The sequence below is a fragment of the Chenopodium album genome, chromosome 19, assembly GCF_948465745.1.
Source record: "Chenopodium album chromosome 19, dcCheAlbu1.1, whole genome shotgun sequence".
NCBI classification, from domain to species: Eukaryota; Viridiplantae; Streptophyta; class Magnoliopsida; order Caryophyllales; family Amaranthaceae; genus Chenopodium; species Chenopodium album.
Genome location: NC_137852.1, coordinates 32,718,672 through 32,790,760, shown reverse-complemented (window position 1 = coordinate 32,790,760; position 72,089 = coordinate 32,718,672). Strand labels below are relative to the sequence as shown.

The window sequence follows — 72,089 nt, the reverse complement described above, 5'->3', positions numbered from 1 at the left end:
AAGATGCTTGAGACTCAAATTACTCAATTAGCAAGCACTATTAAGGATTTTGCTAGTCCTTCGTCTTTGCCTTCCCAAGGTGTTGAACCAAAGAAACCCGTGTACTCTATTGCCACTAGTGGTGGAGATGATTTTGATGAGGGAGCTTCTTGGTCAAAAGAGGGAAGAGATGAGTGTGGTGCTAAGGAGAATGAAGAGGAAAAAGTTGAGTCTAAGGAGATCTATTGTGAGGTAGACAAAAGAGAAGAGTGTGTTGATGAAAGGATGAGTGAGATAGAGAGAATTCCAGATCTTCCATATCCCCAAAAATACTTGAGATTCAAAATGGATGAGCAATTTGGGAAATTCCTTGAAGTTCTAAAGGATGTTCATGATTCTACACCCCCTACCGAACCAATTTCCGACATGCCTAAGTACTCCAAGTTTGTTAAGGAGATCTTAGAAGAGAGAGAGGATTTTGATGAGGATAGTTCGGTGGAAGGAGGGAAGTGCTTTAGTGATCTTATCCATGGTGAACTCCCAAGGAAGATGGAAGATCCGGGGAATTTTTCAATCCCATGTCAAATTAAGAAAATGGTTTTTGAAAATGCTTTGTGTGACCTTGGTGCTAGTGTTAGCATAATGCCTTTCTCGGTTTTCAAGCGGCTTTATCTTGGTGAGCTTCAACCATCCAAGATAACACTTCAATTGGCCGACCGTTCTATTAAGCTTCCTAAGGGAAGAATTGATGATGTCCCCTTAAGGATTGGAGAGTTTGTTTTTCCGGTGGATTTTGTTGTTCTAGAGATTGAGGAAGATGAACATATTCCAATCATCTTAGGGAGGCCTTTCTTAGCTACCTCGTGAGCTTTAATAGATGTCAAAGGAGGTCAAATTACTTTGAGGTGTGGGAATTTAGAAGAGAGTTTTAAGTTGAAACCTATGCATGAGTCTTTGTCTTGTGTCCAAGATATTGCATGTGCTAGCCTTTCTCGTTCCATTGATGGTATGTGTATGATTGATTCTTCTACTAACAATGCTTTTGAGATTGTTGATGATGGTTTGTGCAAGTATTGATGATGTTAGTGAAGAAGAATTTGTGATTCAAAAGCCAAGGGATGAGAAAGATATTGGTTTTCCAAATTGGTTCAAGCTTAATTCTCATAAGGAAGAGGAAGCTTCCATGACAATGGATGTTGAAGTCAAGCCAAAGAAAAAGGCTCGTGACTCAAAGAAGGCAAGAAAAAGAAAGAAATTGAGAAGTGAAAAAGAAGAGTTTGAAAAGAAGTTTGTGAGAGTTTCCTCAAGCAACAATGAGAAGTTGCCAAAGGTTGAAGGAAAATTTGCTCTATCAACCACCTTGAGGAAGGTGGTGTTCTTTGATCCTCCGTGATTAGGAGGAAGGGTCGAGCTTAGGACCTTAAGCAAACGCTTCCCGGGAGGCAACCCGGAGTTTCTAACCTTTCTCTTTGATTTTTGAATTTTCTCATTTTTGTTTCTTTTATTACTTTGTCTTTTCTTTTACTTTTCTCTTTATTTGGATTTTTAGGATGTCCGCTTGTGGGATTGGAATTCAACAAGCATGCATGATGGATGGAAGGTGTTCATGGCACAAATCATATTTTGTTCGATTCTAATCGAAATTTGAGGTAAAAGGGTAAGAATTTTTAGAGAGGTGAGATAGGAAATTCATATTTTGAATAATGGAGGAAATTGATACTTAGTGAATTTTTGTGGTGTGCACATGAATTTTCAACTTTGAGGACTTGAAAATGATTTTAGCTACTGCCTATGTTGTTCCTCATCACCATCATGATTCATGTGCGCACCCAAATAGGCAGTAAGTATCAAATTTTTGAGAAAAAAAGAAGGAAGGAGCACGCACAGGGATGTGCGGCCGCACACGAGGCATGTGCGGGCGCACAGCCTGCGTGTGCGGGCGCACATCAGCTCTGTGCGGCCGCACATGAGCTGAACGTGCTTTATCTTCTTCTTCCTCCTTCTTTCCCTTCATTTCCTTCATTCAACCTCACGAACATAGCTCTTCAAACCCTCCTCTTGTGCGCACTCCTACCTTCTCATTCACCATCTAAAATCACTCAAATCCTCACTAAAATCACTCCATTTTCACTCAAAATCACTCACAAATCTTTCTACACTACAAATTCCTCACAATTTGACCCAAATTTCACTCACTCTCTCTCCTACTCTTGGTGGCCGAAAATTGGGGGTTTTGTGTGGAGTTGGAATTGCTTGCTCAAAATTGGTTTATCTTGCTTCCTTTATGGTATAATCACTAATCCTTGCTTTAATTTTGCCAATTATATCATAAATTTGCATGAATTACAAATTTGTATGAGCATGAATAGTGTAGTATTGATTTTGTGATTTTTGATGCTTGTTCTTGATTTTGGTTGTGATTTGGTGATATTTGTTGATTGATTTTGCATGACATTGTGTTGTTTGTTGATTTTGTAGCAATTTTCATCAATTTTGGTTGAATTCTTGTGAGTTGAAATTTTGGAAAGTTGGTAGTAAGTGGTGATTTCGGTATTGGCTTTGTGTTTGCTCTTGGATTGATTGAAAAGGAATTTTTCTTGGTACATTGGTATTATTGATTGGTTTGGAATTGGTTTGATTGAAAGGAATTGTGAAATTGGAGTTTTGGTGATTTTGGTAGTAAGCGGTGAATTTGGGTGTGGTGCTCTTGGTTCTTTGGTTTGCTATTTGATTGGTCGTTGGTGATTTTCTATACCTCTCACAATGTCTAAATACCTCAAGAAACTCACCAAAAAGCGAAAAACCGATGTTAGCATCGAGGAACCTCCCCGCCCAAGTACCTCCTCTAGGCCTAGTACATCTTCTAGGCCTAGTACTTCCAACCCATCTTCCACTCAAACATGACCTCCAACCTCTCTTCCAAAAAAGAAAAATTTCACAGATAAACAAAAAGCCTTTTACCAAAATCTGAAAGATGAAAGAACCCTCAAACAAACCCGCCATTACTTTCAACCCGATATGCTGAAGTTGGGGATTGACAATGATGTGCGGTCATTGCTTTTGAATTTGAGATTGGGGACTTTCATCGCCGATGCCTACCGCACCTACAAGGAGCCTACCTTGGAATTCTTGGCTACCTTGGAGCTTGTACCCATTGGAGGGGTATATAGGGTGCGGTTCCAATTGTTCAACCACATTTTTTACCAATCTTTGGAGGAGTTCAACGCCGCTTTGGACTTTGATCCCCATGGGGATATTATTAACGTTGAACACTTCATCTTCCCGGATTATGATCAAGATTCTTGGTGGGAAGACATCTTCGGTGGTAGTGAGTTCATCGCCAACAAGGCCAAGATCTCGGACGTGTACCAACCTTGTCTTAGGGTTGTACACCGTCTATTGGGCTATGTCTTGTTCCCCAAGCAAGAGATGGGGAAATTGAGTAAATTGGAGCTCAAAGTCCTTTGGCTATCTACTCACCCGGAGTTTGTGGGCCGGTTGAACTTGGGCTACATCTTTGCCCAATATTGTTTGGACCTTCGAAAAAGGAGGACGGGAGAGATCCCTTGTGGGGGTATGGTGACTAGGCTTGTGACTCGCCTTCGCCTCAATGATTATCTCCAATTTTGTAAGGAGATCGGGGATGCGGCTTCCATTTATCTTGATATGCAACAATTGGGCCAAATCCAATTTATCTCCAAGGGTTTTAGTGAAGGGAGATATGAGTGGCTAAGGAGCAACGAGCATTGGTGCTACTTGCCTAACCCTAGCTTGACTTCTTTGGCTAGGATTGCCGACAATGTTTGGCATGTTCCAAGGTCTTTCCGGCATCCCAACTTTGATTCCGAGGAAGATGAAGAAGAAGATGATGAGGAAGAACAACAAAATCAACAACAACAACAACATCAACAACAACAACATTTTTCTCCACAACAACAAGCTTCTCATGAGCAAGAGCAAGAGCAAGGGCAACATGCTTTTGCCAATGATGATTTGAGGGCTCTTTGTGAGCAAATGAGTGGATTGAAAATCCACATTGATGGCATGTATGATCAAGACTTTGGGGCACTCTATGACCAAATAAGAGGTATTCAAGAAGTGAAACAAGGTATGTTTTCACAACAACAACAACTCTATGATGCGGAAGTTAACCGTGGGAACATTATTCCCCCGGTTAACTATCCGTATTTCCCGCCCCAACAAGGTCCTCTACCTTCGTTTGGGCATCCTTATTGGTCGGGGCCTCCTAACCCCGACACCGAGCGTCACTATTACCCGGACGAGCATGGCAACTATGATTACAAGGCTCCGGGTGGGAGTGACTATAGGGGGGATCCTAAATACCCCCATGTCCATCCCAACCACCCTTTTGAGCTCACTTTGCCCGATAACTACACCCCTCTTGCTCCTTGGCAACAAGATCTTTTCAAGGGGCATTATGGGTGGCCCGATGGGTACACCGGAGGATGGGAGCCTTACCCTCATCCCTTCGATGACCCCGAGCGCAACAGAGACCCCGATGGGGCCGGGCCTAGTGGGAGTGGTGGTGGTGATGGTAGTAGTTATTAGTTCCCTTTTAGCTTCTCATGCTTTTTACCTTCATCCCTTATATTTTTGATACTTACTTTGTTTTGATTGGGATGTTGAGATGTATTTTCTATCTAGCTTGGGGGAACTAGTACCTTGCTCGGTGACCATGTTGTTGTTGTGTACATACCTTAGTTGCTTGCATGTTTATTTTCTTTCCTCTTTTTGGTTTCCTCATTTTCTTGATCTCTAGGCTACTTTCCTTGTAGCTAGCTTGTTTGCCCTATTTGTTTGGATGTTTGTTGTTTGTGGAGATGTTTTGCTTGGCATGTTGTTGTTGATGATCCCTTGAATCCAAATCCCTCAATCCAAATCCCTTAAATCCAAATCTTGTAGTTTAGAGTAGTTCTTTAGTTAGTCTAGATTTTATTTCTTTTATTCTTTATTTTCTTTGGTTAGTTTAGCTTTTCTTTCCTTTAGTTGTATATATTACTTGCTTTGTTTACTTTCTTTTATTTGTTGTTTTCTTTTATTTGTTTTGAAGTTACTAACCATTTTCTTTATTCATAGTTTCTTTTATTTCTTTTTCTCACTTGGTTCCTTGATGAGCTCATGGATATGGAATGCTACGAGGTGGTTTCTTATTGCTTCGTTTATTTTTGCTATGCTTGGAATCCCGGTGAGACCTTTCTTATTTTTCTCTTTATTTTCCTTGGTTGCATAGGATAGGATTAGTTTAGGAGAAGTTGAATGGTTCGAGGATGGATGCTTGTTAACACGTAATGTGTTTGGGATCGGTGACTTTGTTGTCTATCGATCACTTGTTTGTCGATTGGGATTTTTATGTGTTTAACATGCTTTCTAGACCTTTGCATGCTTTTCTCCTATGTTTTCCTCTTCTATGTCTCCATTTCTTTTCTTTTACTCTCTTTTATTTTACCTTTTTCTCTTATTTTCTTTTATTTTTCTTTTTATTTTTGATGTGCTTTTGAGGCATTGTTTTTCATTTCTTTTCTTTTGAGATGAACCTTGTACATTGGACTTGTCTTTTGCATGACTTTCTTCCTAGGTTGTAAAGGTATGCACGGTTTGAGATTATGTTCGGTTGACTCTAGGATAGTGTATGCTAGGATAGTTGGTTTGAACTAGGAGGATCATGAAGCCGGATTCTACTTGTTTGTGGTATGTTGGTAGTTGCTTCCTATAGTTGATTTGACACCATTGGTGAGTTTTTGCCACAACCTTGTGAGGTTACTTGTTTTTCTAGCCTTCAACAATCCTTGTAAGAGCGACGTGGATCCTTGACTATGCAAACCTAATCTAATAAAGCTTGATGTATGATTCTCAAACACGAGACCGAACTATCTAGGAAGGACACAGGCACATTTTTCGGGGTGGTATTTTTCATTTTTACTATATTTTGTTATTTTCTATTATTTTGGGTTTACATTTGCCTTCTTGCAACCATTTGCGCCTTATCCCTTCTTTTCAAGCCACATCTTTAGTTACTTGACCTTTTGTTTCATTTTCTACCTTTCTTGATTTTTGTGAAGCAATATGATCATTTGAGATGAAGTTTGTGGTGGTTAAGTTGGATTTTTGGTTTTTATGAAAGCAAGTTTGTGATTTCATTTTCTTTGTGAATAATGGCAAATATATTTGGAAAAGACGTCCTATATTATAAAAGGCATGGACAAATAAGTGCAAAAGTTGTAAAAGCCGTCCAAAGTTAAAAAAGGCAAGGACTTTGCAATTACAATTTAAAAACAAAAAAAAAATTGAAAAGTGAAAAATTCAAAAATATTTTGATGTATTCTTTTCTCCTACTAAGCATTGAGGACAATGCTCCATTTTAGCTTGGGGGAGAAGCGTGTACGCTTTTTGTATATATTTTTGTGAGTATAGCTTCAAGTAAGCTTGGGGGTGTTGTTTTTGTTTGGTAATTTCTTGATTGTGGTGTTAAGGATTGATCACCCTTTTGCTTCACTTTTTAGGAATATCACCAAATTTTTAAATTTTAGCCTACCTTCACCCTTTATGCCTTACGTTACAACCTTGGGGAAAGACCTTTCGACCTAGATAGTTGAGTCACTATTCGGGGGAGGGCATCATGGGTCATTGCCTAAGGAAAGGGGATGCATAGTCAAGATGTCGAGTAGCCTTAAAATATTTCTTTTTCCGGTTTCTTCGAGGAATCATTGGGACACTCACTAAGGGGAGATTTGAGACTAGTGGGAAGAACGCGGTAAGATTGTTTGGGATGAAAGTGAATTGTGATAACTAGTTCCTATGCCTAGCATACCCTATGTTTCAATCAACCTTAAATATCTTGAAACGTGCATACCTTAACTACTTGGGAAAGATTGTCATTCATTTGCTTTATAGTCTTTATGTTGATTCATTTCGTAAAGGTTTGTTTTTATTTCATTTTCTTTCTTTTAATTCTTTGGTTTGCCTCATTGATGTTTGGTGGAGAGTTATGGGTCAAACTCTTAGGATACCCTTACGAGACCTCACTCGTCCTCATAGGCGACTATGGGGTTTAAAGGGCTTGTTGTAGCTAAAAACAACCGTGATTCCTACGACAATGAGTATTAGTGTATATTCTTATCTTGAGTCTTTCTTTTTCGTTTTCAATAAAATTTTCATCCTCTTTTTCTCTTGATTTGTTTTGCTCGAGGACGAGCAAAAGTTTAGCTTGGGGGAATTTGATGAGTGACATTTTTGGCACTCATTTGGTTCCTTTTTGGATGATTTTTATTTCATTTTATCTCTCTTTTCTTTAGTTTTCCTTAGTTTTATTCTTGTTTTCTTCATTTTATGCTTTTTGTAGTTAGTTTCTCTTTTTCATGTCTTTTTCTAGTTTACTTGTTATTTTTCTCTTTTACTTGCTTTTTATCTTTTGCTTGTAGGCGGTAATTGATTGTCCAAGAATTCCCGAGCCTCCTCTCTACGAGTTTTCATTGCTTTTATGCCTAAAGAAGGTGCAAGAAGTTCCAAGTCAAAGTTGGATCCAAGGGGCAAGCTTCAAGGCTTTGTTTATGCCTTATTCATGGCTTTTATTCTTCAAGAAATTCAAGGAAGTTTCTGCCCACTTTGTCCTCCATCATCATCATCCTGATGCGTGCACCACTTGAGCTAGGACAAAGAGAAGAAGGGGGGGAAACCCAGCTATGTGCGGGCGCACAAAGGGAGTGTGCGGCCGCACATTGGTCGTGTGCGGCCGCACACCAGGTGCGTGCGGGCGCACGTTCTTGGGTGTGTCCCGTGCGCGCCATTCTCCCTCCTCCGAGCGCCCGCACTTACGAAGGTCTATTTTTGGGCGTCATTACCGACCTCCTCCTTGTATATATAGTTATTTCTACCTTTTTTTAGTAAGTAAGTTTTAGATTGAATTTGATAGTTAGTTTTTGGGAGAATTTTAGAGAGAGAAACTCAAGAACTAGAGAGAGAAACTCATGATCTTTGGTGTTTGTTCAAGAATTCATCATTGTATTTGATCTTTTGATCAAAGTTTTGTAAGGATCTTCTTCTTAATCTCAATTCAAGTTTGATTTTAGTTGATTTCATTAGTTTTTCATGTTGTTGATGATTGATTTGGTTATTGATTGATTTTGATTGATTGTTGGTTTAATCTTTGAATTCAAGCATGTTGATGATGAATTTGATGAATGTTGTAGTTTTGATCTCCATTTCTATGGCTAGTGAGTAGTTTCCTAGCTAGGGAGATGGTGAAGCATGTATGAATGATGGAATAGTGCAATTTGGGGATAATTGATGGAGTTGATGATATGATTAAATTTGGTTGATCTTTCATGTGCATGTGTGTGATTAATTGAGGTTTGGCCATCTTTGATTAATACACTAGATTGCATTGTAAGCTTGCTTTGATACGGACCATTGATTAGTGAACTTGCAATTTCACGATTGAGGTGCTTTGTGACGTTCCCTAGTTAGTGTTTAGCGTAGTTGACGCTAGTTAGACCTCTAGGTGAACCACCTTAGTATGCTCTTTTGGATACATGATGATTTTCCTTCATATCCCTTGACTTAGTCGGTTTGACCTCCCAAATTACCGATTCCATTATGATTGCATGTGGATCCATTGCCCTAGTGTCTTAGATTGATTTAATACAAGTTTGCATTACCTAGTTTAGCTTTAGTTCTACCTCAAACCCCTTCTTGATTCCGAAATAGCTTGATCTAGACTTCGTGCACTTGATATCCATTCCCTTGGGTTCGACCTTGACTTGCCACTACGCTAAATAGGGGTTAGTTAAGCTTACAAATATTGTTTGATAGGGTGGGGTGGTAGCCCAACGACCTACCATTCTCCGCCACATCAACTTTTTGTACCACCATATTGTTTCCTATCAATCAAGGTGATCATAGCCGGTTTGATTTCAAAATCACCCTCCTGGATCAATAGTGGAGCAATCCCGCTCTCATACTTGTAAGAGCCCGGTGTGCCTAACTCCTTCAACGTCACTCTATGAGCTTCTCCCATGTTCACTTGCACACAATCTCAAACGAAATTATTAGTAGCACGGCTACAAGTGTAGCCTAAAGGAAAATCTTTTTGTGTTTTTTAATTAAAATGGAATAGAATCAACAACAATACACAATCACGACACCATTCCCCGGCAACAGCGCCATTTTGATCGAGGGTCGAAGCTAGGTCGTTGGGGCTAACCCCTACCCAAGGTCAAACAATATTTATAAACACTTAACGAACCCTATACTAGTATATGGTAAGTAAAGGGTCGAACTCAAAGGAATGGTGGGCTATTGTCTATTGTCTATAGTCAAGCTATCCCGAAGTCTAGAAATAGGGTATGAATTCTATACTAGGACAAACACGACAAATAAACGAGAAGAAATCAAATGTAATAAGCACTAGGGCTAGGATCCACATGTAGACATAATGAAATCAACTAATTGAGAGGTTAAATTGTCTAAGTTAAGCAATGTGAAGGAAGATCAATAAGCAACCAATAGAGCATATCAAGATATTCTCCTAGAGGTCTAACTAACGTCAACTACGATAAACTCTAGCTAGGAAACATCACAAGACACCTCAATCGTGTAAATGCAAGCCACAAATCAATGGTCCGTATCAATGTGAACTTACAATGCAATCTAGTGCAACAATCAAAGTTAGCTACTCTTTAATTTATCACATCAACCAAATTTAATCACATCATCAACTCCATCAATTTTCCCCAATTAGCATTAATCCATTACTCATACATGCTTCACCATTACCCTAGCAATCTAACTACTCACAATCCATAGAAATCAAGATCAAAACAAAGCTAAACAACAAATTCATCATGATCAAATTGAACAAACTATAATCAATCACAAATCAATCAAACTTCAATCAAACTTGAACATTCAACAAAGCAATTGAAATCAAACTAAAGATCAACTAAAGATTGAATTAAAGAAAAGGAAATCTTACAATCTTGATCAAAGATCAAAGGAATTAAAGAAAGCTTCAATCATCAACAATTCACCATGAAATTCTCTCTCTAAAACCTAGAGTTTCTCTCTCTAAAAATCCAACCTCAACTAATTCTGACTCTACTCTAATTCTTCTCTCTCTAAAAATAGAAGGAAAGAGTATGTATAGGAAAGATACAAAAGAAGAAGTAGTTAGATCGTCCCTAAAGAAACCCCGGAAGGTGCGGTCGCTGGAAAATGGGTACAGAACAGGGACAAGAGGAGGTGCGCCCGCACCACCAGGCACCACCACATGGTGCGCCCGCACCACCCAGGTGCGTGGCTGCATCACCCTCGTGTGCGCCCGCACCTAGCAGTTGGGCACTTTCTCTCTTTCTTCGTCCTAGCTCATCCTCGTGCGCTCGTCTTGGTGATGATGATGAACACTAAGGTAGGCAGTCTTAAAATGGATATTTTGGTGGGTTCATGGCAAAGATGATGCCCCCACCGCATGCGTGCACCGATCTATTGACTTGCACCTTGCGTTCCTTCAAACTTGAAGCTCCAAAAGGCGCACACGAGGCATCCAATTTATAAGAAATGTGAGAGGAAGGCTCGGGAATCCTTAGAAACACGATCATAACCTGAAAACAAACAAAAACAAACAAATAAAAGGGAAAAAGGAACAAATAAACAAAGAAATGCACAAAACAAGAAACTAGCTACGGAAAGCACAAACTAATGGAATAAAGAATAAAACTAAGAAAAACTAAGGAAAAAAGCTATAAAATAGAATGAAAATCATCCTAAAAGAGACCAAATGAATGACACTCATCATGAGCTAACTATCAACTCGCCATCAGGGCTTAGGAAAGGAGAGTAAGAACAATTTCCATGCAGAGTTTTACCAACAGTGTCGCCTTCTCCATCACTCCTACAATCAGTTGATTCTGGAACCTTGGTTGAGCTCTGTGATATACTAGAAGCAACATCGGCAGCGAGTTTAGCCAATGTCACCTCTATGTTTTACAGTTTGCAGTAAATATTTGTTATTTCTTTCTCCATTGCCTTACTTTTCTACAAGGATAAAGCAATACTAGTGATCATGAGTGAGTTGAATATGGAATTAAACCATTCTCAATGAATATAAATTTGTTTACAACATAAACCCTATGTAGACGAAATTAATGTTCATAAATAATTCCATCGAAAAAATAAAAAGTTGTTCGTCGTTGAACCAATTACATATGCATAAAAATAAAATTGAATTTAATTTTAAATATTGGTAAACAATACATAGAAAAAAAAAAAACAAATCAATTTCGAGTATACTTACATCTGATCTTGCTTTTTTAACCATGATTTAAATTCCAAAATTGTGCAAACTGTGAAACAAATTCGATTGAAAAGAGTATGAATGAATGATAAGGATGTGAAGCGCAAAACTCTATCGATGATGTTTGTAAAGATTTTTTTAAATTTAAAAGATAATAATCATTTAAAATTTAAAGATAATAAATTAGGGAAATATCCTAAGTAGAATAATTGATTTTAATATTTAATCTTTTTAAAATTTTAAAGATAATAATTTAGGAAAAGATCCTAATAAGAATAAGTGATTTCCAATATTTAAATGCAATTTCTAAAGTTAAAAGATATTGATTCCATAATTTTTGTTTTTCAAATAATTACGTAAGATTAATTCAAATCATTGTCCAGGTTCATCGTAACGTAAATTGCCATCGAAGTTAATTCTATTATATGATTTGGAAATGTCCAATATAACTTATGGTCATTAGCATTTTATAATTAAGATATTTCTATAAGGTTATGTCTACTCATATTTTGGTTAATACCTTATTTACAAACAACTCTTATAATTCGATCTTCCATTTTTTGGATTAAACAAGGTTGTGAAAAAAATATGTTACGTTTTCTTCTCATATTTTCATGACGAACATATATTACCGAAAAACATAAAATTTTTATTTTATACATAAAATCGCTATTTTCGTATGCGATCCTTAACTTTGTACAGTTAAAATTTATTATTCACAGATTAAGAACCCACCCACAAGATGAAAAAAATCAATTATGTATACCATAAAATTGCGCAATGGCTGTATAAATCCGGTGTATTTTATCAGTCTCCATTGATGCGCGATTGAAAGTAAGCTAAGGTACATGGAACATAAAATTGTGGTTAATTTCATTGTTTGAGGAAAATTTTTGAAGAACATCGATGAACTACGAAGAAGAAATTTTCGATTTTTATTTTTTTGTTTAATTTTAATTTGGATTTTATTAAAATTATAATTAGATAAAATAATTTCAAAAATTAAAATAAGAATTTCAGAAATTCATTAAATGAATTTTGAAGAATAAGAAAATAAATTAAAAAAAAAAAGGAAAATACCTAAAATAAGGTTTAACCAAGGTAAGAAAATAAATCAAAAATCCACCAATGAGAGTTAAGTATAGTGATGGTCATAATTAAAAACACCATAGTAGAAACATCCCATTAATCAAGCTAATTTTGAGAAGGACATCACTCAAATATTATTTTATTTTATATGAAGCATCAAATTAAACCGTTGATAAATTTACCTATTAAAATTAAAAACTTTATTAACATTCACTTTAAAACAATTTATTAAATGTATAATGTTGTTCACCACTTCGGTCAATTTTGAAACGTAGGGAATGTTCTTCGTTGGCCATTTAACTGCTATAAATTTTGTCTCCTTAAAATAATGTAATTATGATACTACAAAAAACATAACAAAAAACCCTATTAAAAAATAAATACTTCGATTTTTTTTGGAAAAATTGTCTTAAATAATACGACCTTTAACCAGTCCGCTAAAAACAAGTCGACCTTTTGATTATCTGTAAATAATACAACCTTTAGAGGGTATCCGCTTTAAACAGGATATTTTACCTGCAACTTAGATGACCGGTTAACCTTATTTATTTATTTTTAATAATTTCGTTTAACATTTTAATTAACTATTAATTAAAATTTAATTATGGCTAACAATTAAAATAATTTTTTTAAAAAAAAACATCCTCACCCACCCCCTGACCACTAGCAACCGCTGCCACCATTCCCTTTCTCCGGCAGTCTGGTGCGGCCCCACTCCCTGCGCACCGGCGCCGGTCGCACCCAGATCCCCCCTCCAGCGCCGATGCTGACCCCTCCCTCTTTCCCTGAATGGAAGCCCTCTACCCGAAATGCTGATCGAAACCCACAAAACTCCTCTCCTTAGCACCGAAATCCTCTCCCTAACCACGAGACTTCCTATAATCCATCCCCCACCCTCAAAAAACCCTAACCGGACCTCCGCTATCGTCGGCAACGATTTCGATTAGAGTTTTTAGGGGTGGGGGAGTTGGATGGATTTTAGGGGATTTTGTGGGGCGAAGAAAGGGGAATCGGGGAGCAAGGGGGTTGCTGGCCTGGTTTAGAAGGGAGAGAAAACGCAGAAGGGGAACGGGGTTAGCGTCGGCGCCAGAGTCCGGGGGAGAGGGGAACGGGCACAGCCGACGTCGGGAAAGGTGGCAGCGTGCCTGGTGGGGGTGATTGGTTTATTTGTTTTAAAAAAATTAATTAAATAAATTAAAATTTATTTTAATAATGAAAAACATTAAATAAATAAATAAAAATCAAATTATATTGTCAAACCAATAAGATTATTACACGTGTCCCATTTTACCTAATAATTAGGTTACTAACCGGTATTAACTTGTTTTCAGCAGACACCCTCTAAAGGTGAATTGTATTATTTAGAAATAATCAAAAGGTCGACTTGTTTTTAGTGGACGGGTCAAAGGTCGTATTATTTATGACAAAAGGTCATAAAGTGATCACAATCAGGATTTGCTATCATTGCAGTATATGTTGATGATTTAAATATCATCGGAACCCCAAATGAACTCGAGAAAACTGCAAAATACTTGATGAAAGAATTTGAGATGAAAGACCTTGGGAAAACTAAATTTTGCCTTGGACTGCAAATTGAGCACTTGAGTCATGGTATTTTTGTCCATCAATCAAACTATACAGAAAGAGTTTTGAAACGATTCTTCATGGACAAAGCAACTCCAACCAACTTCCCAATGGTTGTTCGTTCTTTGAATATGAAAAATGATCCATTCAGACCTCGAGAAGAAAATGAAGAGATTCTGGGTCCAGAAGTACCATACTTAAGTGCAATTGGAGCCTTAATGTACTTAGCTAACAATACTAGACCCGACATAGCTTTCTTTGTGAACTTGTTCACTACTAAAATTCGGCCAAATTGCGACTGCCTCAAACGGTCGCAGAAACTAGCAAAAACGGTCGCAAAACATAATTGCGACCGTCAACGGTCGTAACATGACGGTTGTTATTCTCCTGATCGCAAAAAAACAAAATTACGACCGTTTGACGGTCGCAGATTTTTTGCGACCGTTTTTACCATTTTCAACGACCGTTAAGAAAACGGTCGTAAATGTTAATAATTGCGACCGCTTTATGAAACGGTCGCAGATCTTGAAATTAGCGACCGTCATAAGCGGTCGCAAAAAGTTTTAAAAAAAACAAAAAAAAAAAAGAGAAAACAGTCCCATCACCCACCCACCCTTAACCCAGATCCACCGAAACTAGATCCCACCCAAACCACCACCACTGCCCACCCTAAACAACCACTGGCCGCCGCCTTCTACCCACCATCACCTTCGCCCACCTTCAACCACCAATATTCACCACCACACCCACCCTTAACCCAAAAAAACATAAATTTATCAAAAAAAAATTAACCCAGAAATTTAACTAACAAACATCCGATTAAACCAACAAAAACAACCCATATAATTTCGAACAAATTTACAAAAATCAAACAAAAAATCGGAAGCAAAAAAAGCAACATAAATTACTCAAAACAATTTAACCCACAAATAAAATGCACAAAAATTAAACAAAAAATCAACAAAAAATACGAACACAAATCAAACCCACAAGCACTAAGCAATATTTCAAAAATTCAACTAAAAAAAACCCACAAAAATTCGAACAATCACACAATTTCGACAAAAATCGAACCACTATTTGAACAAAATCAACAAAAATTCAAACCAACACTCGAAAATCACAGAAAAAATCGAACTAAAACTCAAACAAAAACACAAACAAAAATCGGAAAAAAATTGAACAATCATGGAAATAAGAGAACAAAATAAAACAACAAAAATTGAAAATAAACAAAAATATAATAAAAATTCAGAGAAAAAACACATACCTCTCACAAAACTTCTTCCTCTTTAGGTTTATATGGTCAAATTCGACCATTAAAACACCAGATCTGGAATTTTTATGGTCGAATTTGACCATTAATACCAAACTTTGACGAGAATACAACACCACACTTCATTAGTTGACAGAAATCCTAAGAAAAAGATAAGATGAAGAAGAAACAAAGAAACAAAGATGGAGCGAAAATCCTAAGGAAAAAGAACGAAAAGGAGAAGAGGAAAGAATACGGGAGGGAGAATATGAGGAAATTTAGTTGCTTTGTTTGGTTTCTCGGCAATGAAAGTCAGAAAATAGGAGATGAGAGTGAAAGAGGACAATGAATTAGAGAGAGGAGGAACGTGTGAAGGAAGAGAAGGAAAGAGAAGAGATAAGGAAAATGAAGGAAGAGCAGCGGCTGTGTTAAAAAATTAGGGTTAGTGTGAGTTGGAAGTTGGAATCCCTTTTATATCCTATTTTAAAAATTAAAAAAAAAAAACAAAAACAATTGCGTCTGTTAAAACGGTCGCAAAATTAGAAATCTGCAACCGTTTTAGAGGCGGTCGCAGATTATGACATTTACGACCGTCTCTTTGACGGTCGCAGATTATGACATTTACGACCGTCTCTTAGACGGTCGCAGATTATGACATTTAAGACCGTCTTTGACGGTCGCAGATACGACCGTCTCTTTGACGGTCGCAGATTATGACAATTATGACCGTTTTTTACGGTCGCAAACGATTTAATTTAATTTAGAATTATTTTTAATTGTTCAAACATGCTAGAGACCGCCTAAAAAGCTAAAAACGGTCGCAATACGGTCGCAAATTTGCGACCGTTGTCAAAGCAGTCGTAATATTGCGACCGCATAAAAAAACGGTCGCAAATTTCATAATTTGCGACCGTTTTTTAGACGGTTGTAGAAAAACGGTCGCAATTTAGCCGAATTTTAGTAGTGGTTGAAGGAATGGTGTCCTTCGAACAAGTGTATTATTCTGATAGCGGGTTTAGAATTATTAGAAAGCTAATATATTCAGCAAGGTCAAGTGATCGGAATGCCTGGGTGGAGGCCGCTTTCGATCAGTAATATTAATATAATTAATATTACAGCTTAATCTTGACTGAACCCTTCGGGTCACACCCAAGCAAGATATACGAACCGACTCGACGAATTAATTCGGAAGAAATTAATTCGTAGCCCGAGTGTTAAACATTTAGACGTCGGTAATTCTAGCTTGAAGCGTCGAAACCGAGAGTCGGAGAATCTCAAATGTCGAGCCAAAATTATGATTTGGCGAGACGGGAAAATGCATCAAGTAACAAGTAAAATCCTAGCCACGTAAAAGGCTAGGAATGCATGCCCAATATGAGCGTGCCACGTGGCAGCACACATGGCAAAAAAAACGCCATGTGGAAGCACACGTGGCAGCACATGTGGCCGCCACGTTAGCAGTCGCCAAGTGGCAGCCGCCACGGTGGCAGCGTGCCACGTGGCAGCGCGCTACGGTGGCGTCACATGTGGCAATGGCCGTGGACCCGGGTTGATGGGTCATGGACACGGGCCAAAATGAAATGGGCCAACCGAACCCAACTTGGGGCTCAAGTTTGGGTGACACATGGTTAGTTCACATTGCATGTGAAATGCCTTGGGGACCAAGTGAGAAAGTGGTCCACTCCTAACCATGTTACACTTGTTACTTGTTCCTTGGTTTATTTAACTAAGGGTTGAATTCACCAATCTTTCCATGTGGGATCTTTTTGTGAAATGTCCCACATTGAAAGATGAGTGGAATTCACAAAGCATACTTCATTATAAATAGTCATGGCATGGCTTGAGAATTCTTTGCTTGAGTAGGAGTTAGAAAGAGCATTCCATATTTTTGGGAAAACTCTTAAACTCCATTAACACTTGGGTTTTGGTCGGACCTTGCTAACTCCAAGGTAGCGGACCTAAAAGTCGTGTTCGTCCTTTGTGGGTGGATACCGTTGGATGCACGGCATTTGCGGTGCTCAAGGCTTTCAAGTAAGAGCCCGTTTTGTGAGGGCGAAGCTCGCTTCAAGGGTATGATTCGTTCTTCCTTTTCTTATGATTATTTATTTATGCTTTATGGTTTTATTAATTACGAGTGGTTCCTTGGGTCGGGGTTGTTTCCGCGGTGAGTCGGACTCACCAAACCCCAACACTTGTTAGCTAGGCAAAGCAATGCACCAACATATAGGCATTGGAAGGGAGTTCGACACTTACTCCAATACCTACGAGGGACACAAGACCTTGGTTTATATTACCAACCAAAACAAAATGCTGCTCTTATTGGGTATGCAGACGCTGGATACTTATCAGATCCTCAAAATGCCAAGTCACAACATGGATATGTGCTTACTTATGGCGGCACTGCAATATCTTGGAAATCAACAAAGCAGACATTGACTGCGACATCATCAAATCATGCAGAGTTGATTGCCCTTTATGAAGCAAGACGGGAATGTGTGTGGCTAATGTCGATGATCAGTAATATCCAAAAGGAGTGTGGAATGAACACAATAACAGAAGACCCAATTATCATCTTTGAAGACAATACAGCATGTATCGCTCAAGTAACTGAAGGATATATTAAGGGAGATAAAACGAAACATATTGCCCCAAAACTGTTCTTCACACATGATCTGCAAAAGGACGAGGAAATAAATATCCAGCAAATTCAGTGTTGTGAAAATCTTGCCGGCCTGTTCACCAAATCACTTTCTTAGAAGAAATTTGAGCAGTTAGTTGACAAAATCGGAATGCGATATCTTCGTGAACTATGCTGAGATCAGGGGGAGTATTATATGTACTGCACTCTTTTTCCCTTCGATCAGGTTTTTATCCCACTGGGTTTTTCCTGACAAGGTTTTGAACGAGGCAGTACACCATAACATATAATACAATATAGTTGTACTCTTTTTCCCTAGCTATGGTTTTTATCCCACAGGGTTTTACCTAACTAGGTTTTTAATGAGGCAACTTGTACCCCATTCCATGTGAACGTTCAAAGGGGGAGTGTTAAGAAACATGCAAACATGCATGATTGAATTGAAGTTCACATGTGGTAATTGAGGTCAATGAAGACTTTACTAAGTACAATTATTTGTATAAAGTACAATAATGCATATTATTTTATTGATTTATTTTGGCTATATAAATGAAAGTTCACTTATTGTGAACTTAAGTTGGAAAATAAGAAAGAGTTTTCCTACCATTCTACTACTTGCTTTCTATCTTCATCCCTTCACTGATAAATATCTTACCATCAGTAAAATATTTTAACATATATATATATATATAGGGGAAGGATTCGGAAAGAATAGGCCTATATGTGAGAATTTGTACTTATATGAAAACTGATCTTAAATTTAGAACATGTGAGTACAAATTTAGAACATACGAGTAAAAATTTAGAACATGTGACTGAAATTAAAATTTAGAATATATGAGTAATAATGTAGAACACTAGTGTAAGTAATATATTTAGAACATCTAATTTAAGAATTAGAACAAGTGATTAAATATTTATTAAATTTGCTTTATGAAATTTTAAAACATGAGTAAAATTTAGAACATCTGATTTAAGATTATGAACATGTGAATAAAAATTTAGAACAAATTAATATAGAATATAGAACGTGTGAGTAAAAAATTTAGAATATACAAGTAAAAAAATAGTTTATACGCTTTAAAATCTGGAACATATAATTTAAAATCTTAGAGCACACGTTTTAAAATTTAGAACACTAGTTTAGGACCCGTGCCATGCACGGTAAGTCCAAACCAAATTATACATTAATTATATAGCTATATAACAAACAAAATAAATAAAAAAATATCAAAGATATGCAATGAATATCGGAGACCTAATTAATTAAATTATGAATAATACAAAGCGTAAAACATATACTATTTAAATAAAGTAAATATATAAATAAAGTAGAATGGTGAACTAAAGATAGTTGATCACCAATCGCTTTAAAAATGTTTCAATTTATCTAATTTATTTCATAGAGTATATAAGCAAGATACACATAGAGTCCATAGTGATTATGTCAACAATGTCTAGTCCAATTTCATCCTTAATTCCAGCAGATGTCTCGTCAAAAAATAAACAAATTTAATTGTCAGTTTAAGAATAAATTTAAAGGCATGGTATCATATTTGTTTAAAAGAAACAAAATAATTGTGCATGATAATAATTAAGACTCTTATTTCAAGTAGACTATAAAATAGATTTTATTTTATTTTATTTTATTTATTTATTTTTTATTTTTAAACTTGTAATTAACTTTAGGCCCCAAAAGTGCTTCAGATGATATAGCCAAGTAGTTATGCAAATGCCATGTCAAGAAGAAAAAAATGTAGTTATGAAAATGCAAAAAAATGAAAACATCAACAACCAAATTGAATAACAAATTCTCTGACAATGCAATAGAACTTGTAATAAGGTTGATAATAAGCATTAATTCTTGCGAAGGAGTATGAATACTTAGATTATGGAAATTGATTTTGACACACCCTTATGTGAGTAGAGCATAGAAAAATGTACTCTCACAATACAAAGAGGTGTGCTAAAATAATTTCCCTTAGATTACATACAACATAGCATCATTTCCAAAAAAGCAGTTTCAATAGGAAAAGCTTTTTAAGGTACAATCCATAACCATAATTTCTTGCCATGATAAAAAGATGTTTGTGGCTCAAAAACACATTCATTCATAGATTAGGATAAATTATTGAAACTTAACAAAAAAAAAAAAAAGTTTTGTTTAATTAAGGGCTTGTTTGGCATTGTTTTTTGTTTTCAGTTTCCAGTTTTTTTTGAAAAAAAAAAACCAAAAACAGGAAACAAGAAAAAGGTGTTTTCACTTTTCTGTTGTCAGTTTTCATAATTATCATGGTTTTAATAAGTTTGACTAATTTTTGATTCATTATGTGACATATATCATATGATTTTGAAAAACAAAAAACCAAAAAATAGAAAACCACAGTGATGCCAAACTAACCCTAAGTTAAGTAGTATGAAAATCAAATCAATAGGAAATTATGTCATATAAAATCTAATCATTTTGTGCGTATTATATCAGAACTTAACATTTTGTATGTGCATTCATCTAACTATCTAAAATTTAATTTGAAAGAATAGTACTGTATTGTGTATATATTTTCATAGTATGTAAATGGCCTAACTTGTAGGCTTACGTTAGCTGGTTAATTGCCTTAATTGTAGGCTTGCAGTTGACTTGTATTGTGTATATATTTCTATAGTTTGATAATGAGAAATCAAGCAAATTACATTACGGAGTATCTTTTATAATGATTCACCAAACCATGCATAGTTATATTGTCCATTATTATAGTAAATGTAATGATTCACCAAACCGTGCATATAGTGTGCTATTGTTATAGTAAAGTATTATATAATAATTCTATTATTGTGATATTGTAAATAAGGAATTAATTTGATTCATTATTAAAGAATAGTGGTATAGGATATTTCCTATTATTGTGATATATTCACTACTATAGAATAGTTCCTAATATCTACATGTGTAAAATATTTTGTTTCAAATATATTCAAATGACAGATTTGATATACTACGTATATAGTTTAACTAAAATTATAGAGAAATATTTTATAATAGGTATGAGATTTTTTTTACCCAAAAAAAAAAAAAAGGCTTTTTGAGGGAAAATGACATAATCAAGAAATGACACGTGTCATTTCTGGTAGGGCTGTAGTTTGGTCTGGACCGTATACAAAAAAAAAACATGAAAAATCATTAGAAGACTATACGGTAGTATACTACTACTATCCATAACCCTTTATAAAAGCCAAATTGGAGTGGAGAATTTTTGCTTTTAGGATTTCCCTTATGAACAGTGCTCGGACGATAATGCTCCTGCCATAATATTTTTTTGTTCTTACTGACTGCTTCCCTTCCCTTTTTGCCCTCATGATTTCTCATGCCTTTTTTCTTTACTTTCCCCATTTCCTGGCTTCCTGCTCCACCATTCATTTGAGGCGATGGTGCTTTCTCTCTCCTTTGTTCACATCCTCTCTACTCATCTCTTCTACTTTGGATTCACTCTCTCTCTCTCCTCCTCACCTCAATCTCCTCTTCTTGTTCTTCTCTCTCTACCCATTAATCTTAATATCTCTCTTAATTGTGCTCGGCCATCCATCTATTAAGTTATTTTTATTTTACATGTTTACATTCGTTAAGTCGTTTTGGTTGATTTTATTGGCTATTTTCCCCCAATTTTTAGAAATATTTGAAAACCCTAATTCTTCTATTTTCGTTTGATTGACAGAATTTGTAGCGGTTGAGTTTATAAATCTGATCATCAAGTCGAAGAGTTCTTTCAAGCTTCAACATTTTCTTGGTAATCCATACACGTCTTTTACCGTTAATTTTATCAGTTTATAGTAGATTGTTCTTTATCCTTTGATTTTCAGTATCGTATGTTTGATTTTTCTTTTCTGAGTTTTTTCCCGATTAAATCGTAGGCTCCAGAAAAGGATAATGAGGGTATGTTGGGTCGAAAAGCAGAAGAATTAAAGGTCACTTTTAAAATTATTCATCTCCCATATTTTCAATTTAATAACATGTAGATTTTAATTTGAGATTATTATAAAGGAATTTACTTTTCTCTTTTTTTGGTAAAAATTGCAGAGGTGGAGACATGGAGTAAAGGAAGCAAAAGGAGAAGGTGAACAACTAAATTGATTATGGATTTTTTTTTTTTTTTTAAGAAAAAAATAGCTAAATGGATCATAATTTTAGATATTTACCTAATCTTGTATATTCATAATAAAGCATAATAAGTGGGAAGCATTATCTTGGGATTGGATCAGCTTTACATGTTGAAGCTTAATTATACTCTTTTCTTTTTTTTTTTTTTTTTTTTTGGCAGATTTTAGAAGCTAATACTCCTGAATTTCTTGGTATGAAACGGAAAACTGAAGAAATAGGGGTTTTCATCTTCAATCTCATTTTTTTGCTTTAAATCTTTGTTTTCGTGATCTGAATTATGAAATGGTAAAGGGTCAGGAAACGATTACTAAAGAACTGAGTGGTGAGTGATCCCATGATTCTCATCAATTAATTGCTCTGACTTATTGGTTAAGTTGAACTAAACGGGCATTTAAGAGCTTACAGCTTGTGTTTAATTCCATTTATAACAATATAAAATGGTTTACTTTCTAGATAGGTGCCTTTTAATTCCATTTATAACAATATAAAATTAAAATTGTATCTCTGATTAGGCCTTTTAATTAATTTTCGCTTTTAAATTTGTTGTTTCTTAGTCTTTATTTAAAATGGTTCTGCATTTTCGACTTCAAATTAAGGGTCTTATTTAGTTTGATCTTGTGAAATTAAATTATGATTTAATTGTTGGAAAATAGAAGTACTTTTGTTTAGAGATTGGGGCATGGGTCGATGTTTGGTAAATCAGCCTACCAATGACCTGAAGATAAAGACATTGTATTTAATTGGTTGTTAGGTTTAGTTGTCAATTTTGCAACTTTAGGGATATCATTTTGCTGCTACTGCTGTTTTTGTTATAATTTAAGCTTGTAAAAGGTATACGAACACAGTAGGGATTGTTTTAAGTGATTGGTAATCTGGAGATGAGTTTTAATATTATTTTTAAAATTTATTTCAGTTGTATAGTTTCTCATTATCTCAAAATGTCAGAAGTATGAGTCTAATTCAACCTTTTCTCGCAATGGTGATTTCAGGGCAAACAATAGTAAGGTGTTTGGAAGGGTGCTATAAAGGAATTTCAAGAAGGTTACAGGTATAACCCTTGATCTCTATTCTCTTTCAGGAAGATGGCTTAAGTGGAGGTTGAGAGTAAGGTGTTGTTATACATAATTTTCTTTATGTAGATCTTGATTATTTATTTGTTGATTATTTCTATGTTGCATTTTGATTAGTATAATAATATATAAATTTTATATTGAAATTTGTAATAATGTGTTTTATATTGAAATTTCTATGTGTTTTATATTAAAAATGTGGAAGATTGGTTTACTGTTTTCCTCTTTTGGGTGGTCTTGCAGCTTTGGTGAAGTGTCTTTTTAAGTGGTGCTCTTTCTCTTTGACTTTAAAGATTTCATTTTGCTTGGATTGTTAGATGTATGGTTTTCATAGGGTTATTATTGTGTTTAGTTTGTATAAAGTCTGCCATTGTCTAAAATTTGATTGTAGTAGATTGAATTACTGTCACTAATGCAGTATTGGTGCTCTATTTCTTCGTCTTTAGAGATTTCATTCTCATTATGCTTGAATTATATTGCTAGATGTATAGTTTTCATTAGGGCGTAATTGTATAGTAATGGGCCTGTGATGTAATTATCAGGAAAAAAGTGTTTCTAAGGTTAGTGTTAGTTTCAGTTTAGCGGTAGTCATAACAACTTCCTTTCAATTCAAAAACTATGTTTAGCTCATAATGGTTGTTGTATATGTGTAGGCTGTCAAAATGTGAATGAGATTATTGGCCCTGCTTTGTTTGGCAAGGTATGCATAATGACGAGAATCTTTGGTGTTCAGTCTTCACTTTTTTTCTATTAAACTCAGAAAAAAAGTTTTCGGATGAAATTTTGGATTGATTGTCTTGCAAAACATGATTATATATTCAACTGCATTTCGTTTGAGATTCTTTTATGTTGATATTAAGTTCAATCAGTTAGTCCTTTGTTCATAATGGGGATTGGGATTAATTTTTGTGGTGTAAGCATGTTAATTGTGATGGGTTTAGCTAATAAAGTTGGGATTTTTGTTATATATATGATTTTCTTTGTGTATGATGTTCGGTTATTGCGGTTCAACTCAATATTGGGAGTAAAATTATAATATTTGGGATTTGCTAATTGAAGTGGGTGAAATTAGATGTGCTATACTATTCTATTGGTTTTGTATACTTATGTTACATGCATGGAGCTTATAAAGAAATTTTCCTCGAGGTTGTATGTGGGAATTAGAGTTGGATAGGGTTTTGAATTTCTGGATTTTTTGTTAATCAAATTTTAGTTCAGAAGATATGAATTTCAGATTTGCCAAGAACAATAATTCATGGTTTTTACTCATGAGGCTTTGATGCTACAGGTTGTAAAGTTTGGTTCTTTATGAATTTTGTGAATCGTGAAGTAGTTAAGAACTATTTTCTAACCATGTAGATGATTGGGATGTTGTAGGTTAGTAATTTTTATGGATTGTGTTCTTTATCCATAATCCTTATAAAAGCCATATAAAAGCCAAATTAGGGTGGGGAATTTTTGCTTTTAGCATTTTCCTTATGAACAGTGCTAGGTCGGATTTGCCCCTTCCTTAATTTTTTTTTGTTCTTCTTCAATGGTTCCCTTCCCTTTTTGCCCTCTTGCGCTTCAATTCCCTTATTGCTAATTTATTGTTGCATCATTATTCTTATTGTCACAGCTATTGCTATTGTTTTATATCATATGCTATGAAAATTATGGTTTTCTAATCTCTGCAAGTCGTAAATTGATCACAATGCTTAATTTATCATTATAATTGTCTTGATAGATAATGTCTACCATGCTTTTGGGTAACTTGATGTAATAAATACTGTTAAATTTTTTGGCCGTATTGTAATGGTCGTAAATTACTCTTGAACCTGCAGGTCCTAGGAGTCATCACAATTCATAAGATTGCCAGGTAGATATAGCTAACCTTCATTAGAAATAAGATGTTTAAGTGACTACATATTTTGACCACATAGTTTGCATATATATATATATATATATATATATATATATATATATATATATATATATATATATTAAACTATTTGTATCCAGTTTTGTGTCTGTACTACACTCTATATGAGACAGCTGCAGCTTCATGTTTCAGGTTGATACATGAAATCAAGCTAACCAATGCTCTGTAATTAATATATAGTTGGAAAAGTAAATAGTCAGATGTTCAACACAGCCTAAAAGTTGTTATCAACACTTTCTCGGCTCTCTCATAGCATTGAGTCTAAAATTCAGATGTTCAACATTAAACTTTTAAATATCAAATTTAATTTTTCCTGCTTATTATTTCTTATTTGGGTCTATCTTGCATAACCTTTATCTAATTTTCCTTACTTGGTTTACTTCCTGTTAATATTGGTATTTGAGCATTTGGGTTTTTTTAAATACAATTTTTGCAGAGGACTAAAGGAGATTCTAAGTGTAAGTAAGAGAAGATGTTCGGGGGAGCACCTTAGAAGAGCGATAATACTCGCTATTATGAAGTTTTAGGAGTTTCTAAGATTGCTTCCCCTGAAGATCTTAAGAAAGCTTATAAGATAGCTGCCCTTAAGAATCATCCTAATAAGGGTGGTGATCCTGAAAAGGTAACTTGTTTTGATTTGTTTTGGGAATTTGCTGTTTGTTTATTATTTTTTATTTGTTTAATTGTTATGGGATTGGGAAATTTCTAATTTATGTTTGTTAATTGTTCTGGGTTAGGAGAAAGTTTGATTTATATGTGTTGATTTTTCTTTTTTTTTTTTTTTTTTTTTTTTATTTTGATTTTTAGATTTTGATATTTTTAAGTGATTCTTTGATTGTTTTAATTGGGTATGTAGATTTATATTGTTGATCTAATCTGCCTGCTGAATTTGGTATTTGGTACGTTCCCAAATTGGAAAATTAAGTTAGTTGGAATCGTGATTGTGTGTTTAAGCTAGATTCGGACTCAATTCAGTGGAAGTGGCTTAATTTGAATAAGCTTTGGAGTTTATGTTATGAATTTCGCAGATTTTAGGGTTGTTTTAGATGTATTGAATTGATGTATGTTCAATGTAAATCTAACTTCAGCATAGAGAGAAATAGAGTAACTTGGTACACATAATTTGGCAAATATTAAGGTTGTTTTAGCTGTATTAGATTGATTTATGGACAGCGTAAATCTAAATTCAGCATTGTGATAAAACTAATATCATCGTACACATTATTTATACTACTAATCATCAAGACTATACGAACGGTTTTCCCGTGTCAATGTTGAATTTTTGGAGAAGAGCACAGGGCACTAAGTCAGGTGCAGGGAGTGAATAGGTATCGAAGCAGCCGAAACCCCACTTCTTGCATTGAGGATCAACCATGGATGTGATCACTATAATTATTTTCTTTTGCACATCACACTACACTACCGCCACCACAAGTCACTCCATTACATTCACCCCAATGGCCCAATGCAGTAGACCCTAGACACTATCTTCTGATAATTGTGCCTGGTCCATTGGAAAAAGGGAGACAAAATGAAAATTTGGTGTTGGGATGGAAATTGTAAGAGATTTCTAGGTTACTTTTGTATAGTCGCTAAATACTCTTTAGTTTTTTGCCTTGTTAGTGATAATTTTTTATTCTTTAATTGGAACTTTGTGATTTTAGTAATGGGTTTGTCGAGATTGTTGATATGGGTTTGTATAGTCGCTAAATTTTGGTAGATTTATTGCATTAGTTAAAGTTTGGTATCTTGTGTCTGTGACTCTGGTTATGATTCGCTTTAAAGATGCATTTTCCTAAATTGGGTGGTGATATTGAGTTTAATTCAATAAATGTTACTCGTATTATGTTGTACAGTACCTACTATACAACATTGGAGACATGTGCTGGAGTGGAGGTGACAACATCCGTTGGTTTTGGATAGTGTACATCAAAAAGCGGTGATTTTGCATAATGGGGTATGAAGGAAGCTCATCAATGATGTGATCTGCAATAATTTTGTTTCTCTATTGCCAATTAATTGATTTGCAGGTTGATTGATTGGTTGATTACTCTCTTGTCAACTAATTAATATTTTTTTCAATGTAACTTTGTTTTGTATTTTTTCCCTTGAGATTTTCATTTTTATTGAATTTTTTTGATATGTGATTAGATGGAATGTATATATGATTGTATTCCATAGAATAGCTACAGCTTAGACTAATGTTCTATAGGAAAATGTCCATGGAAAAACATTTTGCCTAATTTCAAAGAGTTGCGTTTTCTTTAATGTAATCAATTCACTAAAACTTGTTATATACATGTATTAACTATAGTAGGCAGGCAAATGAGTTTCATTTTTTAGCGTAAGTAAGAAGATGTTCGCAATTAGCTTAGTTTTAAAAGTATTAACAATCATTGCCATTAAATGCTTTAAAGTGTAATCTACTTATAATTTTGCAAAGTGCAAGTGTAATAATTGTTTTTTTTTTTTTTCTAAGGAAGAGAATACTTTTTCTTTTAAAATTATTGTGGTTTTTAAATAAAAGGATAGCTTATTATTCAAAAGTCATTACAGAGTATTTTTTATTAATTTTTCCTTTTATGAGAAGATAACATATTATCCAAAGCTTATGAGTTTTGAATACGAAAGAACCTATTAACCACCAATGCAAATTTATTTAGAGGTGACACAATTTTGTATGACATTTATGGGTGAGTAAACTATTACACTCTCTATTTTGTATTAATCGTAACTATTAATTGTAACATTATGTGTTGCACAAAATTAAAGAAAAAAAATAGGGTGGGGAACAAAAATTAAATTTTATAACATCAATTTTTAGGTGCAGCAGGCCACACCATGAGGCAGGGGCTACCTTAGCTAATTTGTTAAGGTTGTCCGAGTTATTCAGTCATGGGTTACTCAAGGGTTACTTGAGGGGTTCACTCGATCAAGGGTTACTTAAGGGGTTACTCTATCAGGTGTTACTTGAGGGGTTTGAAGGGGTTATTCGAGGGGTTCACTCGATCAAGGGTTACTTGAGGGGGTACTCGGATATGGGTTACTCGAGTTTCTCGGTCAAGGGTTAAAGGGGTTACTAGAGGGGGAGAGGTTACTTTGTTAGGGGTTACTCGGTCAAGGATTACTTGAGGGGTTACTCAATAAGGATTAACTTAATTAAGTAACCCATAACCAAGTAACTTGAGTAACCCCAGCAACTCGAGTAACCCCTGACCGAAAAACTCGAGTAATCCCATACCGAGAAACTCGAGTAATACTTGTTGCACGATACAACATGCTACAAACAAAAATTTGTGATTTTATAATATAAAATATATTTAGCGGGATATATCAATTTGTTCGTAGGAGAGAGAAATAATAACAAAAAAGTGTAAATGGAGTTGGTTAGAGAGAAATAATAAAATAGTCGTGGACTCTTACCAAAGAAAGTAGTGTTGTAATTAGTATGAAACGGACTGTGGCAGGGGTTACGTACCTGAGTTGTTTTGTTAAGGGTTACCCGAATTATTCAGTTAGGGGTTACTCGATCAAAGGTTACTTGAAGGGTTGGGACAAGGGTTACTCGTGGGTTTCACTCGGTCAAGGGTTACTAGAGGGGTTACTTACTTGAGGGGTTCAGATAGGAGTTACTTGAGGGTTCACTTGGTCAAGGGTTACTTGAGGGGTTACTCGAGTTACGTAGTCAAGGGTTAGTCGGTCATGGATTACTTGAGCTACTCGGTCAAGGGTTACTTGAGTTACTCTGTCAGGGGTTATTTAAGGAGTTTGATCAGGGATTACTTCAGAGTTCAGTCAGGAGTTACTTGAGAGGTTACTCAATCAAGGGTTACTTGAGGGGGAGGGGTTACTCGGTTATGGGTTACTCCAGCGGGAGGGTCATGGATTATTCGAGGGGTTATTCAGTCAGGGGTTACTCAATCAGGGATTACTTGAGGGGGAGAGGTTGCTCGATTATGGGTTACTTGAGGGGTTCAGTCATGGATTACTCGAGGGGTTATCCAATCGTCAGGGGTTACTTGAGGGGTTACTCGATAAGAATTAACTCAAGTAACCTCTGACCAAGTAACTTGAGTAACCCTAGCAACTCGACTAACCCCGGCAACTCGAGTAATCCCATACCGAGAAACTCGAGTAACCCTTGCTGCACACAATAGGCTGTATACAAAACTTTGTGATTTTATAATATAAAGTATAGTTAGTGGGATATATTTGTTCGTAGGAGAGAGTAATAATAATAAAAAAGTGTATATGGAGTTGGTCAGAGAAAAATAATAAAATAGTCGTAGACTCTTACCAAAGAAAGTAGTGTTGTAATTAATATGAAACGTACTGTGGCAGGGGTTACCTGAATTATTTTGGTAGGGGTTACCCGAGTTATTCATTCAGGGGTTACTCGAATTACTAGGTCAGGGTTACTCGAGAGGTTATAACAAGGGTTACTTGATGGGTTCACTCGGTCAAGGGTTACTTGATGGGTTCACTCGGTCAAGGGTTACTTGATGGGTTACTCAGTCAAGGGTTACTCGAGGGGTTACTCAGTCATGGGTTACTCGATCTACTAGGTTAGTGGTTACTCAAGTTACTCTGTCAGGGGTTTTTTAAGGAGTTCGGTCAGGGGTTACTAGAGGGGGAGGGGTTATTATTTTGTTAATCTAAATTAGGAAGCGATTAATAAACAGTATACCTAAATACTAGAGGAGGAGGAAATTATTTTTTAAGGAGTTGTTGGGCTATTCATGGGCTTACTCTTATTAAACAAATACATAGGTAAAACAATTTCATGAGGCAGTAAATATGATAAATAAAATCTTTTATCTTAGATACCTATCATTTATGTATGATATCAGTAAGTAATAACACTAATAAATTTCAATACAACTTAATTATACTTTACACAATAATGCAATAATTTATAATGTATACAGGCATAGATCATGTACAACTTTACAACAACTAAGCTAATTAACTTACTTATATGTCTTGCTAATATTTTTCTTAATAAGATTTGCAAATCGGTGCGCGCGCAATGCGCGCGGCGCACTCGCACTAGTACTCTATAAATATCAATACTTAAAATTCAATAGGTCATATAACTCATATTGCTCTTATTGTGTTAGCACTTAGCACTTGATTAGTTGGTTGTTATTTTTGTTAAAACTTTGTAGTAAAATTTAATCCCTTTGGGCTAATTATTTAAACTTTATTATAAATTTATTAATATTTGACAATTTTTTAGGAAAAAATGTCGTCTCATCATAAACCGCAAACCAAACCGCATTATTACTGTTTGGTTTGGTTTGGTTTCAATACTAATATGGTATGGTTTGGTTTGGTTTGGAAAATTGACCAAACCGTATTTTGCGGTTTGGTTTGGTCTAGACTCAAACCGCACCAAACCAGACCATGTTCACCCCTAATTTCTGGTGTCTGTTTTAGTATTATGTTATTGATTGATATATATGAGTAGCTTGAGATTTTGTTTTTTTTAAGGGAAGATTAATATCAACCGTAGTATATATGTTAGGACATTTATAATAAGATTTATTTGGTGATTATTTAAATATATTGTATCTTTTTAATATATTTTTTTCAGATTACCGTAAGATTATATTTATTATTGATTATTATTTATATATATATATGCAAAATATCTCCTTTTTGGAATTATTTTTTTTTTAAATTTTAAAAAATAAAAATATACTAAGGACACACCAGGAGATGACACGTGTCATTACTGGTGTGTCTTTTAGTATATAGTTATTGATTGATTGATATAAGTTAAAATTTTGGAACAAGTTTTTTAAAATTTATGATATCAAACTTAACTAATTTATGGTTTAGAACATGTGAATACTAAATTAGAACATTTGATTTAATTTAGAACATCATATTTAAATTTAGAACATAAGAGTTAAAATTTAGAACATAAAAAGTGTTATCACATAAGAAAAATTCTCAGACAAATTCTCACGAGGGAATCCCCCAATATATATATATATATATATATATATATATATAATTTAAAAAAAGAAAAAAAAAAAAAAAAAACCAAACAGTATATTTAAGTTTAACCATTATTTAAAAAATAAAAAATACAAATTACAAACTATAGCAGGGCACTTCACTTGATATTACGCCTCCATAACAGAGATGATACAAGTACTTTACCTGCAACCTACCCTAAAACTTGGGCATAAACCACAAAGGTCTAAAAGTAGTACAAATCTTATCATTGCCTTCACTAAACCGTTTGAATTCTCTAGATGTCATATCAAACATACCAATGTCTTGCCAGCGTGGTTTTAGATCTTCCCAAAAATATTTAATATCATCGGTAAAGTAAATAGCATTATGTTGACAATTAGGGGACTTTGATTTATGAACACTCATAGCAGAGTTATTACCAACAAATACCATATAATCACCCAAATTTTCAACAATAGAACACTTGTCGTTGCCACTACGATCAAGTTTATACACCTTAAAATCGCACGTATAAAAGTGTTTCCGAACAGCTTCATCCTTAGCTCTGTATCGTTGTACTAGTAATAAATCACCGGCTAACTCGACCATATAGCATTCTTCACTACAACCCAACTGTTTATCGATAAAATTAGGGAAAACAATGGAATGATAAGGCTTGGCATAAACTGGTGAAGAAGGGCTAAAGTCAACCATTGCATTAGTTTCACAACATGTAATCAATCCATTAAGATGCAAAATCAACACTATTCCATTCCAATGCACCACATCAATAACATGAGAAGGGACTTTTTCACCGCTTGTTATAACCTTTGTCCATCTCCATGTTCTATCTCCAGGGCGAGATAACGCTAATGAATTATTTTTAGATGTTAACGGGGTTTTAGATGACTGTAAACTGTGATAGTATATTACCATTACAACAAAGTCGTCATCGATTTTTAATACAATCGCCTTGAGTACCTTAAATTCAATGGGTTTCCAAACATCCATTAATCCTCTCTTCATAATTTCATACCTCATAGAAGAATTCCGTAATACTGGCAAAGATGCAAGGCATGGTAGGGTTAGTTGAGCTTTAGTGATGGGATTAAATAACGAAACTTGGTTGTCGTCAAAGCCTATCATCACAATCCATCCATACTCAGCACCAAAGCATCGCCTCCTATACGCTTGTGGGATATTCAATTCTAAACCCTTCACTTTGTTGATTTCAAAGATTTTACTACGACGCGAACAAACCTCGAGTTTGTGATCGTGCTTGGGGTTGGGATCGGCTTGCAATAACCAAGGTGTGGCTGAATTATTCCACTCTCGCTTAAACACGGTGAATACATCATTCCATGAACGACATACCACGGAGAAATAAATTAACTCATTAATGGAATCTAATTTTAGTGCAATTGCAATGAGAAGATCAGAGGGCAACGTAGACCAATCAACCATAATCATACTGCTGGAGTAGTTCTCTAAACACGCCTTTAGATTTATTTGCCGATTTGAAAATTGTAAGTCTTCAATGTTAGCTACTCCCTAGTATTTATAAAAGCCATATGTTTGGAATTTAGAAAGTGAGTGTAACCCTAATTGACTTTGTATATTTGGTAAATATTTATTTTACAAACTAAGGTTAGAAACCTAATTAAGTAAACTAAATATTTTACAAAAATATTTACCAAATATACAAAGTCTATCACCTAAGAAATTCCAAGTATATCTTTTTTGTTAGAACTTATTACGGACTACTATTTTTTTTCTTTTTTTTTTTTTTGGAAAGAATTGCAACTTAATATTCTGTGTACTAGGGACTAATCTTTTGAGGCAATTTGTGAGCTTAAGTTATATGGGATATAAATCATATAATCAATATGGAAAATTTTGTTTGTGTGATATCTTTCATATTTATTTATGGTTATTTATGTTAAGATATAATAATATTTTATTAATTTTATATCTCTAACTAATTATACGGTTTCCTCTATGTTTTCTCCTTGGGAAGGTTTTTTGGTTCCCTCTAGGTTTTTCCCTTGGGAGGGTTTTTCTAGCCTCCATTGCTAGATTTTTTTTCTTTTTTTGAAGCTTTTCCTTCAATCTTCTCTTTCTCTTCCATCTCGTTTTTCTTCTGATCTCAATTGTAAATTTTTGTAGGGGCTTCCATCAGTATTTTTACCGATGGTAAGCCCCAAAAAAAACTTTTTAATTGCTTTCAATAAAAGATCACATCTTTATGATGGAGTTTGATCTACTATTAGGTTTAATTTATTTGTTTGTTTGTCTGTCAAAGTTTGAAGATTTAGGGTTTCACAATCTCCAAAAGAGTCTAGAAAGCCATATGAGTTTTTTCACCCAAACAACTAGACCTGGTTATTGGGCGGGTCGGGTAAGGGTCGGTGCGGATCGAGTCGGTTGCGGGTCAGGGTCAAAGAAAAAAAGGGTCACATTTTATAGGGTCAATATAGGGTCGGGCCAATGCGGGTCGCGAGTCGATAATGGGCGGGCCTACAAAATATCAATTAAAATAAATATTGGACAAAGCCATTATTAAATACATATGAATACAAATTAATCTATATAATTATTTTTACATTATGTATTTTTTTTATCAACTAAATTGGAAAAATATGTTGGCCCTATAATGACCCTACCCAATAAGGGTCCTGTCCATTAATAGCCCTGTCCGTTAAAAGCCCTATAAGCTTGGCCCTGACCCTGTTATCATTAGGCTACCCTGTCCAATAACCACCTCTACAAACAACTATTCATATGTGGATCTCAAGCCGAATTAGTGCTAACTCACAGATTGTATTGCTTCTAATGAAGATTTTTATAAAGACGATCGTTGATCAAATCTGTGATGTAACTAGTTCTAAGGTAAATTGTATTTGTATTGGAATTTTAGATTTCCTCAAAATTGTTTGTAAGTGCCGTTTTGCAATCTTTCATTAATGAAATCCTTTCTCTTCTTGTCAAAAAAATATGTCTCTAACTAAATTAGGGTCTGTGCTAATTTGGCTTGGTGTTTAATGTTTATTGGTTTGATATATTAACTAGATTAAGTTTTTAGAATTAAATCTACCAAAAAATAATACTCATATTATTAATGAAATATAAAAAGAACCTTGAATCGATCTTAATTTATAAAGAATGAAAATTTTAGATTAGTACTTGTAATATAATATACTCATATATAGATATACCTTTCTTTTTATTAATAGGCTTGCACCGGTATGAAAATTTATGTGATTTGATTTTAATTTATGATGACTAGAGTGTACCCGTGCAAAATGCACGGGATATATTAAAAAAAAATCTAATAACAAAATTATATGTAAAACAGAAAAGTTGATTTTTATATCGTACGCCGTATGTAATATAGATAGTTTTCTGGGTAATTGTGTGTTTTTCGGTAAATAATAGTAGAAGTATTCGGGGGTTTATTTTTTTTAGAGAAATGGAAGTTATTTGAATGCCAAAAAAAAAAAAAAAGGAGAGTGCATGAGAATTAATACCCGTGCAGTAGAAAATATGATAAAGTGAAATGTTGGTAGTTAGTCCCTTGAAAAAAATACCACAAAAATAAAATAAATAAAATAGTAGGATGGTAGTTATTGGTTTTGTTTAAAAAAAAAAATAAAAAAAAATCAAATGCATAGAATTTAAGTATTGGGGATTTGGAGGTTTGTGGTGAAGTGCTGCCAAAAAAAACTCTACAATTATGTATTAGATTAGAAAATACATTTTCTTACAAAAAAAAATACCAAGTAGTAAGGTTATTACAAAAATAATTAAATAAATTTAAGAGTAGTATTCATGGAGAAATTATATTAATTCTTTATTATATGATTAGTTACGATATGAATGTATTAGTAATTTTTTTGGTTGGGAACGATTGGAAATTTTTGCACAAATTAACTTTGGACACTGAATAAAAAATTAATTACTTTTAAAGAAAAAATTATAGGATATTAAAACAAATTTAAAAAAAAACAAAATTAATCAACTAAAAAAAAGTGGAAAGCATTTTTAGGTAGGAAAATTTTTAATGAGGTGATGACATGTGTCATGTTTTATTCACCTTTAATATATAGTTAGCATAGTGTCCGTGTATCGCACGGTTTATAAATCAATTATTAATTATAAATCCTATAGAAAAAAAAACAATGATTTTTAATAAGTAATAAAGGGCTCATTTACTAATGCCCGATACAAAAATAAGGGAATGTAATTTAAAAAGTATATATATATATATATATATATATATATATATATATATATATATATATATATATATATATATATATATATACTACCTCCGTTAATTGTTATCTGCAACTTTATATCTCTCAAATAATAGGAACTAGAAACTAATCTAGACCGTCAGATCTAACACAAAAAGCGCATGATCTAACGGCCCAGATTCATCAAGCAACATTCTCAATCCAACTTCTCTTCGCTGGTCAATCTCTCTCCTCCATTGAAGCAAGTGCACTGAGTAATTCTCTATTGATGCGGCTTCCAAGCTTTCTCTTCTCGATCGTCGCGGGTTTCGAGCTTTCTCTACTCCATTGAAGCAACTTCTGAGGTAAGAAGTTTTATTTCTCTTTGTTTTGTAATCATTGAATTTCGATTTCATTATTTAGGGTTTATCGTTAATTCTTTAATTGAACTCTTTGAATTTCTTCATACATTCAATTTCGATATCAAATTTACATTTAGTATTACTAGTTCGTCAATTAGAGAATGATTTTAGAGATTGATTTTGTTGCTAGATTTTACCTAATCAACTAGATATGATTACATTGGCATCCAAATTTATGTGAATTTTGGTGAGTTTTCGAATAAATTTATGTGAATTAAGTGAACTCTTGCTCTAAATTTATATTGATTGAATTTATATGAATTTTGGGATGTTTTAGCTTACATTTTTGTAATTTTTGGAGTTTCGATTTCACTTTTTAATTATTCTGTACAGAAGCTGAACCTAAGCATACTGTCCTAAAATTAAACTATTAACGTTTCCTGTTTTATTTTTATCAATTTTAAAAGTTGATAGAAACCAAGCTAAAGTAGACCAATTACATTTAAAAGTGAATAAAAAAAACTAACCTATAATTTGTATAGCATATGAGCAATCAGAGAAATGTAGATTGTTATTGTTTTTGTTTCCTGTTTGTTCAACAAAAAGCCCCAATGAATCCAAATATATCATCAATTTCAAATGTAGATAGAAATTAAGTAAAAGTAAACCAATTATACCTTTGGCAGAACTTGATGCTACTTAGTAATATATTGCTCGTCTTTCCTCAAAAAAAATTAAAAAAAAAAAAAAAAAATTGCTGTTTTTAAGCTGTATTTTATATCAAGTATATCGTTGTTTTTTTAAAAAATATACTTGTATATACTTGATATGAGATGACTTACCCAAATGATTAATCTCTACACTCTTTGTATTTATACAGGCTAGTCTGCAATTCCTGTAGAATTTACAGGGCATTGATATGAGATGACTTGCCCAAATGATTAATCTCTCTCGGTGCTAATATTTGACCACGAAATGATGATCAAAGATAGAGAATTTTCTGAAAGGTTGGAAAGGATCCTTGACAATGATAGCAAACCTCGTTTTGTGAAGTTGCTTCAAAATCATCCTGCTGAGATAACCAAATTTTTGGTAGAAAAGTGTGCTGAATTTGGGGCCAGAAAGTGTTGCTTGCTTTGCTCAATGGGGAACTATGTGAATTCGATGCTCTTCCTGCACTTGATGCTCACTCACCTAACAATGTTACAACGGTTGCCTATGTTGCTCATTGCTGTCCTGAATCCTGATGCTCAAATTATTGATCTAATGCTCATGCGTTGCAACGCTATTCCTCTTGTTAATGTCAGTTACACCATTGCTTCAGTACATGTCCTTCCTATCCATTTTGTCCTTCTTCGTTTGAGGTACTTTGTCCTTTACTCGAGTATTCTTCATTATTTCTATTTGTTTAGTATTTGACATTGTGTTATTCACTTGTGCTCTTGGTGTCCATAAATGATTGTAGTTATGTGGAGCATATATATCCATGGACTCGAGGCGACTCCCTCGTCAAACTTGTTTATCTATTGTGCCTTTGGAAAATGGTTGGTTATTTCTTACTCTTCACGCCTTGTAATGTTCCTCTTGAGCAATGTTGTAAGCAAAGTGTTGATTGACCAACTTGTGTGTAAAGATCCTGACCATTGTCTAAAGAGTGCTCATTTAGTCATTTATATGTAAATTCGAGTTGTTCCTCTTGTTTATTGTTACAATTTTAGTTCATTAAGCATTTGAGTTGACTTACTCTTATGAACCTTGCAAGATTGATCAGTTCCTTATCGTAATGAACGATGAGTCAAACTTGAATTTTGAGCAACTTGTGATTTGTCCTTTGTCCATTTGTTTATACCTATATATTGGGGCTAGGTTTATATATATGAATTTTGGGATGTTTTGGAGCCATAGGGGTAGTGTTACTGATGATACGGACAAGGCCTTTAAGGCGGCTTGGGATGCTGCTTGTAGTAGTACTGATAATTCTGAGTCTACTGCATTACATGCTCCTACTGGCCATACCTTCATGATTCAGTCTACCATCTTCTCCGGCCCTTGTCAAACTCAGATTATTTTTCAGGTACAAAAAACTTTCTTTTCAACTTTAACAAAAATATAGTCTGTTAGCATCATTCCCCTTTTCCTAATGTGGACTTATTTAATTTGCTTAATATGTAGTATGTATTTATGCATGAAAGAAGCCAAAATGTTGTACAATTCAGAGATTTCAGATGAAGCTATTAGATATTGAAAAGAATATCACAAAAAGGAACAATGACAAGATACTTAAAAATCAACAGGGACCGGTTAAGGTTTCATACACTTTACTATATCCAAACACATCAGATTAGCTCAAATAGTTTTTGGTATGAAAAAGTAAATTAAAAAGACTCTAAAGTGAATGAAAAAGACTTAAAGTAAACCTATTAGCTCAAGTGGTAGAGCACTATGCAAATGCATAGAGGTGTAGGTTCAATTCCTAAATAGGTTATTTTTAAAAATAATTACAAACACTCTAAAGTTATTTAAACGGCTTTTTCACCACATATCCTTGAGTTTTTTGTTTATTCACCATATACCCATGAAAATTTTCAAATTCACCATATACCCCTAAGTTGTTATAAAAATTCACCGTATATCCTTAATGAAAATAAGATGAAAAGAATTTGGTTAATTATACATCGAAATCACCTTAGATATCTCCCTTCATCCCCAAAACAACTCTTCTCATTTCTCTAGCCCTAGAAACCACTCCAAATCTCCATATCCATAACCATAACCATATAAATAATTTTGAGGATTAGAAAATGAAATTTAGGGTAAGTTTAGGGTGCAAAAAAGGAATGTGGGTGGTTTCGGGGTAGAGGAATGTATTTAGAGTGGTTTCGGTTCATAATTATCCCAAATGATTGACGAATTTAACAATAATATGTTATCAAGGGTATATGGTGTATTTTTGTGAAAACTCATGGTATATGATGAATTTAAAAATTTCATGGGTATATGATGAATAAACAAAAAACTCAATGGCATATGGTGAAATATCCGTTATTTAAAATATCTCAAAAATAAATCAAAATATCTCAATTGTAGAAAAAATAAAAATAGTGCATTAATATATGTCAAAAGTAAATCATAATTATTCTAAAGTAAACAAATAGTGCTATAAAGTAAATCAAAAAATCCTCCTCCCCCGGCCCTACGGGCTATGCTAAAGTCATCACTGATGGTGCTTGGGTTTCAATCAACAACACTACTGGTGGTGGTTATGTGAGGGCTGAGAATGGATACTTTGTTATAGCACAAAAAGTAAGTAGAAAAACTAAAGAAAAATAAATTAATATATTTCAAAAGTAGAAAAACTAAAGGAAAGTAAATTAATTTATTTCAAAAGTAAATCATAAATATTGTAAAGTAAATAAATAATGCTAAAAAGTAAATCAAGGTATCATTGAAGAAAATCAAATTAACTCTATGGTATATGAATAATAAATTATCTTGAAATGCAAAATGACTATGGAAACTTTGCTATAGCACAAAAACTCCGAGTCATTGAATTTTTCATATCCTTACAAGATGAGTCAAATTATAAAGAAACAAATATATTGGTTCAATATGATGTAGAGGTTTTCAAATTAAAAGTAAATAAAACTATATAAAAAGTAAACGAAAAAAAGAAATCTAATAAAACATCACGAATTCTAATCTTCATATTTCTCACATAAACCTACGTAGGATTCGAACCCACATCTTTTGTGCACTTGCACAATGCTCTACCTATTGAGCTAGTAAGTTATTAGAGTAAGAATAATTAGTTAGCACACTCGATCGTGTTTATACAAAAAAATCACACAAGTAAATAAAAATTACTCAAAAGTAAATAAGAAAAGCTTAATCAAAGTCATATAAATTACACCAAAATTTGTCATTTATTAAACCAACAGATTATTACACCAAAATTTGTCCATGACAGCACCTCTGCTATCAACAAAACTATCCATAACTTTTCTGTAAACTTCTACTTCCATTCTTCTCATTTTCCTACTCTCAAGCTACTTTGTTAGCCAAAGAAGCTAATCAGTTAAAGAGCAGGTGTAGACAGTTCCTGACTTTTATTATTGAAACCTAATGATTTCTAAGATGGATTGAATAATGTGTATTTGCAAATACTAAGCATGACACATAAATCAGCAATGTCTTTTACCTAATATTGAAAGTAATTTACTGAACTTAGAACCGCACCAACCAGATAATTACCACCTAATCACCACATTCATAATTCATCAAAGGAGCAACTAGCAGCACAAATAATCAAATTGCTAAATTGCACAACATTTTGCCACTTTGTAAGCAAGTAATCTCCTAACTTCCCAGCTCCTTCGAGGCTTGAAGCCCATTTTTACAGCATAAAGATTGTTCCTATCCGATGTAATGGGAAAATTCTTCTATGATCATCCTTTCATCAACCGTGAAAATCTAGTAATGTGGAAATTGATCATAAAGAAATGTGCATCCAAGACTATTACAACCACTAGTATTCCATAGCCATCATTATTCGATAGAATAGTTCTTGATGTACTCTTTAATTAACTATCTTTAGTCTTTAGCTCTAATTCACATGACATACAAAAAATTACTCAGCGAGAACTAAGAAGTAACACCAGACAAAAATAAGTAAAAGAAAATTCAAGCCATGGCAGGGGCAGCAGCAGCAGCCTAGGCAGGACCAGCAGCTACGGAAGCAGCCTTGGCAGGCCAGCAGCTGCGGCAGCCCTCACACTCCTTCCTTTGTCCTGCGGCAGCCATTTTCACTATACTATCATTCATGTCATACAGGAATGCAAGTATGCAAGCTATATTATCATTCATTTCATACAAGTAGGATTAATGTACCAGCAAAATATAAGCCATTTCCACTACATCAATACATTGAACGCAAATCGCGATTGCAAACTCAAGGCATAAAAGAAAAACAAAAACTCGTAAAAGTGAAGGATGTTAGCTTACCTTCCTCTAAGTAAGGACCTGACATTTGTAATGAGCAATTGTAGCTTTCAAATTACTTCAGAAGCCGATTGTACCTAGCTTCCTTGAATTCACGGATCATAGAATGATTGAACACCTCATTAAAGCCCTAACCAATTGTGAGATCAATTTGCAGACAAATCTAGATCTGAAAGCCACAATCAAGCACCAATTTTAAAAATACTTCAGGAAAGAAAATCAAACCAGAATGCTGCAAATTTAGTAATTACAATACATCAAACAAATTATAATTATTACAACCAAATAACAATAGAACATAAAATTACTACCAAAATAATATGGAATCATAAATCTAATTAAAATAAACGAACAAAAAAATCAATCGAACAAAAATTATCAAAACTGAACCTTAATTTCAACAATCTAAATTGCAAATTTGCAAACATTGAATTGCAAAATCCCTAAAATATGAACGAAAATCACAAATGCTCAAATAAATAATTGAAAAAACCCTAATTTTCGCAATCAAATTCGCAAAAACTTGTTTCAAAATCAAATTGAATCAAAGCAACAATAAAATGAAAATAAAATCAACTCACCTTCCCATTAATTTGCATAAGCAACAATAATCAGAGATGAGAATATGCGAAATTGATGACTTGCGACGAGATTAAAAAAATCGAAATAGAGAATTTTCAGGCAGAGAGAGAAAACAAATTGAGGAGAGAGAAAATGCGGAAGAAGAGAGATAAATAAAATGAAGCGGTGCATGAGTTAGGACGAAGGTCATTCAACGACCAAATTACAAAAATGCCCTTAATGAGGCGAGTGGAATCTCGGCCGTTAGATTAAGCGTGATCAACGGTCCAGATAAGTTCTCAGTTCCTATTATAGACCTAGGCTCTCACATGATATATACTTCGTATATATATAGCCAATATAGGCAACGCCTAAAATTGCAACACTTAAATAAATGTTATTTTTGGTAACCTAAGGCAACGATTTTTAAATGTTACTATGAACCAAAATATTAATACTGGATCCTTGTGCTACAATTAAAAAAGTGTTGCGCTATAGACCATTAAAAACAATAATCACATAAAGGGTTGCTTTTCTCCTAACTAAGGCAACATGTTCAGAAAATGTTGATGGTAACGATAACAACAATACAATTGTCGCCTAACAGTGTAGCATTTATGTATATGTTGATTATATATGACATAATACCTACCCAAATACTCAGGTATCTCATCTAGCTCGTACTTATTCTGATCATTGTCCAATTCTTATTTCTGTGTTTAATAATCCACTACTAGAAAAAGGTCTAATTCCGACGGAACGGTTCCGACGGACATGAAAATCCGTCGGAAAACACTAATTTCCGACGGAATTTTTTTTCCGTAGGAAATTTGCGACGAATTTGGAATTTCCGTCGAAAATCCGTCGTAAAGTAAGTGTTTTCCGACGGATTTTATTCCGTAGGAAATTTCCGACGGAATATTTGGTCGGAAATTAAAATTTCCGACGGAATTATATTCCGTCGAAAAATTTCCGACGGAATATTATAAGTTTCTGACGGAAATTAATTTTTTTTTTAAAAAAAAAAAAAAAAACAAACCCCCCAAACCCTAATGAAATGGGCGCCCCTCCCACCATATATATTCAACCTACTCTTTCTCTCTCCTCTCTTCTATCTCACTTCGCCTCTCTTCTCCTCACTCCGCCTCTCTTCTCTCTCTCCTCTCCTCTCCTCACTTCTCAGCTCTCTCTTCTCTCCTCTTCCTCAGTTCTCCGTTCTCCTCTCTCCCTTTTTCTTTTATTTTTTTTTTTATTTTCTCCTCATCTTCTTTCCGCCTCCTCTTGCTCAATTCTCACCGTCGCCGTGAAACCTTGCTATTTCGAGCCTATATTAATGGTGTTATCTTGCTATTTCATACGGAGTATTATTAATGGTTTATACGGCCAAATTCGAGCCTGAAACCTCTAGATCTAGAGGTTTCAGGGTCGAATTTAGCCGTATTAAACCAAATACGGGTTGAAATTGGAAGCTTCGGTTGGTAAGGTATGTTTTCTGGTTTCAATTTTTTTTTGTTTTTCGTTTTTTTGGTTGTTGGTTGAAATTCGTGGGTTTTATTTGTTTTTTGGTTGAAATTCGTGGTTTTTTGCGATGGTGGTGGTTTTTTCTGGTGGTGGTACGGCCGGATTTGTTGTAGATCTGGGTTTGTTTTGGTGTTAGATATTGATTTGGGTGGGTTAGGGTGGTGGAAATGGTCGTTTAGGATTAGGGGGTGGGTCTGTGTTGGATAAGGGGGAGTGGTGGTGCGGTTAGGGTAAGGCTGGGGAAGGCTGGGGAATGGTGGTGCGGTGGTGGTGGTTGGTGAATCTGGGTGATTTGGGTGGGTCTGGGCGGTTAGGGTAAGGCTGGGGAAGGCTGGGGAAGGCTGAGGAGTGGTGGTGCGGTGGTGGTGGTTGGTGAATCTGGGTGATTTGGGTGGGTCTGGGTTAGGGTTTGGTGGTGGTGGTGGATGGATCTTGGTTAGTTTAGAGAGTGGTGGTTTGGGCTTAGGGTTAGTGGTGTTTAGAGGTGGTGATGCGCCGCGCCCCTGGTGGCGTGGCGTGTTTTTTTTTTAATTTCTTAAAATCCGTTTCCGACGGAAATTCCGTCGGAATTTTCCGACGGATTTGTGTTCGTCGGAATTTTCCGACGGACTTTACTAGTGCCCAAAAATGCATTCCGACAAAATGATTCCGTCAGAATTTTCGTCGGAAAAGTTTTTCCGACGGAAATTTCGTCGGAAAAGTTCGATTTTCCTACGAAAGGTTTTCCGACGACAGTTTCCGACGGAATTCCGTCGGAAACACCTTTTCCGACGGAATTCCGTCGGAAACACCTTTTCCGACGGAAAAAAGGGTGTTTTCGAGGGATTTTTTCCGTCGGAAAACAACAGTTTTCTAGTAGTGATCGTAAAGGTGGTCCTTATCCTTTTTGTTGTTGTAGACACCTAAAAATGTCTCCCCAAAACCAAACCCGATGATGAACAACCTTTCACAGTCACTATTGGTCGGGTTTAGTATTTAATCCCGAGAGTGCTTAAAAACCATGTTTAATTAAATTCGTATTTCTGAATGGTCCGTGGATCAGTCTTGGTGTTTGGTAAAAGCATAGTTTTTATTTCAGCCCAAACCTTTTTTTATTGTTTTATTTTATTTTATTTTTTATTGGCCCAAACCTTTTATTTGTTACCTTTTATTTATTTTCTTATTTTAGCCCGATTTTAATAAATCAGAAAAATGGCCCGAAATTATCAATCGGCACCTAAAATGCTGAATGAAATTAGGGTTAAAAATGAATTTAGACGGGAAAAAGGACAAAATTGTCCCGTGTCACGGCAAGGAATCCCGCGCCACGGGAAACTTTCCCGTCTGACGGCAAAGTATCCCGTGTCACGGGAGACCTGATGTGACACGGTACAGTTTGTGTCCCTTCCGCGTTAACCCTAACGCGTTTTCTTCCCCCGTTTGTTTAAAAGTCTCCTGTGTCACTCAAAAGAGTACCGTGTCACGGGATCCTCTCCCGTCTGACGGTAAAGTTTACTGTGTCACGGTACGCTTTGCCGTGTCACGGGATACTGTTTTAGGGTTTCTGTCATTTTAGGGTTCCGTGTGTTCCCTCAGCACATTATTCCTATAAATAACCCCTCATTTCTGATGTACGGGGCATCAATAATTCTCTCATTTTCTCTTATATGCTCTAGCCTAAACACTAGCCTACCCTTCTCTCTTTCAAAATACCTTCCTTAAGCACTCCAAGGAGTCCGTACTTTACCCGGGGTTCTGTCCTTACGCCACGGCGTGAAAGGTAGAACTGTTTGAGGGTTTGGCCCCAAATCAATTCTCATTTAATTTAATTCCATTTTAATTATTGTTTAATTATTTTCCTTGAAAACGCGTTTATTATTTTTATAGTAGCAAGCAAACAAAATCAAAGTAAGGAATCATGTTCCTTTTATTTCTATTAATTTTCTAACGATTTTATGTTGTTGGAATTATTGTTATATTGCTTCCAATATTAATGTTTGTTTATTCTATATTTTTTATCACCATATTGCATGTTTAAAGGGAATATGCAATTGAATATAACGACTAATAAGATAATTTGGACAACCGGTTTAGGTTCCTTTTAATCTTACTATTGAATCGAAGTGATCACAATATATTAGAATTATATGTTGCATTAATATTCAACCAATTTAGCATAATAATAGTTTGGAGCAAATTGAATATTTTGTTTGTATGCCTTTGAGATCACAGGAATAATTTTCATAATAAGAATCGAGTAGAGGCCAATACCGGCGAATGTGACTCCATGACTCGCTTCGTACCATCATCCCCGATCCTCCTTTCGTGGTTCCGAACCATATGGAGTTAGTAATCTCATGGATTATGAATGGGGTGTAACCTTTACGGGTCAATCGTTGTTGCCTATCGTTGTCCCTTAATCGTGGTTGCCTTTTATGATCCGTGAACGGTTTACAAGTTCCTTAAAAACTTGTTGGCGGCTCCCTCCTTTCCTTATCCCTAATCGTGTCCCTAATCGTATATGTCAATTCCCACTTCCTATGAGTGCCAAGCATATTCACCACTATGCTTTAACGTAGGCGCATTTCAAACGACGCCTACAATTGTAAAGCTGCTTGGTTAGAGCATTGTGATTTCACTGATTTTTTTGTTAAAAATTGGGATATTCATAATTTTGATTTTTTAAGTGGCAGGACTGAATTTCTTGCTAATATCAAAAGTTGGAATTATGATATTTTTGGAAATATTACTAATCAAAAAAGGAGATTAGTGGCTAGAATTGATGGAATCCAAATTGCTTTATCTAAAAAGTATTCTACCTTTCTTGTTCAATTAGAAAAGGATTTACTTTTTGAATTAACTCGCATTTATAAAATTGAAAGAATTATTTATGCTCAAAAATCGGGTCTTGATTGGAGAAAAAATGGTGATTGTAATACTAAATATTTTCACATGATTGCTAATATTAAGAAAACTAGAGGAAAAATTTTATCTTTACAAAACCAGGAGGGTATTTGGATAAATGATTTACTTATTTTAAAAGATATGGCTAGAACCTATTTTCAAAATATTTTTAAGAGAGTGGATATTATCCCTGATATGATGAATAGTTATCATTACTCTAAGCTTAATTCTGCATTAACTGATCCTAGTTTTCAACTGCTTCCTTCTAAGGAGGAAGTAAAATCGATCTTATTTCAAATGGACCCAATCAAATCACCAGGATCAGATGGTCTTCAGCCTATTTTTCTTCAGCATCATTGGAATTCTCTAGGTGATTCTATCACTGCTTTTATTTCTAACTGTTTCATTAAAGGTTCCATCCCTAGTGCCATTAATGACTCTTACATCTCTCTCATCCCTAAGTGTGATTGCCTTATTACTATGAAGGATTTTAGGCCTATAGGATTATGCAATTCCATTTATAAACTTATCACTAAATGCATTGCTAATCGATTAAAACCTATTATGGATGATCTTATTAGCCCTTTTCAATCGAGTTTCATTCCAAATAGATCTATTGAGGAGAATATTGTTATCATTAAGGAGGTTGCTCATCATTTTAATAAAGCCTCTAGTAAAGCTAATCTTATGGCTCTTAAGATTGATCTTTCTAAGGCCTTTAATTGTTTAGAATGGAGTTTTATTAAGGATACAGTCTTAGTATTAATCTCCCTTCTAATATTGTTAATCTAATTTTGAGTTGTATTTGTACCCTAAAGATTTCCCTTCTTTGGAATGAAGAAGTCACTGAGTCTTTCTCTCCTTTCCGGGGAATAAGACAAGGTGACCCTCTTTCGCCATATATTTTTGTCCTTTGTCTTGATCGCCTATCTTGTATGATTCAAGATAGGGTTGATAATGGTTCTTGGAAGCCTAGGAAAATTGCTAAAAATATTGATATTTCTCACCTATTCTACGCTGATGATGTGTTTCTATTTGGTAAAGCAACTTCTAATAATATTGTCACTATGATGGAAGTCCTTGATCATTTTATGTCTATTTCAGGCCTATCCATTAATATTCAAAAATCTTCAGCTATTTTCCCTAAGAAAATGAATCATAATGTGAGAAATTCTATTTGTAATGTTTGTAATATTGCTAATACTACTAATTTTGGAAAATGCCTAGGAATTATTATATCTCATAAGAGGTTAAGCAATTTAGATTACTTTCCTCTTTTGGATAAAACTTGTGCTAAGATTAAAGGTTGGCAAGCTAAATTATTGAACATGGCAGGAAGATGCACCCTTATAAAATCTGTTTTAAGTTCTTACCCAGTATATGTTATGCAAACTAACATATTACCTATATGAATGTCATTAATGATTTAGAAAGAAAGTGTAAACAGTTTCTTTGGAATAGAGTTAACCGTACTAAATACATCCCTAGAACCAATTGGAAAGTTGTTTGTGATCCGATGGCTAAGGTGGTTTAGGAATTAGAGACCTAAAAAGATGGAATATATCATTTATGGCTAAACTTGAATGGAAGATTCTTACTCAAAATAATAAATTATGGATAAATATTCTCAAAAATAAATATCTAAAATACTCTAATTTCTTGGATTATATCCAAAAGCCTACTGATTCGGTTATTTAGAAAGATATCTTAGCTGGAAGAGATGTTCTTAAGAAAGGAATAATTATAAACATAGGTGATGGGAAAGATACTTCCCTTTGGTTTCACCATTGGATTGGTGAATGTCCCTTCTACCTAATCCCTAATATTCACATTCCGAATTCTAAAGGTCATTGGCGTGTCTCGGATATTATTAGAAATAATCAATGGTGTTTGGATAGTGTTAAGCATATCCTTACTCCTTCTATATATAATCCCCTTAATCCTTGCTTACCCCCTGCCTAAACTTGTGCAAGTCTCGGATAGATTAAAATGGACTCTCCACCATTCTGGGAACTTTAATATTAAGTCTGCTTATAATTCCACTTCCCCTCCCTTTAGCCTTAACACCTCTTTTCTTTCTTCTTTTACTTGAAAAAATATGTGGAAAATTAGGGTCCCATACAAATATAAAATGCTTCTTTGGTACCTAATTAGAGACATTCTTCCTGTTGGTAGTACTCTTAAAAGAAAAATGAATTTCTTAGATCCTATGTATATGCGTTGTGAAGCCCATTTGGAGGATACTATTCATCTTTTTAGGGATTGTCCTAACTCTTCAGCCTTTTGGTCTTTGGTGTTTGTGAAATTTAAGTCTTTAAATGTTGATCTACAGCTTTTTTACAATACCAATTTAACTGATTGGCTTCATTTTAACCTATCCAATTCTACTTCTTGGAAAAAAGTTTTTACAGTAGCAATTTGGCACATTTGGAACACTAGGAATATGGCTATTTTTGAACAAAAGATGCTTTTCATTCAATCTACTTTTAACAAGTTTTAATTTATGTGGATTACATCTTCTGTTTGAGAATGAATCAGGGTGCTAGTGTTGACTCTTCTTCCTCTTCAATTACTCAGATTCCAAGACTTTGGGCTCCCCCTCACAGTGGTGCATATAAGCTTAACACTGATGGCTCTTGGATTAGTGTTGACAATGCTGGTGGAGGGGGGGTTATCAGGTGTGCAAAAGGGATTTCGTTTGCTGGATTTGCTGCTAAATTCAATGCTCTAACTGCTGCATCTGCTGAACTTCTAGCCATTAGAGAGGGGCTTCTGCTAGCCCAGGATAAGAGCATCAGAAACTTGGAGCTTGAAACTGATGCTAACACTTTGTCCAAGATGCTTAAGAATCCTAAGTCTTTTGAGGATGGTGATTTGGGCAACATTATTCGTGATGTTGCTGCTCTTTTGAATAGAGATTGGAGTGTCACTGTGTTTCATGCTAATCGATGTGTTAACTTTGTAGCTGATAAGTTGGCCTTCATGGGAAGAACTAAATACAAGACAGGTGAAGTGGTTCCTTTCACTTATCTACCTCCCGAAGTCTATCCAACTTATGCTGCTGAGATACCACCTGATGCAGCAGTTTAATCCTACCCTGCAGCTTACTACTCCTTATCCTGCTATCAACAACAACACTTATGCTACTGCTTAATACTTTTATGCTTTTAAGTTTCTGTCTTTAGCTTTTATTTTGCTGTAATAGTATGAACTATTATAGCTCAGAGTGGTTTCACATTCCCTCTGGCTATACTACTACCTATCTGCTGTTTATGAACAACATAACTGTTTTCATTACTCTGATGATTACTTTCATCAGAATTATCATGATATAATACTAGTATGTGTCCTTTTGTGTTAAAAAAATATTATATATGACATCAATTCATCGAATACACAATATTAGGGCCTGTTCTCATTGACTGAACTCAGTTGAACTGATCTGAACTAAAATGAGTTGAAATGAGCTGAACTGAACTGAAATGAATATTTTATAAGAGAAGGAAATTAGGGGGCTGAACTGAACTGAGTTGAGCTGAACTGAACTAAGCTGAATTGAACTGAATTTCAACGTAAGAGAACAGGCCCTTAGTCGATGTGTGGCAACTATCACTAGTAGAAAAATGTAATTAGGCATCGGAAAAATGTAATTACGCACTAGTAAATGGCACCGATTTTTAGAATTTAGGCCTAAACCCACTAAAATTAATATTAAACTTAAAATAGGCTTAAAACTTACAAGTGCACCGGTTAACCAATGCCCTTTCCTTTTTTTTTTAAATTAATTTTGTTTTATTTTTCCCCTTTTCATCACTAATATGTATCCCTAAAATTATAATTATCAAAAAAATATGTATCCGTAAAATTATAGGAAAATTAGATTGTTTTTTTTACAAAAAACCCATTAACTTATAATTCCCCTCACTCTCACTCTCTATCGGCTCTTGCTCCTCCTTTCTTAACTCCACTGCCAACCCAAACTCTCTCTCCTCACCCCACCGCAGCCCACCTCGAAAAATGACACTTCGACGGTGGAGGTAGGTGTTTAGAACATCGGTGATGCTAAAGGAGATGATAAATCCTGTACATTACAAAAAAATGCATTTTTTGGTAACTGTCGTTAGTTTGTTGTTAGTCTGCCGTTTGGGGTAATTTACTAATTCACCATATACTATTAAGTTAAAATTTATTTTACCTTATATTATTAATTAAAAATTATTTCACCCTGTAGGGAATATTTCAAGCATTATGATAACCCCAAACATGAACCCCACTGTGATCATACACTAAAGTACGGTGGCGTTCCAAAGGGAAAGACAAAGAGCAAAAAGAGTCGCCAACAAGTTTTAGGAACTTGTAAACCCAAAAGACAATCCCAAAGGACCATCAACTACTCCATAAGGTCTTGAACCAAACAGGGTCAGGGGATGAGGGTACGAATCCAATCTACAAAAGAAAGGACCTGCCCTATAACATAGGCCTCTACTTTGTTCTGCTCGTATTCATATGCGCTTTTGAATAACATACAAACATTATGTTAAACCTACCCTGTTTAATCTATGTTGGTTGAATATTAATGCACAAATAAATCTATTATTGGCGATCACTTGAGTTAAAATCACATTAGCCTAAACCAAATTAATAATTATCTTATTAAGCGTGATTTCAAGTACAAATTCCCTTTAAACCTGCATAAAAGGTGATCAAGCAATACCAATAAAAATAAAATAAATCAAGCAACATAATAATAAACAATAATATACGATGATAGAATGATAAGGCATAATAAAGCTTGATAATAATAACAAGATCCTAGGCATGATACTAATAATATTAATAACAAATCCTAGCATGTCACTAAACAATAAAGATCAAAGCTTTAAACCTAAAGGGCACTAACATGCTATTAGAAAAGAGTAAAGGCACCCTAAACATGATACTAGAAAGCATAAAAAACATCCTAACATGATACTAGGAATCATTAAAAGCATCCTAACATGATACTAGGAATCATAAAACAATAATAAGCATGCAATCTACATTGTGAAAGAAATAGGGAGTAAGCTAATCTACTTACTTTGAAGCTTCGTACCTCTTTCTAATAACAAAATACACAAGTTAGTAAACTTCAATGAAAATAATAAAGAATAATTAAAGAATTAAATTGAAATCAAATTAAATAAAGTTTAGACTAGTTTTGAACCAAACCCTCAAAAAATATCAAACCTTGCATGTCTAGGGCGAAGGCAACTTCGAACTTGGCTAAGAGATTCAAGATCTTGTGAATGCGGAATATTGTGAGTAAAAAGCTAGTTTAGAAAGAGAGAGAGAAAGAAAGCAAATATAGCTTAAGAGAGAAAAGAGAGAATTAAGGAAGAATTGATGAGAATTGATTGAGAGAATTGATGATTCTGAAACCAAGGATTCGGACCCTATTTATAATGAAAATAGTCCGGAAAATCATAGAATTTGATAAGGAATAAAACTACACGCTGTCGCCAGGAATCAACTCTGTTGCGACGCGACAATGTATGTCGTGAGGCGACAGGGTCTGTCGCGCGGCGACAGAGTTGTCGTTTGGCGACAACCTGTATTAGCGCGTTTTCTTCACGCGGAATCCGATCTTTAATCAACTTGATCTACGGAATCCGTACAGAAGATAAAATATGTATTTTTAAGATAATAAAACGATATTTTACTCCAAATAAAAATCTATTTTAAAATAATTAATTATTAAATCTAATAATATTAGAATTAAAAAGAACTTTCTAGAAACTTCTAGAAACTATAATTAATCCTAATAATTTTAGGAATAATAATTAACATTGGGCCCTCCTCTAGATCATTGGGCCGTATTTAAATAATTAACCAGGCCCAGTTTAGTATTTTGGCCATAATTTCCTCAATATTCATCGGAATTGGGCTTATAATATATCGTTGGAAAGGTCTTTTCGAGCCCCATCCAACTACACTATTATTGGACCTTAACTATGGACCAAACTAAACTGGTTCGGCTATTTTCAAATAAATAAAGTCATTTTCAAAAACAGAGAGAAGAGAACTTTAATTAAAACTAAACCGCAACACTTGACTTTCAACCACTTTCACCTAATTCGATAATGGTACAACGTGAAAGGCATTCATCACTGGGTTTGGTTTTGGGGAGACACAAATGGGTGTCTACAGAAGCCCCCACTTTGACTGAGTTTGAAGAAACTTATGTTTCGAAAAACGAAAGTCAATGTATCGATAGGGACGGAGAATGATTCAAAATGTTCTGCAATTCCAAATCATTCTTATAACGCTGATACATGTAAAACAATCATTAGTTAAAACATATAAAAGAGTTAAGAAACGCGTATCTTGCACCGTCGAGCACACATCTCTGAAAGTAACCGTCTTGCTGTTGCTTTTGTTGTTTGTGACAACCTCCACAGTGCCTCGTGAACGCCTTCGTTGAAGATAATCATATGTCGTCGTCTTCAATATTGTTGGTGACAATCCTCCACAGTATTTCGGGAACATCGTCGAAAATAACTGTATGTCGTCATCTTCTAGGTGTGGCAGTATATCGCCACGGCAGTGCATCGCCGCTATAGACAATCTCCTCTTTACTTTGAGGGACCATGGAAGGTGACCTTACTTCGCCATCTCCACTATTTGTGACACTACCTCGCCACGGCCGTGCTTCGCCACTAGACAACTCCTCTCTATGTTGAGACATTGTCAAAGAATCATTTTGCTTATTGACCCTTAACATACTGTTATTTATCATTGCTTTTATATTTATGCCAATACTTTGGTGCTTTTGCCTTTATAAACCATTACTTTGGTGCATCTATTGAACCAATATTTCGGTGCATCTGTTGAACCAATATTTCGGTGCCTTATTATGAGCCAATACTTAGGCGCTTTAAGCTAAGTGAGACGATCTTTCATCAAGTCGATCACTTAATGCATTTTGCGATCAAGCTGACTGAATCATGTCAATTTGCTTAAAGGGGCTAACTGGCGTACCAAGGAACCCAAATTACTAAACTAGACCCACAAAACCATAAGGAGGGGCCCAACATTCTGTCACCGCTCCAGCGCTGGCCAGAATTTCCTGTCGCGAGCTTTCGCTCCTATCGCCACGCGACAGAGTCTGTCGCCTCGCGACAATTCTGTCGTTTGGCGACAGAATCGGGGTTTTAAACCGGTCTTCTTCTTCTTTCTCATTTCGCTGCTCTGCTTCTCATTTTTCACGAAAACCTTCAAAATTCTCGTTCTTGCTCATTTCTCAACCAAATTCGCTCAAACTTGTTGCAAATTGAAGCTTTTCTCATCTATTTTCCCGATCCATGTAAGTTTTGCTCAAACTCTACTCGGTTTTTGATGAATTATGCATTCTTGTTCGCGTTTTTTCGAAAATTTCGAAAATGTTCTTGCTTAATTTGCTTTGTTCGTTGAATTTATGCCTTGAATTTGTTTAATTATGCTTGTATATTACCTTGGGAGTATTTTGAGACTTGTTTGACTCAATTTGGTGAAGAAATGAAGGATTCACCATTGTTGGACCCCTTAAGGTCGTGAAGAACAATGTGGGTCGTTCTTTGCGTTTTTTACTGCTTTTACTTGTACAATTTGTCACAATGTTCATCATATGTTTGCAAGAAATTGTTTATTTGCTTGAAAAACGCTTCCATGCTTGTTTGAAATTTTTGCTCTGTTTTAGTACTACGTACTCTGTTTTGTGAACATAGTATCATGCGGCCTAGGCGAACTTTAGATACTGTAGAGCCTTAAATTTAATTACTTTTATATACTTTAGCATGGCTAGACGACGTGGTTCCGGTTCTCGGTCGAGGGACACGCGTCGAGAGGACGAGCCCACCAGCGAGGGCGAGGACGTGCCTTCTACTTCCAGGTTGGGTCTCATGCCAGATTGGGATGAGCGCACCCTGTTTCACGCGCCGGTTCATCATCTGTCGGAGCGGATCCGACGAGGTCTTGCGAGTGGGAGGACCCGTAGCCATGGCTCGGGTAATTCCACCATCATTTCTCTGTACGACAACTTCATCAGTCGCGATGAGGGACTTCTTCGTCTTTGGGAGTCATGTGGATTGACTCCCCTGCTGCAGGCCACCCGGGCCATGTTTTCATATGATGGGGGCAACCTCGTCGTTCGAGCTTTGGTGGAGTTCTTTTGGGACACCACCAACACCTTTCATTTTCCCTGGGGTGAGATGACAGTCACTCCAGCTGACTTCAGCCTCATTACGGGGTTAGAGTTCCATGACGTGGGGAAAACTAGGTCGTTGGGCTAATCTTCCCTAAGCCAAACAAAATTTATAAACAATCAACAAACCTAAATACAAGTATAGAGGTAAGTCAAAGGTCGAACCCAAAGGAACGGTAATGCTTAAGTGCTTCCAATTATATGCCTAAGCTAGGTCGAAGACAAGAGATAAAAGGTGACTCTAACAACTACTAAAGCAAGGAAATCAAACAAATATAAGAGCTAGGGATTAGGATCCGCAAATAATGGCAATGAACGATGCAAATTGGAATGGAAAGTCGACTAAGTCAAGCAATGTGAGGGAAAATCAATCATACAACCAAAAGAGCATGTCAAGCTATTCTCCTAGAGGTCTAACTAGCGTCAACTACGATAAACTCTAGCTAGGAAACATCACAAGACACCTCAATCGTGTAAATGCAAGCCACAAATCAATGGTCCGTATCAATGTGAACTTACAATGCAATCTAGTGCAATAATCAAAGTTAGCTACTCTCTAATTAATCACACACATGCACATGATCAATCAACCAAGTTTAATCACATCATCAACTCCATCAATTATCCCCAATTTACATCAATTCATTACATCATAAGCTTCACCAAATCCCTAACCAAACAACTACTCAAACATTATCATCAATTCTACCAATAGAAACATGAATATCCAAATTCAATCATCAATTCATCAAAATCCAATCAAAATCAACAATCAAAACAATGAATATTAAACAAAGCAATAAATGAGATAGAGTTTAGAAATGCTCATTGATAATAGAGTAAATCTCCAATACAATTGTCACATTTGAATCTTCAATCTCTCAATCACCATTGAAATTCCTCACTTTCTCTCTCTAAAATCTACTCCTAAAATTATCCCTAAACTAGAGAGAGAAGCTCTCAACTAAGCTAGGAAAATGATCTAATTGAATTACTCTAATTGTCTAATTCTAATTGTCTCTCTCTCTACCCAAAAATGGGTATTTATAAATACAAGGATGAGAGAAATAAAAGGGAAAAGGAAATAAAAGAAAAGGAAAAGAAAAGAAAAGAAAATAAATTAATAAAAGAAAAGGAAAGTAAAAAAAAAACTAAAATAAAATAAAAAGAAAATTAATATAAAAGAAATAAAAAAGGAAACAGAGAGCACGAAATTGCTGCTCCAATCAAGTGGGAAATAATACCCTGCATCTCACGAAAACGCTGCTCATCATCATCAATCAACCTTCAATTCGAACCCAGCTGAGTGCGGCCGCATTTAATGAACGTGCGCCCGCACCTGCTGAGGTTCGAATGAAGGTTGGGCTGCGATTGGGCTGCTCTGCTGGTGGCGATGTGTGGGGTTGCGGAGGCTTGCTGGAGTTGTGCTGTTGGTTGGAGATGCTTCGAGGGTGGCACAATTGGTTGTGGAAGTGGGGGCTTGATTGGTGGCATTGCGGTGGCTAGGAAAACAGGGGAAATGGCGTGACGGTGGTGGAGATTATTGGTGTGTTTGAAGGAGTAATTGTGGTGCTGCTGGTGGTGTTTGCGGGCAGCAGGGGCTGCGGTGGCTGCTGCCCTGTTGGTTGCCGTGGTGGTTGAGTGGTGGTGTGCAATTGGAGGTGGTGGTCTGGGTGCGCTGCTGGTGGTTGTTGTTGCGTGAGGGAATGAGGTGATGGCAGGTGGTTGCGCTGTTGTTGGTGTTGCGTTGCTGCAGTAGGAGCTGCGAGGTGCTGTTGCGTGAAGTCAGGAAACAGGGGAGGCAAGGAAGCAGCTTCTGGTTGCTGTCATCACCATCACCATCATCACCATGATGGTGATGAAGACTCAACTATGCAGTAGCTATCATCAATTTGGACTTCGAACCAACACCTACAAACGCACATAAAACCGAGGAATAAAAATAAAGTAAAATAAAACTAAAACCGATAAAATAAAAGTAAAAGAAATAAAATAAAAATGAAAATAATAAAAGAAAGAAAAATAATAAAATGAAAATAAAATAAAGTAAAGGAAAATGAAATGAAAATAAAATCAAATAAACTAAAATAAAATAAAACTAAATCTATAAAATCTAAAATAAAAAGGAAACAACTAAAATAACGAAAATAAAAGAAATAAAAGAGAAAATACTAGAAAACCATAGAAATGCTCAAAAGCCGTAAAATAAGAGAACAAAGGTAGAATAGAGAGAGAAAGCATAAAACCGAGCATTTATTGAGCAAGAAAACAATGAAAAGAGGACAAAAAGGACCTAAATGCTCATCAAATGTGTGCCATTTATGACACACATCATTCCAGTCTACTCCCCTGCCTTTCGATGCCGGTGTCACCGTCTATTCGCCGGAGGTTTTGGAGTTGTTGGGGTCGATCGTTGTTCGGGCCCAGGCTGAGGCTCAGTCGGGACAGCTGAGTTCCCGATGTATTCGTCGCTGCATGCTGGCTGCAGCTTTTGAGGATGATGCAACCACCCGAGAGCAGCGGGTGCACATCTTTGTGCTGATTCTGCTATCAGGGACGTTTTCCCCTAATCGAGGTAGTAGAGTGCTACTTTACTACCTGTCCGCTGTTCGCGACCTCGACTTGGTCGGGACGTATGACTGGGCCAGCATGGCCTATGCGGACTTTCTACTGGGCTTGCGGCGCTCCTGTCGTCACAAGGCCCTGTCTGGAGAGATAGCCCTTTCCAATTTCTGGAGGGTCGTAGAGGTACATCTCCTTTTCCCTTTTTTTTTTTAAGGTTTTAATTCTAAATTTAGAAGCACAACCTTTACTGATTTTCATTTTTTCGTATAGATCTGGTTCTACGAGTATTTTCCCTCTCTCGCACCTGCGAGGCCTTCTCCTCGCGTGCTCCCTATCGCTGCCAGTTGGGGAGGCCACAGAGGTCCGTCGGAGGTGCTGCGCCTTCGAGAGATGATTCTCACGGTAGGTCTCTACAATTCATACTTTTTCTTTTATCATCTTTTGGTGTTAGTATCTTATTTAGTAAAATTTTTTCAGGAGCCTAGCCCGGTCTATCGACCTTGGGCTGCTTTTCCTATCTCTGCGCTGGCGGCGCTGTACACAGCCGAGCGTTGTTACTTTCTGGGGACGTACGACGCGGTGGTCTACCTAGGGGAGAGGGTAGCCATTCAGCATTCCTCAGACACCTTCGTGGTTCCTGCTCCTCCACCTCGGCATATGTTCCACGACGCCTTACAGCGGGATCGTGCTGGTGGGCCTACCTGGGGTACTCCTTGGAGGTCTTACGTTCTCCTCGAGCAGAGCTATGAGGAGGACCTGCTACCGTTGCTAGCGCCGGCTCCCGTCCTTTCAGAGGAGGCAACGGTATGCTTTCATTCATTTAGTTTATCTTTCTTTAGGTAGCCCCCAAGTATTTTTCTAACTTTTCATTCTTAGCAGGCTGGCCCTAGGGAGTTCATTCCTCCGAGGATGTCCATACGCTACCAGGGCATGTATGGGCCGATCGAGGAGAGCAGTTTGTGGAGCGATCTATTCCTCGTCACCAGACTCGAGTAAGCGATTTCCTGCATATCATCCTTATGTTTGCTCTATAATTGTTACTGACTAGGTTACTTTGGCAGTTTTCTCGCGAGGTGGTGACAGCTATGGCTAGGTGCGTAGACGCCTTTCGCTGCCAGCTTGTGAGGTTGCGGAACCGTGCTACCTGTCGTAGCAATGATGCTGAGGAGGTATTACTTTTGCTTTTATCATTTTTGACTTTATTTTTTTGTCTGCATTTGCTAACTTTGAATTACTTTTGCAAGGGCAGCCTATTCCTTCTCCACGCACTCGGTCGAAACCCGAGCCTAAGAGAGAGACTACTAGGTCCGATTCGAGGCGTCACTGGACTACTTCAGGTGGCCGGGGTGGTCGTTCTGAGGCCGCAGCGGTAGAGGACTCGGCGTCATCACCTGAGGAGGTTCCGACCGGGCCGACCGTTCGAGGTGGGATGGGTGGTGGGACGTTTGAGTTTGGCTCGTCGTCGTAGCAGCCTTTGCAGCCCCAGCCTCTTTCTGTCGGGTTTCAGGGCGAGGTTAGGTGGCCTGGCCCTGAGTTGCAGTTCGCGCCGCCTGGTGGTTCAGGGGACGATGATGGACATACTCCACGGAGTAGGACATTTTTTGATACATTTGGGATCCCTCGCGACTTGCGACCTCCGGCGGAGAGATAAAATGAAATAAAAATCATCCAAAAAGAAACCAAATGAGTGCCAAAAATGTCACTCATCAAATTCCCCCAAGCTAAACTTTTGCTCGTCCTCGAGCAAAACCAAGCAAGGAAAAGAGAGGATGAAAATTTTATTAAAAAAACGAAAAAGGAAAGACACAAGAAAAGAATATACACTAATACTCATTGTCGTAGGAATCACGGTTGTTTTTAGCTACAACAAGCCCTTTAAACCCCAAAGTCGCCTATGAGGACGAGTGAGGTCTCGTAAGGGTATCCTAAGAGTTTGACCCATAACTCTCAACCAAACATCAATGAGGCAAACCAAAGGATTAAAAGAAAGAAAAAAAATGAAAGAAAAACAAACCTTTACGAAATGAATCAACATAAAGACTATAAAGCAAATGAATGACAATCTTTCTCAAGTAGTTAAGGTATGCACGTTTCAAGATATCCAAGGTTGATTGAAACATAGGGTATGCTAGGCATAGGAACTAGTTATCACAATTCACTTTCATCCCAAACAATCTTACCGCGTTCTTCCCACTAGTCTCAAATCTCCCTTTAGTGAGTGTCCCAATGATTCCTCGAAGGAACCGGAAAAAGAAATATTATTAGGCTACTCGACATCTTGACTATGCATCCCCTTTCCTTAGGCAATGACCCATGATGCTCTCCCCCGAATAGTGACTCAACTATCTAGGTCGAAAGGTCTTTCCCCAAGGTTGTAACGCAAGGCATAAAGGGTGAAGGTAGGCTAAAAATTTAAAAATTTGGTGATATTCCTAAAAAGTGAAGCAAAAGGGTGATCAATCCTTAACACCACAATCAAGAAATTACCAAACAAAAACAACACCCCCAAGCTTTCTTGAAGCTATACTCACAAAAATATATACAAAAAGTGTACACGCTTCTCCCCCAAGCTAAAATGGAGCATTGTCCTCAATGCTTAGTAGGAGAAAAGAATACAACAAAATATTTTTGAATTTTTCACTTTTCACATTTTTTTGTTTTTTTTTATAAAGTAATTGCAAAGTCCTTGCCTTTTTTTAACTTTGGACGGCTTTTACAACTTTTGCACTTATTTGTCCATGCCTTTTATAACATAGGACGGCTTTTACTCAAACTCAAATGCCATTATTCACAAAGAAATCAAAACACATTCTTGCTCTCATAAAAACCAAATTTCCAACTTATCCACCACAAATTTCATCTCAAATGATCATATTGCTTCACAAAAATTAAGAAAAGTAGAAAATGAAACAAAAGGTCAAATAACTAAAGATGTGGCTTGAAAAGAAGGGATTAGGCTCAAATGGTTGCAAGAAGGCAAATGTAAACCCAAAAATAAAAGAAAATAGCAAAACAAAGTAAAAATGAAAATACCACCCCGAAAAATGTGCCTTTGTCCTTCCTAGATAGTTCGGTCTCGTGTTTGAGAATCATACATCAAGCTTTATTAGATTAGGTTTGCATAGTCAAGGATCCACGCCGCTCATACAAGGAATGTTGAAGGCTATAAAAACAAGTAACCTCACAAGGTTGTGGCAAAAACTCACTAATGGTGTCAAATGAACTATAGGAAGCAACTACCAACATACCACAAACAAGTAGAATCCGGCTTCATGATCCTCCTAGTTCAAACCAACTACCCTAGCATACACTATCCTAGAGTCAACCAAACATAGTCTCAAACCGTGCATACCTTTACAACCTAGGAAGAAAGTCATGCAAAAGACAAGTCCAATGTACAATGTTCATCTCAAAAGAAAAGAAACGAAAAACAATGCCTCAAAATCACATCAAAAACAAAAAGAAAAATAAAAGAAAATAAGAGAAAAAGGTAAAATAAAAGAAAGTAAAAGAAAAGAAAATGGAGACATAGGAAAGGAAAACATAGGAGAAAATCATGCAAAGGTCTAGAAAGCATGTTAAACACATAAAAATCCCAATCGACAAACAAGTGATCGATAGACAACAAAGTCACCGATCCCAAACACATTACGTGTTAACAAGCATCCATCCTCGAACCATTCAACTTCTCCTAAACTAATCCTATTCTATGCAACCAAGTAAAATAAAGAGAAAAATAAGAAAGGTCTCACCGGGATTCCAAGCATAGCAAAATAAACGAAGCAATAAGAAACCACCTCGTAGCATTCCATATCCATAAGCTCTTCAAGGAACCAAGTGAGAAAAAGGAATAAAAGAAACTATGAACAAAGAAAATGGTTAGTAACTTCAAAACAAAGAAAAGAAAACAACAAATAAAAGAAAATAAACAAAGCAAGAAATATATACAACTAAGGGAAAGAAAAACTAAAACTAAACTAACTAAAGAACTACTCTAAACTACAAGATTTAGATTAAAGGGATTTGGATTGAGGGATTTGGATTTAAGGGAATATCAACAACAACATGTCAAGCAAAGCATCTCCACAAACAACAAACATCCAAGCGAATAGGGAAAACAAGCTAGCTACAAGGAAACTAGCCTAGAGATCAAGAAAAGTGGGGAAACCAAAAAGAGGAAAGAAAATAAACATGCAAACAACTAAGATATGTACACAACAACAACAAGATCACCGAGCAAGTTACTAGTTCCCCCAAGCTAGATAGAAAATACATCTCAACATCCCAAATCAAAACAAAGCAAGTATCAAAAATATAAGGGATGGAGGTAAAAAGCATGAGAAGCTAAAAGGGAACTAATAACTACTACCACCACCACCACCACTTCCACTAGGCCCGGCCCCATCGGGGTCTCTATTGCGCTCGGGGTCATCGAAGGGATGAGGGTAAGGGTCCCATCCTCCGGTGTACCCATCGGGCCACCCATAATGCCCCTTGAAAAGATCTTGTTGCCAAGGAGCAAGAGGGGTGTAGCTATCGGGCAAAGTGAGCTCAAAAGGGTGGTTGGGATGGACATGGGGGTAGTTAGGATCCCCCCCTATAGTCACTACCACCCGGAGCCTTGTAATCATAGTTACCATGCTCATCCGGGTAATAGCGACGCTCGGTGTCGGGGTTAGGAGGCCCCGACCAATAAGGATGCCCAAACGAAGGTAGAGGACCTTGTTGGGGCGGGAAATATGGATAGTTAACCGGGGGAGTGATGTTCCCACGGTTAACTTCCATATCATAAAGTTGTTGTTGTTGTGAAAACATACCTTGTTGCACTTCTTGAATACCTCTTACTTGGTCATAGAGTGCCCCAAAGTCTTGATCGTACATGCCATCAATGTGGATTTTAAATCCACTCATTTGCTCACTAAGAGCTCTCAAGTCATCATTGGCAAAAGCATGTTGCCCTTGTTCTTGTTCTTGCTCATGGGAAGCTTGTTGGAGAGGAGAGAAATGTTGTTGTTGTTGTTGTTGTTGATCTTGTTGTTCTTCTTCATCTTCTTCTTCTTCTTCATCCTCCTCGGAATCAAAGTTGGGATGCCGGAAGGACCTTGGAACATGCCACACATTGTTGGCAACCCTAGCCAAAGAAGTCAAGCGAGGGTTAGGCAAGAAGCACCAATGCTCGTTGCCCCTTAGCCACTCATATCTCCCTTCACTGAAACCCTTGGAGATAAATTGGATTTGGCCCAATTGTTGCATATCAAGATAGATGGAGGCCGCATCCCCTATCTCCCTACAAAATGGAAGATAATCATTGAGGCGAAGGCGAGTCACGAGCCTAGTCACCATACCCCCACAAGGGATCTCTCCCGACCTTCTCTTGCGGAGTTCCAAGCAATATTGGGCAAAGATGTAGCCCAAGTTCAACCGGCCCACAAACTCCGGGCGAGTAGAAAGCCAAAGTACCTTGAGCTCCAATTTGCTCAATTTCCCCATCTCTTGCTTGGGGAACAAAACATACCCCAATAGACGATGCACAACCCTAAGGCAAGGTTGGAACACGTCCGAGATCTTGGCCTTGTTGGCAATGAACTCACTACCACCGGAGATGTCTTCCCACCAAGAATCTTGATCATAATCCGGGAAGATGAAGTGTTCAACGTTAATAATATCCCCATGGGGATCAAAGTCCAAAGCAGCGTTGAACTCCTCCAAAGATTGGTCAAAAACTTGGTTGAATAATTGGAACCGCACTCTATATACCCCTCCAATGGGTACTAGTTCCAAGGTAGCCAAAAATTCCAAGGTTGGCTCCTTGTAAGTGCGATAAGCATCGGCGATGAAAGTCCCCATTCTCAAGTTCAAAAGCAATGACCGCACATCATCATCAATCCCCAACTTCAACATATCGGGTTGAAGTAATGGCGGGTTTGTTTGAGGGTTCTTTCATCTTTGAGATTTTGGTAGAAGGCTTTTTGTTTTTCGGTGAAATTTTCTTCTTTGGAAGAGAGGTTGGAGGTCGAGTTTGAGTAGAAGATGTGTTGGAAGTACTAGGCCTAGAAGATGTACTAGGCCTAGAGGAGGTGCTTGGGCGGGGAGGCTCTTCGATGCTAACATCGGTTTTTCTCTTTTTGGTGAGTTTCTTGAGGTATTTAGACATTTTGAGAGGTATAAGAAATCACCAACAACCAATCAAGGAATCAACCAAAGAACCAAGAACACCACACCCAAATTCAACGCTTACTACCAAAATCACCAAACTTCCAATTTCACAATTTCTTTCAACCAAACCAAATCCAAACCAATCAATAATACCAATATACCAAGAAAAATTCCTTTCAATCAATCCAAGACCAAAACACAAAGCCAATTCCAATATCACCACTTACTACCAACTTTCCAAATTTTCAACTTACAAGAATTCAACCAAAATTGATGAAAATTGCTACAACATCAACAAACAACACAATGTCATGCAAAATCAATCAACAATTATCACTAATTCACAACCAAAATCAAGAACAATCATCAAAAATCACAAAATCAATACTACACTATTCATGCTCATACAAAATTGTAAATCATGCAAATTTATGATATAATTGACAAAATTAAAGCAAGGATTAGTGATTATACCATCAAAGAAGCTAGATAAACCAAGTTTGAGCAAGCAATTCCAACTTCACACAAAACCCCCAAATTTTCGGCCTCAATGTGTAGGAGAGAGAGTGAGTGAAATTTGGGTCAATTTGTGAGGAATTTGTAGTGTAGGAAGGTTTGTGAGTGATTTTGATTGAAAATGGAGTGATTTTAGTGAGGAATTAAGTGAATTTTGATGGTGAATGGGAGGTGAAATGGTGCGCACAAGGAGGGTTTGGGTGAGGGAATGTCGTGAGGAAGATAGAGGAATGGAGGAAATGAAGGGAAAAAGCAGAAAGAAGAAGATAAAGGCCGTCCAGCCCATGTGCGGCCGCACAAGGCTGGTGTGCGCCCGCACACGAGTGATGTGCGCCCGCACACGAGTGTTGTGCGCCCGCACAAGCCCTGTGTGCGGCCGCACATACTGTGCCGTATCCTTCCTTCTTTTTTTCTCAAAAATTTGATACTTACTGCCTATTTGGGTGTGCACATGAATCATGATGGTGATGAGGAACAACATAGGCAGTAGCAAAAATTATTTTCAAAGTCCTCAAAGTTGAAAATTCATGTGCACACCTCAAAAATTCACCAAGTATCAATTTCCTCCATTATTCAAAATATGAATTTCCTATCTCACCTTTCTAAAAATTCTTACCCTTTTACCTCAAATTTCGATTGAAATCGAACAAAATGTGATTTGTGCCATGAACACCTTCCATCCATCATGCAAGCTTGTTGAATTCCAATCCCACAAACGAACATCCTAAAAATCCAAATAAAGAGAAAAGTAAAAGAAAAGACAAAGTAATAAAAGAAACAAAAAAAATGAGAAAAATCAAAAATCAAAGAGAAAGGTTAGAAACTCCGGGTTGCCTCCCGGGAAGCGCTTGCTTAAGGTCCTAAGCTCGACCCTTCCTCCTAATCATGCAGGATCAAAGAACACCACCCTCTTCAAGGTGGTTGATAGAGCAAATTTTTCTTCAACCTTTGGCAACTTCTCATTGTTGCTTGATGAAACTCTCACAAACTTCTTTTCAAACTCTTCTTTTTCTTTCAACTTCTTCCTTTTTCTTGCCTTCTTAGAGTCACGAGCCTTTTTCTTTGGCTCGACTTCAACATTCATTGTCATGGAAGCTTTCTCTTCCTCATAAGGATTAAGTTTGAACCAACTTGGAAGACCAATATCTTTCTCATCCTTTGGCTCTTGAATCTCAAATTCTTCTTCACTAACAACATCAATACTTGCACAAGCATCATCAACAAACTCAAAAACATTGTTAGTGGAAGAATCAACCATGCATATATCATTGATGGAATGAGAAAGACTAGCACATGCAATATCTTGAACACAAGACAAAGACTCATGCATAGGTTTCAACTTAAATCTCTCTTCTAAATTCCCACACCTCAAAGTAATTTGACCTCCTTTGACATCTATTAAAGCTCCCGAGGTAGCTAAGAAAGGCCTCCCTAAGATGATTGGAATATGTTCATCTTCCTCAATCTCTAGAACAACAAAATCCACCGGAAAAACAAACTCTACAATCCTTAAGGGGACATCATCAATTCTTCCCTTAGGTAGCTTAATAGAACGGTAGGCCAATTGAAGTGTTATCTTGGATGGTTGAAGCTCACCAAGATTAAGCCGCTTAAAAACCGAGTAAGGCATAATGCTAACACTAGCACCAAGGTCACACAAAGCATTTTCAAAAAGCATTTCCTTAATTTGACAAGGGATTGAAAAATTCCCCGGATCTTCCATCTTCCTTGGGAGTTCACCATGGATAAGAGCACTAAAGCACTTCCCTCCATCCACCGAACTACCCTCATCAACATCCTCTCTCTCTTCTAAGATCTCCTTAACAAACTTGGAGTACTTAGGCATGTCGGGAATTGGTTCGGTAGGGGGTGTAGAATCATGAACATCCTTAAAAGCTTCAAGGAATTTCCAAAATTGCTCATCCATTTTAAATCTCAAGTATTTTTGGGGATATGGAAGATCGGGAATTCTCTCTATCTCACTCATCCTTTCATCAACACACTCTTCTCTTTTATCACCCTCACAAAAGAATTCCTTAGACTCAACTTTTTCCTCTTCATTCTCCTTAGCAACACACTCATATCTTTCCTCCTTTGACCAAGAAACTCCCTCATCAAAATCAAATCCACCACTAGTGGCTATAGAGTACACGGGTTTCTTTGGTTCAACACCTTGAGAAGGCAAAGATGAAGGACTAGCAAAATCCTTAATTGTGCTTGCTAATTGAGTAATTTGAGTCTCAAGCATCTTATTGTGAGACATCATCTCATTGAATTTCTTATCACTAACCGCCATATAGGTGTTAATGATCTTGGTTTGATTATCAATCAACTCTTCCAAGGTTGTCTTAGGAGAAGAAGGTTGTGAATAGGAATTTTTATTTTGAGTCTTTGGAGCAAAACCAGGTGGGGGACCTCTTTGAGCATTATTTTGAAAATTTCCCCTTCCTTGGTTGTTCCAATTACTCCTATTTTGATTTGAACCATAACCTTGATTATGGTTACCACCACCATGATTATGGTTTCCATTACCTTGGTTATGATTCACATAACCTTGGTTTTGATTACCATAATTATGATTTTGATTACCATAATTTTGGCCTTGATTTTGGCTACTATAACCTTGGTTATTGTTACCACGAGAACCTTGATTCCCTTGGTTCCTATAACCACCATTATGGTTATAGTTGTCAAAATTGCCTTGGTTTTGGAAATTCCTATTCCATTGGCCTTTTTGATTATCAAACCTTTGAACATTGTTGTTTGACACAAAATTGACATGTTCACATTCATTGTCAAACTCATCAACACATTCATTAGGACAAGCACTAGAATCATGATCATACGATCCACATGCATCACAAAACAAGCAACCCAAAGGCATATTATGTGAAGAGGGAGGGGGTTGAGAGTTAGAAGGAGTACCTCTCCCCTTAAATTGGGAGGGAAGATTGGAAGCTTGAGAAGAGGTAGAAGTTCTCTCCAATTTAGCCTTGATTGCGGTGACCTCCTTTCCTAAATTTGTCATTTGAGAGGAAAGGTTGTTGATTGCATTGAGATGGTCCACCGAATACAATGAAGATTGTTTGCTTGAAGAGTCTCTCTCCCCATCTTGCCAATCCCTATAATATGTCACCACATCCTCAATGATGTCCACAACTTCTTCATGATAGGGCCCCCGGCCCCTCCATCAAGGCATGATTTGCCTTGGGGACTTAAACCGCCATAGAAGATTTGGATCACTTGGTATGTGGGGATTCCATGATGAGGACACTCCCTTTGATACTCTTTAAATCTCTCCCATGCTTCATAGAGACTTTCATTTGGCCTTTGCTTGAACCCTTGAATCAAGGCTCTTGCCTCCGCCGTCTTCTTTTGGGGATAGAAACGGGACAAGAAAGCCTTTGTAACATCATCCCAAGTTCTCAAGGAGTTGGGCTTCACCTCCTTGTCTAGCCACTCCAAAGATCTTCCTATTAGAGAGAAGGGGAACAACTTGAGGCGGATGAATTCTTGAGAGACCCCATTGACTTTGATAGTGTTGCAATATTTTTCAAATTCTTTCAAATGGTTCAATGGGCTTTCATTTTTAGCCCCACTATATTGCCTTCTCTCGATCAAGGTGATCATTGCCGGACGGATTTCGAAGTCATTTGCCGGGGTAGTTGGGGGAGCAATTCCACTTTCAAATCTATATGCCCCGGGCACTCCAAGCTCCTTCAAGGCTATTCTAGGATGTTCACCCATTCCTTGTTCTTCTTGAATTTCTTCTTCACTCGAAGAGCTATAAGCCAAAGATCTAATATCCACTCTTCTTCTTGAAATAGTCCTTTCTATTTCCGGATCAAGGGGAACAAGGGGACGATCACGGGTTCTATGCATGCAAAACTCACACAAAAATGTTAGTAGCACGGCTACAAATGTAGCCTAGAGAAACAAAATCTTTTTGTATTTTACCAAAAATGAAATAGACTCAAAAACAACATACACTCAAGCACCATTCCCCGGCAACGGCGCCATTTTGATGTGGCTAGGAATGGTAGGTCGTTGGGCTACCACCTTGCCCTATCAAACAATATTTATAGCTTAACCAACCCCTAATAGTCTAGTGGCAAGTCAAGGTCGAATCCCAAGGGAATGATGTTAAGTGCACGAAGTCTAGATTAAGCTATTTCGGAAACAAAAGGGGTTTGAAGTAGAACTAGGTCTAAACTAGGTATACAAACTTGTATTTAATCGATCTAAAACACTAGGGCAATGGATCCACATACATTCACAATGGAATTGGTAATTTGGGGGGTCAAACCGACTAAGTCAATTGATATGAGGGAAAACTATCATGTATCCAAAAGAGCATGCTAAGGTGGTTCGCCTAGAGGTCTAACTAGCGTCAACTATGCTAAACACTAACTAGGGAACATAACAAAGCACCTCAATCGTGAAATTGCAAGTCTACCAATCAATTGTCCGTGTCATAGCAAACTTACAATGCAATCTAGTGTATTAATCAAAGATGGCCAAACCTCAATTAATCACACACATGCACATGAAAAATCAACCAATTTAATCATATCATCAACTCCATCAATTATCCCCAAATTACACTATTCCATCATTCATGCATGCTTCACCATCTCCCTAGCTAGGGAACTACTCACTAGCCATAGAAATGGAGATCAAAACTACAACATTCATCAAATTCATCATCAACATGCTTGAATTCAAAGATTAAACTAACAATCAATCAAAATCAATCAAAATTCAATCAATTACAAAACCAATCATCAACAACATGAAAAACTAATGAAATCAACTAAAATCAAACTTGAATTGAGATTAAGAAGAAGATCCTTACAAAACTTTGATCAAAAGATCAAATACAATGATGAATTCTTGAACAAACACCAAAGATCATGAGTTTCTCTCTCTAGTTCTTGAGTTTCTCTCTCTAAAAATTCTCCAAAAACTAACTATCTAATTCAATCTAAAAAAACTTCCCTTTTTTAAAAATAGGTAGAAAATAACTATATATACAAGGAGGAGGTCGGTAAAGACGCCCAAAAATAGACCCTCGTAAGTGCGGGCGCTCGGAGGAGGGAGAAAGGCACGCACGGGACACACCCAGGCATGTGCGCCCGCACGTGCCTGGTGTGCGGCCGCACACGACCACTGTGCGGCCGCACACTCCCTTTGTGCGCCCGCACATAGCTGGGTTTCCTCCCCTTCTTCTCTTCGTCCTAGCTCAAGTGATGCACGCACCTATGATGATGATGATGATGATGGAGGACAAGGTGGGCAGAAACTTTCTTGAACTTCTTGAAGAATGAAAGCCATGAATAAGGCACAAACAAAGCTTTGAAGCTTGCCCCTTGGATCCACCTTTGACTTGAAACTTCTTGCTCCTTCTCTAGGCATAAAAGCAATGAAAAATAGTAGAGAGGAGACTCGGGAATTCTTGGACAATCGATTACCACCTACAAGCAAAAGATAAAAAACAAGTAAAAGAGAAAAATAACAAATAAACTAGAAAAAGACATGAAAAAGAGAAATAAACTACAAAAAGCATAAAATGAAGAAAACAAGAATAAAACCAAGGAAAACTAAAGAAAAGAGAGATAAAATGAAATAAAAATCATCCAAAAAGAAACCAAATGAGTGCCAAAAATGTCACTCATCACATATGTTCTAAATATTTTCTTCTTAGATTTTATAACTTTACTTATGTTCTAAACTTTTTTCTACAAATGTTCTAAATGTTCTTCCTATATTCTAAACTTAATCTGCCTATATTTTAAAAATTTTCTTATGTTCTAAATTTTTTATGTACTAAAACTTTTCTTATGTTCTAATTAATTTTTCTTCCTATGTTCCAAATAATGTTTTCTATCTACCTTCTAAATTTTTTTTCATGTTTTCTAATTTTTTTTCTTATGTTCTAAATTTTATGTTTTCTGATTTTTTTCCTATGTTCTAAATTTTTTGCTATGTTCTAAATTTTTATTTCTATGTTCTAATGTTTTTAAGCCTATATACTAAATTTTTTAAGTCTATGTTCTAAATTTTATCCTATGTTCTAAATTTTTATTCCTATGTCCTAAAGTTTTTAAGCCTATGTTCTAAATTTTATCCTATGTTCTAAATTTATTTTGCCTATGTTCTAAAATTTTTTAAGCCTATGTTTTAAATTTTTTTTCTATGTTCTAAATTTCATTTGCCTATGTTCTAAATTTATTGTTCTACCTATTTTTAACAGTAGTCTTTGTATGTTCTAAATTTTTTTCTAAATAAACGAAATGTCATGACTCATGAGAGCCTTAACATTGCAATCATACAGCATAAAACATAGTTGTATAGCTCTAGCCTAGGATACGCGCACAAGATCACGCACGTACATAAGATTAAGCACTATACCCACACTTGGATAGTTCAAATAATCAAACTTGTCAATGTTCAGACCGATACTTTAGAAGACCAAAACAGAAGGTGGAAAGCAACGATAAGATATACGTAGTATAAAAAGAATTGACTATGCTACTTGATTTGATCCGAAAATACTAAGCAACATCAATCAATTCAATCTACTTGAGATGTTTCAACTATATGATACTCCAAATTCTGCCAAACATTCAACAACAAAATTCTCCAAATTATCCCTAACATTCAAAGAGTAGAGTAGAGTAGAGTAGTATATTCTACATATAAGATGGCAAACTTACCTCTAACCAACAAAAAGTTAGCAGCAATATAATATAGGCAGTCCAAGGGAATTCAGTAGAATTAGTCGAATCTCAAAATAATCGATGCATAATCACTGAAAATTCTTGAAACAAAACGAACATGATTGCTCAATTTTCAGTCGCAATCAAGCTGTAAATTAACACAATTCGTTAGCTTCAGGTACGATTTTTTTTTTAATTGGTTAGATGTTCTATGCTTATGTTTATTATAGCTTCAAGTACGATTTGTTCGATTTTTCACAAATTTTCGAACTATTTTTGTTTTATTTTTCAATGATTTTAATGTTCAAATTTTAAGTTTTTTTTTTTCAAATTTTCAGTGATTATTTACGAATTAGCTAAGGTTTGAATTTGCAGCAATTTGGCACAGTAATTTTGTAGGATTTTTTTTTGCTTTTCAGAGATTTTTGTTGCGAAATTGCATCAATTATGTTTGATTTTAGTTACGGAAATTGCATCAACTATATTGTATTGAGTATGTTTCAGTTATTATGGTTGAAATTTTCAAGCTCAACGACTATGCACCTAAGGCAATAACTTTACAAAGGCAACAAGTAAAAGTCGTTGCAACTAGAAAACAATTCTAAATTATCTATTTATATGATAATATGCAACAACTTTTTCACTTGTTGTATTTGGTAGTAATAATACAAATTTAAAGGCAATATCTATAATGGAAAGCTAAACATCCATATAGATGTAAATTGATTTATAAGATAATTAATGTGAACTAATCATAATCCAACCAAAATAACAATAAGTGATATATATGTGTGTGTGTGTGTATATATATATATATATATGTATATATATATATGTAATATATATATATGTAATATCAATACACAATGTATCTATTGCCTTTTTAAAGTGTTGCCTTTGAATAAAAATGTGTTTCCTTAAGAAAAGACAACGAGAACATAAACTACACCTCATATGTGTTGCCTTAGCTACAAGACAACCCTTTTTTTATATTAGGCAATAATTTTTACTGTTCCCTTTGCTATAAGATTCTAAATATTTTCACTATTTACATTATTAATGCCACTAATTGTTTGTATCTAATACAATATATGAGGGGGTTTGTAAAATCCAGATAAAAAGACAATCTAAAGCTCCAAGCCTCCAATGGATCAAGTCTTCTTTTCTATCTTCCTCAGAAGAATGGCGCTACTGTGCACCTAATTGTTTGCGGAAATACACACCCTACATGCTGCAGCTGACATATTGAAACCCGAATGTACAACTCTGAAACAACATAAGGGAAACAAAATTAGAAGTTAGAAATAGATGAAGAAGAAGGATTTCAGACATGAATCCCCAACAAAAATTAAAAGAGAAATAATATTTCAAATACAAAAATTTGTCAATAGAGCCAATTAATTTATCAGACTTTGTGTTAACCCTTTGTGTTAACCCTTATCCTGGCATAAAATTCAAATTTCAATTTTCGCAAGCTAACCAAATACGAACCTTTCTCCAATTGATTGATCGAGATTTTACTTCTTTGCTAGACACAAAGCCTAAGACATTGGAGGGAAAATAAAACCAAGTTATAAGATAAATCTATTTAATAAGACAATACAAAAACAAAAAAAAAAAATAATGAGGAAAATAACCCACGAACATAAACTGGACTTTAGACACCACCCAAGCCTGCACACCTATGACCCATGTCCCTCTCTAACCTCAACCAACACATTAATTTATGCAACAATGTGAGCTAAAAACCAACACTAAACTAAGGAGCTAATCCCAGAGTATAACATTCATTCCCATTAGTTATATCATCATGCATTTCTTCATTTAAAATAGCAATATACATCTAGGACAATTATCATCACAAAAATCCACCTTAGTAAGTTAACCCCAGTCTAAATTAACCAAAAAACACAATAAATTCCCCCCATTTTACTCCAAACAGAAAGGGAAAATAAATAAATAAATAAATAATATTCAAATTTCAATCCCTTAACTAAAATCAGGGTGCTAGTATCAAAGAGGAAATAAAGGAGAACTTTATATTCATTACACATAAACAAACTCATGTACGTAAGCACTAATTCATTGAAATCATGTACACAATCACTAATTCATTGAAAATCTCTAAATCATCTAGCAGGATGAACAAAATCGAACTCAATGACAAACATCATATACAAACTCAATCGCAAACACAGCAACCAAATCACATAATCCAAAATCGAAACCCTAAAACTCAATGAAATCAAAATCCTAACCCAAATTATATAAAACGGATTTTTCACCATATACCACCAAGAACTTTCTAATTCATCATGTAACACTCAATTTCTTTACATTACCACAAAATACCTTTTTTGTTAACTGCCGTTAGTTTGCCGTTAATCTGCC

The 72,089-nt window shown here is 35.8% G+C and overlaps 1 protein-coding gene, 2 long non-coding RNA genes and 1 other non-coding gene across 11 annotated transcripts; 3 read left to right on the top strand and 1 right to left on the bottom strand.

Moving 5' to 3' along the window:
• Positions 1-21,260: 21,260 nt before the first annotated feature.
• On the top strand, positions 21,261-27,144 carry LOC145593575 (uncharacterized). 8 transcript variants are annotated; one of them, XR_014102768.1, is made up of 9 exons: positions 21,286-21,635; positions 21,760-21,813; positions 21,926-21,962; positions 22,167-22,197; positions 22,996-23,054; positions 23,730-23,776; positions 24,900-24,934; positions 25,434-25,619; positions 26,854-27,144. It is a non-coding gene; the product is annotated as an uncharacterized LOC145593575 (long non-coding RNA). The 8 variants fall into 8 exon arrangements; XR_014102767.1 differs by lacking the exons at positions 22,167-22,197; positions 23,730-23,776 and adding an exon at positions 21,261-21,279 and having other exon boundaries at positions 21,564-21,635; XR_014102766.1 differs by lacking the exons at positions 22,167-22,197; positions 23,730-23,776 and having other exon boundaries at positions 21,286-21,441; positions 21,564-21,635.
• A 4,036-nt stretch (positions 27,145-31,180) lies between these two features.
• LOC145594251 (putative F-box protein At1g65740) lies at positions 31,181-32,428 on the bottom strand. The gene has a single exon (XM_081650587.1). The coding sequence runs from the start codon at positions 32,426-32,428 to the stop codon at positions 31,181-31,183; it is 1,248 nt and encodes a 415-aa protein (XP_081506713.1).
• Positions 32,429-35,429: 3,001 nt separating this feature from the next.
• LOC145595633 (uncharacterized) lies at positions 35,430-37,416 on the top strand. The gene is made up of 3 exons (XR_014102982.1): positions 35,430-35,564; positions 36,442-36,925; positions 37,027-37,416. It is a non-coding gene; the product is annotated as an uncharacterized LOC145595633 (long non-coding RNA).
• A 28,819-nt stretch (positions 37,417-66,235) lies between these two features.
• On the top strand, positions 66,236-66,341 carry LOC145596215 (small nucleolar RNA R71). Its single transcript, XR_014103089.1, has one exon. It is a non-coding gene; the product is annotated as a small nucleolar RNA R71 (small nucleolar RNA).
• Positions 66,342-72,089: the final 5,748 nt, after the last annotated feature.

What these genes read in the sequence shown, in the direction of transcription:
- LOC145594251 (XM_081650587.1), bottom strand. Translation starts at nt 32,428, where the DNA reads ATGGTTGATTGGTCTACGTTGCCCTCTGATCTTCTCATTGCAATTGCA.